At 35.9% G+C, this 72,089-nt stretch overlaps 3 protein-coding genes and 1 long non-coding RNA gene across 4 annotated transcripts; 2 read left to right on the top strand and 2 right to left on the bottom strand.

The window, feature by feature from the left end:
* Positions 1-16,050: 16,050 nt before the first annotated feature.
* Positions 16,051-17,301, top strand: LOC145640051 (uncharacterized). Its single transcript, XM_081691361.1, has 3 exons — positions 16,051-16,294; positions 16,432-16,890; positions 16,982-17,301. The coding sequence occupies exons 1-3, from the start codon at positions 16,051-16,053 to the stop codon at positions 17,299-17,301; spliced, it is 1,023 nt and encodes a 340-aa protein (XP_081547487.1).
* Positions 17,302-18,212: 911 nt separating this feature from the next.
* LOC145640049 (uncharacterized) lies at positions 18,213-18,932 on the top strand. The gene has a single exon (XM_081691360.1). The coding sequence runs from the start codon at positions 18,213-18,215 to the stop codon at positions 18,930-18,932; it is 720 nt and encodes a 239-aa protein (XP_081547486.1).
* A 27,567-nt stretch (positions 18,933-46,499) lies between these two features.
* LOC145640950 (uncharacterized) lies at positions 46,500-46,892 on the bottom strand. Its single transcript, XR_014115031.1, has 3 exons — positions 46,856-46,892; positions 46,702-46,773; positions 46,500-46,604 (listed from the first exon to the last, which is right to left on the bottom strand). It is a non-coding gene; the product is annotated as an uncharacterized LOC145640950 (long non-coding RNA).
* A 9,540-nt stretch (positions 46,893-56,432) lies between these two features.
* LOC145640048 (protein FAR1-RELATED SEQUENCE 5-like) lies at positions 56,433-57,749 on the bottom strand. The gene is made up of 5 exons (XM_081691359.1): positions 57,635-57,749; positions 57,502-57,508; positions 57,075-57,175; positions 56,801-56,985; positions 56,433-56,690 (listed from the first exon to the last, which is right to left on the bottom strand). The coding sequence occupies exons 1-5, from the start codon at positions 57,747-57,749 to the stop codon at positions 56,433-56,435; spliced, it is 666 nt and encodes a 221-aa protein (XP_081547485.1).
* Positions 57,750-72,089: the final 14,340 nt, after the last annotated feature.

Here is a 72,089-nt window from a genome sequence, read left to right as displayed (position 1 = left end):
GAAAGACATTCAAAGATAGACAGATATGATTTTTGTGCCTCATATTTTTTATCCTAATTTTATATGGTTGGATTTCCCTTGAAATTATCTTTCCAATGATATATTACAAATCAATTTCGAGCTATAACGGAAAAGATATGAATAAAATATCAAACTCTATCCAAAACTGACACTGCCTCACTATTTCGTCCATATCTTTTATTCTAAAAAATATTTTACTCTGATTCCAATTGGGTTAGAAATCGGACTTCAATAGCTTTCCAACTATATCTTATTTTTTTAATTCCAATTTCTGGATCAAAAGATATGATAAAAACAAAAACCGCAAAACTACAGTCGATCGAGTTTTATTCCGATTTAATTCGGATTTTATCTTGTTTTTTCGACCCTTCTTTTTTCTCTATAAATAGAGGTCATATCTACCCTTTTTTAATCATCAAAAAGCTTGATCACAAAATCATTCTTTCTCCCTCTTTAGCCTAAACATTAGCCACCCTATCTTCCATAATACTTCTCTTAAGCACTCCAAGGAGTTCATACAATACCCAAAGTTCTATACTTAAACCAAGGTGTGAAAGGTATAATTGACTGAGGGTTTGGACTAAATCAACTCTACTTTTTATTTAATTTAATTGTTTAAATTTGATTTATATTTTTTTTATTGAAGTTACTAACAGTTTATTCATGATGTAGCAATTCAAGGAAACGCGAAAAGTGAGTAATTAATCACTTGGTTACTTTTATTTTTGGGTTTTTCTAAGCTATACCCCTAAGGTATTTGAGTTTCTAAGGTGTACCCATGCTTTTTCAAGTGTCTAAGCTGTGCCCTTCAACTCCTTATCAATACTGAAATGTACCCTTATTAGTTGTTTAAAAGTTATTTGAGAGTGTGATTTCGTGGCTTCAGTTTTCATTATTAGGGTTGCGATGGCTAAGATTTCTTTCTCCTACCATTTCCTTACCTTTATCATCTTTCTATTAAATTTATAGTTAACTTTAGGTGACGTGGGAATCCAAGGAGGGTACCATTCATTAATGGTAGTGAGTTGAGGGGCACAACTTAGAAACTTGAAAAAGCATGGGCACACCTTAGAAACTCAAATACCTAAGGGGTATAGCTTAGAAAACCCTTTATTTTTATATTGCTAGTAACATGATTAGGTTAATTTATTATTTGATTTGACTAACGCTATTATTGTTGAATTGCTTCCAATATTAATGTTGATTTTATTATATTTGTTGATCACCATATTGCATGTTAAAGGGAATATGTAATTGAAAATCACGCCTAATAAGATAATTTGGACAACCGGTTTAGGTTCCTTTTTAATCTTGTTATTAAATCAAGTGATCACTAATATTTTAGAATTATGTGTTGCACAAATATTCAACCAATTTAGAATAATAATAGTTTGGAGCAAATTGAATATTTTGTTTGCATGCCTTTGAGATCACAGGAATCACTTTTCACTATAAGAATCGAGTAGAGGCCAATACGGGCGAATGTGACTCCATGACTCACTTCATACCATCATCCCCGATCCTCCTTTCGTGGTTCCGAACCATATGGAGTTAGTAATCTCACGGATTATGAATGAGGTGTAACCTTCACGGGTCAATCGTTGTTGCCTATCGTTGTCCCTTAATCGTGATTGCCTTAAATGATTCGTGAACGGTTTACAAGTTCATTAAAAACTTGTTGGTGGCTCCCTACTTTCCCTGTATGAGTTCTTCGGGAACTTTTCATTGTTATATATGTTAACATGTAACATGTAAGAAAAATGTGTATATAAGTTCACAACATGCTTTTAACTTTTCTTCGTTATTCGTTATACACTTTTATGGCTTATAACATGTAAGAAAAGCTCCTCACTTCCCATGAGTGCCAAACATATTCACAACATGCTTTTAACGTAGGCGCACTTCGAACGACGCCTACAATTTGGCGACTCCATTGGGGATGATTCTTGGTTATTTATCGATTTGAGTGATTGGTATTTAATTGAGATGAGTGGATGAGACTTGAAAGATTCTTGAATTGTATTCCTGCGATTTAATTGGCATTGTTACATATGCATATGCATTTTTGATTACCTATTTTTCCATAATAGTACGTGTTCTACGTATGTGGCTAGCCCGAGGGATTTAAGCTCTATCAACCTGAAAACTCTTATGGCAATAAGGGTTCATCCGAGTTTTTAAATCCACCCAAACCATGGAGTCGAGTTTGATTTCATCACGAACTTGTAGAGCCGCTCGTTGGCATACACCCTCAAGGGAGGCTTCCTTGCTAACGCGTCCAATCTCTTAACCATGGTACCCTTTGACACACAAATAAGCTTGACCATAGTCGAACATAGAACTTGACTTTAGGTTGCGAACTTCATTGCATCATATGTGACGATATAAATTTGGACGACGGTATTTAGCATTTCACTAAATAAAACAATTCAATTTAAGTAAATACTTCTCAAAATACTTATTTTAATTAAAATACATATAAAAATACGAGGTATTACAGATGTAGTCACATAGACTAAAAGTTTGATAATAATTATATTATTCAAAATATAAAATTTGTAGGGTTATAAATACGTTGTATATAAGTTCTTCGGGAACTTTTCTTACATTATTTATAAATAATATCAGATCAACATCATATATAATTTCATCATAGTTATAAGCCCATTGGAATATAAATATGTCTTTCTAATTTTACATCAAAGTTGTAAATATGCCATACTATATATATAATGAACATTTACATATACCACAAATATTATATTGAAACTAATCCATGCAATTCGAGATATAGTAAACATGATAACATATTAATCAAAATATACAAAAAGTAATGCACCTAACAACTTCCTAAACATGCAATAAGCAATCCATTAACTTATGACTCACGCGTGCACATGGATATAAGACTCAAATTAATGCAAGACACTGTACAGTGTGGATATAAAGATTCATATTTCATTGGACTTCTGGTACATGATAACTTTTTATGATTATCATTATGTCGACATCATTATGGATATATGTTTTAGATCTCTTATTCAATAGTCCATTCTGTCATGCACATGCAAATTATTCATCGGTTCCATTATGTACCGGTATCATAAAATTACTTTAATGTACATCGCATGTTGTTTTACTTTGATATATGAATGCATTACTTTAATTATTCATCATAATTTTTCTTACATAATAGGCCATCTATTACAATAATTCAAATGTCTATATCACATATCAAGGGTATTTCTCACACTATGGTATAAATATACTATTATTACACTTTAAAAGTATCAACTGCACTAATTTGCCATATATCACATATTTATATTGGAACCGATTATACAAACTACACTTTGGGTGCAGTGATTTAATGAAAAATCGGCAAGATCTATCTTAATATATGCACATAATATCATTATCAGTATAATCTAAATATATCTCCCTATGCCTTTATATGGGTCATAACGGTATAAAAATCAAATCATAGATGTGCAACATATGTTGATACAAAAGTTGGCATATAACTTTACAAAGTATCATTAGTGGGATCAACTAACAATAAATTTATAATTTTTCCAACTTACTTCAATTCTTCCCCCTAAGTTGGTAAAATATCTTTAATATTGGGGCAATTCTTTACCAACTTAGAATATAATTTCATGTGCAACAAATTTCATCTCTAGAGATCAATATTAATAGGGGTAATAAATTGTGCAGTTGTCTATTTTCATATCCTATTTCTTATGTGCTGACATACAATAGTCCCAATCAAGAGAATTGTTATACAAATATAAACTTTCTTGTAATTTCATTAGGTGGTGATCTTCGGGATCACTAGAAATATTGATAGTATAATACTAGTTACTTAAAATTTCTACTTATAACTTGTAAGGGTGAGCTTGTGGTCACCTAATATTTGTCAACATATAAATTATTCTAGTGAATTTCTGGTTACCAGTTATTCTTTTGTATATATAACAATCAAAACCTATTAACTCTTGAAATCTTCATCAACACAAATTATTACAGCTCAATCTCAACGTTATGTCTTTCCATTCGATTCATTTCATATATTTAACATGAGAGAGCGTCAACACATTATTTCTTTCATATCAAATGAAACTTTAGGTTTTCATAACTGGAATTTATTAAACCTCAAATTGCCTAATTATTAATTATTACATCCAATCACTTTTCCTTTAGTATTTAAATTATGGTCAGTTTTATAATATTGGTGATCACCTTATTAGAGATCTTTTATGCATGTCCATGAATATGATGTGATATAAGTACACCAATGTGTTTCTTTCTACAATAGGAAAGACAATTAGTTAATCCTCATACACTACTAAAAAACAGGCTAATTGCGACGGACTGATTCCGACGGACCCATTATTTTGTCGGATATTTTCGACGAATTCTTCAATTCCGTCAGAAATTTTCGACGGAATAAAAATCCGTCAAAAATTTAGCTTTTTTCGACGAAAAAATCCGTCGAAAATTAACTTTTCCGATGGATTTATAGTCTGTCAGAAATTTCCGATAGAATATTCCGTCGGAACATATATTTTTTTTAAAAAAATAAAACTCATTTACCTCCAAAAAAACCCTAAAAACACCCGCCTCTTTCCGTCTTTCCTATTCTCTCTCCTCTCGTTCTCCTCTCTCTTTTTCTCCCTCTATGTCCTTCTCGCTGTATCTTTTCTTCTTCTCTCGATCTCCCCTCCTCTCCTCCACTCTCGTTAGCTTTTTCTCACATTTTCCTCTATTTCTCTTTCCTCTCGTTCTCCTCTCTTTCTCTTCTCTACTTTCCCCTCTTTTACCACCACCACGACAACATTAACACCAAACTCAACAAGTAATCACCGACATTAACAACAACAAAGGTTAGGGGTTATTTTATTTTGCCCTTTCTCTCTCTTCTCATGCCGAAATCAAAGGTTTTTAGGTCAAATTCGACCATGAAAACTCTAGATCTAGAGTTTTCATGGTCAAATTTGACCTCTTAAATTTGTTGTTTTATCGAATTTTTTTATAATTTATGGTGGTTGTGGGTGGTGGCTGTTGGAGATCGTGTTTAGGGGCTTGGGTTGGGATTTAATTTTTTTTTCTTTATTTTTTTGTTAATTTCTAGGTTATGATGATTTTCGGTGGTGGCGGTGGTAATTGAGGTGGGTGGTGGGGTGGTAGATCTGGTTAGGTAGGTGGCTGTGGCGGTGGTGGTTGTAGATGGGTAGATCTGGTTAGGTAGGTGGCTGTGGAGGTGGTGATTTAGGTGGGTGGTGGGGTGGTAGATCTAGTTAGGTGGTTGGTGGGTAGGGAGTCTGGTGTGGGCTGGTGATACGATTGGTGGGGTTGGGTGTGGGTATGGTGAGGGTTTGGCTGGTTGTGTGAGTTGGGGGTAGTGGTGTTGGATGGCGGCTTGCGGTGGTACGGGGTGACGGTGTGCATTTTTTTTTGTTTTTTTAATAGCATTTTGCGACGGAAATTCCATCGGAAATTCACGATGGAATTCAGTCCGTCGGAATTTTCCGACGGACTTTGCCGGGCCATAAATCACTTCCAATGTACAAAATTCCGTCGGAAATTCCGTCAAAAAAAGTGCTTCCGACGGAAATTCCGTCGAAAAAGGGTGATTTTCCAACAACAACTATTGCGACAACCGGTTGCGACGGAATTTCCGTCGGAAATGGGTTTTCCGACGAAAAATTTCCGTCGTAATTTGCCTGTTTTCTAGTAGTGATACTTCATACTCCACTGGAGCTCTGATTGTAATCTTGATACATGCTAACCTTGTTGGACAACATTTTTATACTCTTATGGAGTATTTTATATAAGCATATCACATTTTAATGTGTTATAAATGATCTCTTCAGATCAGGAGATACATCGAAATGTGCCACTTTCTCAAATTTGTCATTGTCAATTAGTGCTCCTTTCCTCTTCCAAGGATTCTTATCGTTGTAACCCTTTGGATTACCACACTTCAGGTGTGCTAGTTCAATAGAAACTAATATTGTCCATTTAGAACATCAACTTAATATGTACATTGATAGCTAGTATATAGGTAATGACATTTATTCATATCCATCTTCAAGATGGTATTATTCTAAATATTTGATTATCATGTAACCACCTCTATTAAAAAATTTATTGATATTTAGGCTAGTGTATGTACCAAACTGATCATCAACATATTTAATTATTCATGTGCAAGGATTACATAAAAACAATGGAATAAACACTATCTCCCCCTAATCCTTGCATATGGGGTATAAAAATAGTCCAACAATCTTTAAATCCCTTGCTCCTTTTAAGCCATAAATTCTTTTAGCAATGCATGTATTAAACATAATAAAATTATTCTTATAAACTCGTACTCGTAACTCTTGCCCGGTTATATTAATTAAAATTTCTTAAAACTATGGGCATAATTGTAAGGAATATTTCAAGCATCCCATACTTGAGCCCTACTGTGATCATACAGTAAGGCATGGTGGCGTCCAAAGGGAAGGAAGCTAGAGTAAGAGTCGCTAACAAGTTTTAGGAACTTGTAAACCGTTCACAAGGTGAAGGTTACACCCCTTAACAATCCAGGAGATCGTTAACTCCAATAGGTCTGGAACCATGACTGGAAGTTTGGGGATGAAGGTACAAATCCAACCTAAAAGAGATTGAACTTGCCCTAAAAATAGGCCTCTACTTTATTGTTCTCGTATTCATATGCACTTTCTGACTAACATGCAATCATTAGATTAACCCTAAACCTGTATATCTATGTTGGTTGAATATTAATGCACAAACAAAACTATTATTGGCGATCACTTGAATTATAATTACATTAGCCTAAATAAGATTATTAATTATCTTATTAAGCGTGATTACAAGTACAAATTCCCTTTAAACATGCATAAAAGGTGTGATCAAGCAATAACAATAATAAACATCAAGCAACATAATAACAATCATCATCATAATAATAATATTCTCAATCTCAAAGCATAATAATATTAGCAAGATCCTAGGCATGATACTAACAAGATTAATAACAAACCCTAGCATGTCACTAGACAATAAAGATCAATTAGCCCTAACATGATATTAGGAAAGAAATAGGAAGCATCATAATAATATACAAGATATTAGAAATTTTAGTTATTACCCTAAACATGATACTAGGAAGCAATATAATATCCTAACATGATATTAGGAATCAACAAAATAATTTAGCATGATTTCTATATCAAAAGATCAATAAAGCAATTAAATTACTTACTTCGATGCCTCGTACCTCTTTCTAATAACAAAATATACACGTTAGTAACTTCAAGGAAAATAATAAACAAACAATTAAATTAAATAATTGAAATAGAGATTTGAACCAAACTCTCAGAAATATTAAACCTTTCACGTCTAGGGCGAAGACAACTTCGAACTTGGCTAGGTGTGTCTAGGGCTAATGAATGAGGAATTTTGAGAGAGGGAAGGTTTAGAAAAGAATAGAGAGAGAAAGCTTCTAGCTTTAGAGAGAGATAGAGAGTGATGATGGCTGTAAATGATTAAAAACGGGGAGATACGACCCCTGATTATAATAAAAATAGCACAGGATCAAAGAAAGTCATATTCGGAATAAAATACCTCTTGTTGCCAATGACAGGAGTTAGTGCTATGCGACAAGAGCAGCGCCAGGCGACAGTTTCAGCGCTAGGCGACAGCCTTGTCGTCTCGCGCTGATTCAAAAGTACAACACGCTTTCGTACGCGGAATTATCTTTTAAATTGGTTAACAGGTAATTCCGCGTCTAAGCAGATTTAAAATCATATTTGTGACAATTAATATATTTTATTAAAAATAAAACATTTTTCAATAGTATAATTATCAATCCTAATCTTATTAGAATTAAAACGAACCTTCTAAATATTCCTAGAAAATTAAAATCAATCCTAATCACTTTAGGAATAATAATTAAATAGGCCCTCCTCTAGATCATTGGGCCACATTTAAAATCATTTGTGCCTAATTTAATTTAATCCATAACTTCCTCAAAATTCATCGGAATTGGGCTTATAATATATCGCTGGAAAGCTTTTTTCGAGCCCAATTCAAATACGCTATTATTGGACTCTTATCATGGACCAAACTAAATTGGAATAGCTATTTTTCATATATAGGGTAAGAAAAGAAGTATTTTTGAAAACAGAAAGAGAGATATTTTAATAAAAACATCCTTATCACTAGACTTTTCACACTTTCACTTTGTTCGATAATCAAATGACGTGAAAGGTATTCATCACTGGGTTTGGTTTTGGGGAGACACATTTGGGTGTCTACAATAATTAAAATATTGATCATGTAATTTAAGTAGCTCACAATGTCATGTTAAATTCCTTAAACCCATATAGATTGTTTCTCAGTTAAAATTATGTTTGCAATTCTTGTCAACTTTTAATGAATTATAATCAAGAATTCATCATGCGATCAACTTACCTTGTGTCTCGTTGGCAAAAAAATTAGTTTGCTTCCTTGGTCTTGAACAAGGGTCAAGGGTTGGTAGAAAAAAAAAAGTAAATTGACCAAGGAAATCATCATGCAAACAAGCTTGTAATCCTTTCAATCATACAAAATCTCATCTACTTCTGGGAATGGTATATCTAGTTCAATGTAAACGTCAATTATTTTATTTATTTATTTATTTAATAAAAATAGTTTGCTGCATATATAATATATATCTTACAAAAAATATATTAATCATTCATAAATATCATTATAGGTTCCCTTTTAAGGTTACTAACATATCATGTTAACAGAAAAAATATACTTGAGATATTTCATAGTTTTAATCAAGGTCATATATTAAACTTAGGTAGCACAAATTTCAGCATATACATCACCAACAGTTTTACAAATCATATGCCATATGTAAAACACTTTAGGGAAATGAATTTTTTCATATTTGGACACCCCCATATCATGCACAGATGTATATCACATGGCAATAAACATGGCTCCTATTGTGATTTCAAAAAATAGCAACTAATTTTTTGGGTGAAAGTTTATGATACGCTTAAGTTACTCAAATAAATCTTCTAATCTAACAAATATTCACAAAACATATATTCATCATATATAGTATTTTCTTATATCTCATACCTGATATGAATAATTTCATGGTTAATTAATATTGACAATGTCAAGATGCTCAAATTAACAAACAATATGCAAACTTTAGGTCCTATTAATCAAATATTATAACTTAATTTCCAAAGATGGAACTAGTGTCTACATATAAGAATTCTCTCAAAAACACTTGGTTTTTTTTTTCATTGCATTGTATGCCTACTAGATTAGAGAGGAAGTTAACTTTATGACACTTCAAAGACCAATATTAACTGACTATCAAGGACACGGAATAAACACATTAACAAGATAAAAATTCATGTCTTGAGTGTCAACTTACAACGCAAGTTCATAGTCCATTATATAAATATAATAAACAAATACAAGCAAGCTAAGACTAACTAAACATGTAATTGGCCCATGATTATAAAAAATGATTTAACTAGTGAACTGATTCGTTGAACAACACCCGTTAAGGGCTTAACATAAAATGCAGTAGAAGTATAATGAAGATATACATAATAAAGTAATTTAAAAATCAATTAACAAAGCAAGTATATCTAATTCATATGTAATCTAAGATTTAAACACCCATCCAGTGGACCAGTTTTACTTATATCATGGTTTATCCTTTTTTTTAAAAAAAAAACATCATGGTTTATAATATTAAGGAAGGAAGATCATAAATCAAACATAATATCATTAAATAAAAATTTAAAAGGCAATAAATTCAATAACATGCTCCAGCGCTATACATAGAATCCATCATTCATAAATAAATATCAATAAATAGTTAATGTTGTATAATATATATATAAATATTTTTCATTATATATATAGTTCGTAAAGGGTATACGAATTAGAATGAAACAATTTACTACTCATAAATCATAGAATAAAGTGTAGGTAAAACTCTTTTGATTATCAATTACCAAAAGAAATGTATTCCGTGAGGACTAACATTACCAATCAAATAATACAAACAATTTACAAGCAAGAAGTTAGAGGAGTGTTGCTAACTGATTTCCTCAACGTAAGGGATAAATATTGATTATCCTAATAAGCTAACTAATTGCTAGTATTATGAAAAGTAAACATCACTAAAGATATCTATCTATAATCTATATCTCTATATAACCCTTATAAAAGCCCCAAGCACCCCTACTGTAGCAATTTTATTGTTCCTTATGAACAGGAGATTGACGCTTCTGCCCTCCCCTGCTCTTAGCACCCTTCTTTGATTGACTTGATTGACAGGGTTGGTTCGGTCATTTCGCTTTGACAATCCAGCTGTTCTGAATGAGCTGACGCGTGGCATTCATCTTTCTGGTTAGCTATGTCTTCTTTCTTTTTCCATTGTCCCTTCCTGATTTCTACTTTCTTTTTCCATTTTGTTTTTGTGTTTCCTTCTTAATTATTTCCTTCTTAGTTGTTTCCTTGTTAATTATTTCCATTTTGAACAGGCGTTGTAGCAGTTAGTTCGATGGCGAGGTTTCATGGAGCTGCTGTAATTGCCATGGCTATTTTAGTCCTTTTGCTTTAGCTTACCATTTTTGGCTTTCATATTCTTCACTTTGTTCTAATCTTCTTCATTTCGTTCTTTGTTAGGTATGTGTCTTTGTTTTAAAATTTATTTAATTTTTCCTCTTTTTACGCTTGTTATTTTTAACTGTATAGCTAATTGTGTTTTTTGTTTTGGCAGCTGTTAATTTCATGGAGTGGTTTGATGGAGCTTCTTTGGTCGCAGCTCTGGATCTAGTTGTTGAGCAATGTGAGGTGTGCTTAATTATTGTTTCGCATTTTATTGCGAATTAGTTTAATTATTAATGAGTTTGATGAGTAATGTGACTTGTTTGATTTAATTGATTAATTAATTAGTTCATTGCTATGTTGTTTTGACTTTGTTTTGACTTAGTTAATACAATTGTGAACAGAGATTAATCTCCTACAAATTTCGCTTTTAGTTTAGCTTAGCTACTTAAATTGTGAACAGAAAATTGTGAACAGAAAATTATATTCTTGTAGATTTCTCTTATAAATTAATTAAGGATTAACTTAGCCTCAATGAGTATGTTGGTGAAAATTTGGCTTTGGAAATTACAGTGGGAAAGTAACTTGGCTTTGGAGACTACATTGTTCAAATACAGTATTTATACAGGGAATTGTCTGGTACTGTATTGTGTATGTGTATATAAAATTTGATAGAGGGGTTTTACTGTGTACTTATTGTCCTTTTTTTTCCCTGGGGAGATTAAAAAATGGTTGCTTTTTTGGTTGATAATAGAAATATATTTAATATGTGCTTTTAAGTTGCATATGTATTATTTAATAATTTTTAGAGGATAGATATTTGTTTATGATGTACTGGATCAATTTATATGGTGTAGCTTTTTTGGCTAATAAAATATAATGGATATGTCCTTTGCTTTATTCTTTGCTTTCAAATTCTGTATTTATATGTACTGCATATTTGGTTTGCTTTCATTTCTTTTACATTTCTGGCTTGCTTCTTCTTTATCCTGTGACAAAAAAAGGTTGGTTTATGAAACTTTGCTGGGTTAATTGTTAAGCTTGTAATTTTCTCATAAAAATGTAATGTGATTGCTGAAATTCCACATGGATCTCAATTATACACACAACATTGGATAATGACTTAATGAATTTTGAACTTTTACGCTACATGATCACGTGGACATACATTGAACTACAATTACTTACTTTACAGTTATGAACTTCATACAAATAATCTAGAACGAGTTATTTAAAGTTAATTTCTGGAACCTTGAATTTGGTTAGATAGCTTTTTTTTTTTTTTTTTTTCTGTGTTTTCTGTTCTCTCCTTTTTCTTTTTAATTTTTTTTTGAAAAATTAATTAAAAAAAAACATAAATATTGTAGGTTTGTGCAGTTGGAGCTGGCGGTGTTGTTAAAATTGCTTGCTGCTATTGTTGGTAAGTTTGTTGAGATCTTTTAAATTGAGATTTTACAAGGGAACTTAGTTTTCTTAGATGTGCTAACTTTAGCTGTAATTTGATTGTAGTTTTGATTTAGTGGATGTGTATGTTTTTTTAATTTTTGCCGGTTACAGGTTATGGCTATTCAGTCAAGAAAAATTGCCATTCCATTTTGACCTCTTTTAGGTCAATTGGTTGACTGTTTAAATTTTCCTAAACCAATTTATGGTTTTATAGATAAGGATAGGAACAATGCCTGCGTTCGTATTAGAACTGAATGTGGCAAGTCTGAATTTGTATTTTTTGGTGGGGAGGCTAATACAGTTCAAGAGTCGCAAGAAAGGGCTGCTAAAAAAGCTGTGCAAAAATTGATGAGCCAGTTTGGGGTGTAGGTGAGTGATTTTACATCCGATAGAGCAAGGATATATCAGCTATGCAGTAAGCTTTTTAAGCATAAGGTTGTTGCATTATGTCGTGAGAAAGGAATATAGATGCCTACTGCTTAGAGGAATTTGGGAAAAAAACCATCTGATGAAGTTGTCCATGTGACGATTGATTTTGTGAGCTTTTTAGGAGCTGTTGTTACAAGGACTGGAGTAGAGGTGAGTCCATTAGAGACTATTTGGGTTGAAGATTTGGGTTTCGTGTCTTGGCTGACAGTGTCTTGCCCACATAATGGAGCTGAAATGGAATGCATATGTAGTGATCCTTGTCCTGAGGTAACTGGTGCTAAAAGAGCTATTCATTACCTGGTGACTAAGTATAGCCTAGAGATCATTGATGCTAATTATGGTGCAACTTTGGATAAGAGTGTTGCTTGTAATGCTTTTAAGAGTAGCTTTTACCAGTTAAAGGAACACTTGGCTGCCAGAGAAGAAAACTTTGCTGGTGATGAATGCTTGACTCCTAAGGTTTCAGATACCTAAGGTTGGTGTGCCTCCACCTGCTCCAATGAAAAGACGCTCTGCTACGCCATTAGATGCTGCATCTTCTTCTACCGTTAGAGTTTCAGAGCCTTTGGTTTCTAGCATACCTGAACTAGAGACTGTTTGGAAGCGCACAAAGTTTGCTTAGGTTATTTGGAGTCTTAGTTTAGTATTTTAGGTAGCAAGATGTTTGCCTGATTAAAGGTGTTTAGGTTTAGTATTGACATATGCCTAATATTATCTAGATTTCTATCTTTCCTTTTGTTTTAAAGCTTAAGTCTATGAGTAGTGATTGTTGAAATATTTCATTAGAAAATAAACTTGTATGCTGTAACTGAAATCTAATGTAATGTGTATTTTGAGTAATAAATGGATGCACTTTTGATTTGCATGTTGGTTTAAGAATATTTTATAATTTTATTGTTTATTGCATGGCTTCTTAATTTAATAATGCTCTTTTGTGTTTGATGTTATGTATGTTTAGTTTTCTATTTTTAGAAGCAATGATATCTGACAGGTCAGCACATTACATTTGCCTAATAGCCTGAGTTTATGCACCAGACATTTGTCATGTAGGCATCCTCTACAAGTTTTAAAATCTATCTGAAGTTGTCGTATAAGGTTTTTGTTTTTGTGTAATGCTTCTGTTATTGTTTTCTGTGTTTGTTAAGAATGAAGAAATAAGGATTGACTAGATTATAATCTGAAAGTTTTAAAATGTCAGATAGTTCATTCAGTCCATAAAGTTTTCTGGGTGTATGAAAGGAATTGGAACAGCTTGCTCTTGCGGCTGGGTTTTCAGATGCCAAATTTTATGAGATTGCTGGCGGACTAATGGGGAATCTGGTGGTAACTCGATAAGTGGGTCCTTGTCTATTACATTATAGATACGGCATTCTGATAAATTGGACATACATCAGTTATGTGCATTATTCAAGTAGTGTAGTATGAATTATTAGCTTTTGTTTTACCTTGTCATCTTTTTATCTGTTTAATTACATATTGGATAATTTGTAAGTGTAATGAGTCTAATTATTGGTTCATATGACTTCTTTGCTACTTGTCAAATTGTCATGAACCTGGAACTGATTAATTGTGGATATAATCTCTCAGTTATTTCCTTCCAACCTAGCATATATTTGCATTTAGCATCTTTTGTTTTGGGGATTGAAGAGGGACTTTTTTTAGAGTAGATGAAGAGAACCTTTGAACATCCATAGAGTAAAAAAATTGGTTAAACTTCCTCCGTTATTTTTAGATGCATCACTTTAAAAATGATGGACTACTAGGCAATTTTTAGAGTGCAGAGAGATAGAGAGAGAAAAAAAAGAGGGCTCATGTAATATGGGAGAGATAGAGAGAATTTATTAATTAAAAAGGAAATTGATGCAAATATTGTTAGTGATATGCAGATACTATTAATAAGATACGAAGCAATGTAGTAGATTAGTAGAATTCCTTTTGTTTTGTTTTGTGGCATTGAAAATAGGGGGGGTACTGCAATTAGAAGCTGAGATCAGTGTCAAATTCAGGAATTATTGTATTGATGCTGCCTTGATCACAGAATTTTAAGAAGAACAAATATTGAACAGGTAAACATCTACTTAGAATTGAGAGAAATGTGCAGGTTAATGTATCAAGTTGATGGAATTTTTGTGGATTTAATTTGCAGAGCCTTTTAAATACCTGCTCATTTTACAGACCAAAAAACATCTTCTAAACTGCAGCTTTGGAGAATTTAATATGTTTTCTTTTTACAGTAAATGACATAAACAGAAATCATCAATATCCTGTGCGCATTGTTGAGATAGCTTGATCTGCACCAAAGTAATATGGGTATGTCTGAAAATTGACATGATGTTTAGGAAGGATTTTTTTATATATGCTCATTGCTATACTCATTTACGATGTTTGTTTAATGTTTAAACTACTGAGTTACTGCTTTTAATATGTATATGATAGCTGATGCACCTGTTAGTTTTAAGAGATCATCAAGTAAAGGGCAGAAATCAAAGCGAATAAGTGATTTGATATCAAATCATAATTCTTCTAGGTAAAATAAATGACTTATAATAATGGATTATATTTTTTGTGAAGCAAATTCATAAACTCTTTATGCTTTGCACAGTCAAGCAGAACAGTCAAAGTCCAAAAAGGCGAAATCAAGACCTTCAAAATATACTGTACTTGAAAGTGGGTATTTTGCCTTGGTTTAGGTTTATAAAGTGAATATATATGTAGTGCTTTTTAATCGGATCTGGTGTAATTTTCTCTTCGTACTTCTACAGAAAGACCCGTGTCTCTTAGAGTTACACCATCAAATGCACAGAGTTCAAAGCAGCTAAGGGATGCTGCTAAAAGTAAGCCTTGGTAGAGATTTCAGTTAATAGAGTTAACACTTATATGTTGTTGCACAATACAATTATCTTAAATATCCTTTTATACTATTCAGAATCCCCTGCGACTACTATAGGAAGACCATTACCTACACAACCCTTAGAATTATCTCCGCCTACCTACTGTGCTGAGTGCGGGGCTAAAAAGTTTGCGTTTGAAACCCTGCATTTCTGCTGTGGCAATGGTGATATTAAAATAGCTGCAAATGAATATCCCCCTGAATTAGTGAGACTTTTTACTTCAAGAGATGAAGATGTTGTGCATTTTAGAAAGTATGCTCGATTATACAATAACCTATTTGCCTTTAGTTCAATTGGAGGTAAAACTGATAGAGAAACATACAAAGGTATATATGTCTTTAAATTACATGGCCAAATATATCATTGTGTACCAGACTTAATACCAGATGAGAATGGTCCAAAGTATCTACAGCTTTATTTCTATGATGGCCAAAATGAATTGAAACACAGAACAAATTGCTTTCCTGAATTAAGATAGGATGTTATTGACAAATTAATGCAAATAACTAAAAATAATCCATATGAAGATTTTTCAGATCTTTGAGAGAAGTAAATGTCGGTGAAATTACTAACATTATAATAAATTTAAACATTGTGCCAGATCAAAGGGTGTATAATGCTCCCACTTCAGATGAAGTTGTATAGTGTTACATCAAGTCAGAGTTCATGGCCACATGTTCTTGTGACAGCAAAATCTGCAAAATCCCATCGGATTGCCCATTTTTATGGGTGCTATGACCCTTTACAGTATCCCCTGATGTTTCCAAGAGGTGAATGTGGTTGGCATCAGGGTCTAAAAAAAACTTCTTATGGTGGAGATAGGCAAGTGGCAGCAGAAATCATGAGCAGTGAACACTCCGGCAAATTTTCTGGATGTAAAAGCTGCTCGTAAGTTCCTATCAAAACTATGGGATTTTTTTAGTTAATTGCTTCTTTGCCTATGTTTCCTTAAGATATGCTTAGTTTGAATTTTTTTCTTGGATTTTAATGTATATAGGAGCTTCCGAAAGACATATGAAAGCTGATAAGAATATCTCTGCAAGGGAGTACTATGCTTATAAGCTTCACATTAGACCAGGAAACATGCTCTTAAGAGCAGGCCGTGCATTTCTACAATACATCACAGATATGTATATCGAGGTTGAAAATACACGGTTAGATTTTTTCCGGCAAAATCAAGATACAATAAGAGCAGATCTTTATAAAGGAATTCTTGACACAGTAGAGAGTGGACAGACAAGTGCAGCTAATGTTGGTCATAAATTCATTTTGCCACCATCATTTATAAGAGGCCCTCGTGATATGAAAAGGAGGTATCTGAATGCAATGGCTCTTGTGCAGAAATACGGGAAGCCTGATCTCTTTGTCACTATGACATGCAATGCAAATTGGCCAGAGATAAAAGCCGAACTAGAGCCTGGTGAGACTGCACAAGACCGACCTGATTTAGTTGCTCGTATATTTCGGGCAAAGTTGATTGCTCTGAAAAAAAAAAATCAAGAAAGACATGGTATTTGGTAAAGTGGCAGCAATGATATATGTTGTAGAATTTCAGAAAAGAGGATTGCCATATGCTCATTTCTTGTTGATTCTGGAACAGCAGCATAAGATGAAATCTCCTGCTGATTATGATAGATATGTTTTTGCAGAGATACCTCCTGTGACTCAGCCTGAACTGCATAAGGTTGTATTAAGGCATATGATGCATGGAGCATGTGGCCAATTAAATCCAGAGTGCCCTTGTATGAGAAAGAAGGATAATGTCTTTTCTTGTAAAAATGGATATCCAAAACAATTCACCGCACAAACAACGACAAATAAAGATGGTTATCCTTGTTATAAGAGAAGTGGTACTGAGAACAAGTGAAGGTCAGAAATGCCGAGTCAGATAATCGATGGGTTGTACCTTATAACCCTTATCTCGCAACACTCTTTGATTGTCATTTAAATGTAGAAGTTTGTTCGACTATAAAAGCAGTGAAATATTTATATAAATATGTTTACAAAGGACATGATCGAGTGGCCTTCAATATTTCGGCTGAAGATAGAAATTCTGGAGATGAAATTGCTCAGTTTTAGTCAGGAAGGTGGGTGTCACTGTGTGAAGCGGCTTGGAGAATTTTCGGGTTTGATTTATTTGAGATGCATCCACCAGTCTTACCTCTGTCTATTCATATTCCAGACATGAATATTGTCTGTGTACGCCCGTATGAACGTCTTGATATAGGTATTGCAAGCGGTGTTTATGCTAAGACTCAATTAACAGAGTTCTTTCGTATGAATGCAGCTACTGATAATGGTCTTGGTTACTTATATGGAGAATTTCCAGAACACTATAAGTGGGATGCTTCAGCAAAAACCGACAAAATAAAAAAACCGATGGTTGGGCGTTTAGCTTTTGTGGCTCCTTCTGAAGGTGAACGCTTTTACCTTTGACTACTATTACTAAATGTCAGGAGTCCAAAATCTTTTACAGACCTACGCATAGTTCAAGGTTATGTGTGTGCAACTTTCAAGGAAACATGTCTTAAAGCTGGCATTTTGGAAGAAGATGATGCTGCAAGCATTTATTTGGCTTAAGCAACTGAAATTCAGCTCCCTGGGGCTCTGCGCAGATTGTTTGCAACTGTTCTTATATTTTGCCAGCCGAGTGATCCTGTAGAACTATGGCACAAATATTATTCTGCATTGTCAGAAGAATTTGCACAAAAACACTCTGGTGCAGAAAGCAAAATTAAGAAACTAACTGTCAGATCAGTGGAATAACATTTAAAGGTTATGGGGAAGTCATTATCTTCCTGTGGTCTGGCTATTTTAGTGGATGACAATGATAACCAGATTGATAGGACAAAAGACATTCAAGACGCCTTAGATGCTCCAATTCCTCAGGCTTGTATAGACAGTCGTGGCCTACTAAATACAACACAAAAAGAAATTTTTACATGTATTATGCAGCATATAGTAGAAGGAAAACCAGGGGCATTTTTCGTAGATGGTCCTGGTGGAACTGGCAAAACGTTCTTATATAATGCGCTGTATGCTGAGAACCGCCTTATGAATAAGATTGTTTTACCTACCGCTACGTTTGGAATAGCTGCAGCAAATATTCCATCAGGTAGAACAGCACACTCAAGATTCAAGATTCCAATGGACAGTGATACTTCATTAGCCTGCAGCGTTTCTAAGCAAAGTATCTTAGCAGCATTAATAAAAGAAACAACTCTTATAATATGGGATAAAGCATCAATGGCAAACAAGCAAAATCTAGAATCTTTAGACCTTCTATTACAAGACATATGCGATAGTGATGTGATATTTGGTGGGAAAGTAATTGTCTTCGGTGGAGACTTTCGACAAGTGTTGCCTGTTGTTCCTAACAAGACTATTAGAGAAGCAGCGGAAGCAAGTGTAGTGAGTTCTTATATATGGCAGCATTTGCGGAGATTCAGGTTAACTGAAAATCTAAGAGCTATGGAAGATCCTTCATTCTGTCAGTAGTTTTTTTACTTGCACTGGGAAACGGTGAACTGCAGACAATGGAAAATGATTTTGTTGAGTTGCCACCACAGATAGTGCAGACTTTCCAACCCGATGCTGATCCAATAGATGAGTTACTTGAATCTTCTTTTCCAGAACTTGGTTCAGGTGCTCTGGACCCTCAAATCTTTTCAAGAAGGGTTATTCTAACACCTATAAACGACGATGTTGATACTATAAATTCGTTCATGATTAAGAGATTCCCAGGACAAGCCATATCTTATACAAGCTATGACAGTGTTCTAGATGATAGTGACAGCGTATATCCTACAGAATTCCTGAATAAACTATGTCCACGTGGAATGAGCCCTCATAATCTTGTGCTCAAAGAAAATTGCTTAGTAATATTGCTTAGAAACCTCCTGCCATCTTCTGGTTTATGCAATGGAACACGCCTTATATGTAAAAGGTTTTTCCCTAATTTAATTAAGTGCGTGATTTCTGTCGGACAGTATCAAGGGGAACATGTATTTATACCCAGAATTAAACTCAAACCATCAAGTTCTCAAAAATATCCTTTCCAATTTCAGAGGAGCCAGTGTCCTATCAAGCTAATCTTTGCAATGACTATTAACAAGTCACAGGGGCAAACTTTAGATCAAGTGTTAATCTATCTCCCTCGTTCGTGTTTTTCACATGGTCAATTATATGTGGCGCTTTCACGTGCACGATCTGCGGATAAAGTGAGAGTTATATCAGTAGCTCCTACTTTACAGCATTCAGAGAACTCTATTAAAAATGTCGTATCTTATGCTGTCCTAAAGCTAGCAGGAGTAATCTAGGTGATTATACACTAACTAAGCTTGGTAAGTTGATTTTTCGCGATGTCTAACTTTACTACACACTAATTATCAGGTTAACAACCCAAACGAACTTAGACTAATAATTTGTCATTTTTACATTGCAGGACAGAAATTTCGAGAGAAAGTTAGACCAACAAATTACTAATAAGACAATCCTTGAACAACATACATTTATAGGTGAACTAAGGTGATTTAGAGAGTTTTTTATATGTGATAAATACAGACTGAAAATGTTTTAAAATTAATACTTGCTTACTTGGTTTGTGTTGCAATCTAGAATGTTCTTGATTGAGATACTGATTAGTTAATGGTAAGTGTAAGGTGCTACTCCACTACTCCATGACATTATTTATCGGTAATTTGTCCAGATTTATCAAAGTTGTTTGACTATTAGTTCTTGTATCATGTTACTTTGTGTTTTATGGTAAAAAAAGTCAAATTGTAATTTTGTATCTGTATAATGTCAATTACTGTAGCATACTTAGATGTGAGTTAAATTGATTTTTTCAAAGAGCTTGTCTTGTTGATTTGAGCCAAGGCTTAATAAACTAAATTGGTTCAGGGGATATTAACTTTTCAAGGACAGCATTGGAGCATTCAGCCGACTCATTTTGAGGGATTAGCACAGGTTATATTTTTCAAAATTGATTCTTATTAGCTAAAACATACATTACGATAATGTCGGTCCTAAACTTCTTGTTTTTCCCTTATTTTGCAGGAGTAGCAGGGTAAATAAACTGAAAGCAGGTATATTGTTTTCTTTCTTATTTTCAATATAAAGTTTGTGAAATGTTGTACAAAGAAATAAGACATTGAATGCATCTAATTTTATTTATTGTTCATATATAGATTGTATTGATAATTGAAATTGATTAACGATTCAATATCAGTCATGGTTAGCTCAATTTTTTGGGGTCTGAATTCAGACTTAACTTAAATGCATTAATCGTGTGCCTAATTTAGTTGATCGTTCCTAGATTACCTGAGTTTGTTTGTTGGCTGGGCTCAGGGGTGGTCGGGTGGATCTTGGTTTGGACTGGCGAGGTTTTGATTCTCCCAAGATTGTTTTTGAGTACTCTGTATTAGATACTTCATATAAAGTATATGCTGCCCTATAAGTATATACAAAGGTGTGGCACAATTGTTGAATGATCTATATATAAACAAAAAGCTGCATGTCCCCTAATTTATTTCCAAGTGTAGTAGTTGTGGCTGATGAAGTAAAAATATAAGATTTTCATATCAACTTAGTTTGTTGGATTGCTTGGCTTAGAGTCTTCTATGATTTTTGTTAAGAATAGCCAACATTAACGACTTTATCAGCTACATGTCTACCACCGTGTGCTACTGTTGAACAAATGGGTCAGGTTTTTTAGCGTTCTTGGAAGGAGTCTCTTCGTATTAGGATATTAATTCATCATTATTTTCAAATCAATTGTAATTTTATCTTTCTTTTTTTCTTTTTTGTTGAAACTATTGTTTGTATTTAATCGTTACCTTGTGTGTTTTTTTGTAGAGTTAGTAGCTAATGATTTGACATTTCGTAGATGAATTTTTCAAGTTTGAGTTGATTGTGTGTTGTTGATCTGTGCATAGTTGGAGCTTCTCGTTTTAAGATCAAACCTGAATACTTCATTTTGAAGTCTGAAAACAATGTTTTGGAGTTTAAGAAATTTTAAAATTTATATCTTTGATGACTACATTGCACAAAGTTAACACAACTACAATGTATACTGCGGAATATTCAATTAAAGGTCCTCAGATGTACCAAATATTCATGACATATATTTTGATTTCAGGTCCTTTAACAGTTCAGAAGCTTCCTCCAGAGCAATTTTTCTGGCATGGTTTTGTGATAACTAAAGCATCCGAAGCTAGGTTTGGGAATGAAATGTATAAGATTTTGACGGCTGTAGCATTAAGCATCTTTTTAAATTGTTCCTTGATCATCGGGCAAACCATGCATAAATTGGTTTTCTGTCAAGCCTTCGGCTTACATGTTTTGATGTAGCATACACTTATAGTGGACATGATACTTTTAATAATGATTCTCCTTTGATTGTAGCTGGTAGGAGATCAATCTCTTTGTTGGTTGTTTGCATACTGTTATTAGTGGTAGGTAAGCTAGGCTATTTTAGGAATTCTGATGAGTTCATAATGAGTTGAATTTGTCTACAATTTTGACCGTTTGATAGGAAATTAAGTTCAACTAATAAACATTTTGATGACTACTACTTCTCTAGTTTATATTTCAGACGCAGCCCCTACTGTAGTAAGAGAAGGACTTGTGAGTACAATTGTGCTCATGATTACTGGTGGACAGTTCTTTCCTACGTCATGAACCTTGATTTTACAGAGGTAGGTAAAATCTTGCTCTGCTGTTATTCCTTTAGTTTTTCTCGCTATAACAAGATCCTTGGCATTATTAATTTGTATATTCTTTTGGCTGAAAGTAGTGATACCTTCGTGAAAACAAATATATACTGGGATTCTTGAGTACAATGACTAGAATCCTTCCTCTTCTGACTATACATTAGATAAATTTTTTATATTTTGCATTCATGACTGTGCTTGGTGGTTCTTCTTTTCTAACTTAATGGCAGAAAGTGTTTAGTGAAAGGGCATTCATATATTGTATGAGAAGTTTTCTCTTTATATATGCTTTTATAACTACTTTGTTGGTGTGAAGACTGAAAGTCTGAGCAGTTGGAGAAAAAGCAGCATCAACATAGAATTAGAGGGCATGTTTATGCGATAAGAATCATTCCTTTTTTAGGATGGTCTCTTTTCATTCCTGCCTTTTGTGTGTAACACTATATTTTCAAAATGTATTTCCTTGATGCAGGATTCTTCCTTTCTACTGAGTTGTTTGGTGCAGTTGTATATGTCTCTAACTTCTAGCACTGCTTCAAAATTTTCAAACATATATTTGCCTGCAATTTCAATACTTTGCATTAGACTTGTGACTATTCTCAGTTTCTTTAAAATTTGTGTCTTTTGATGGTTTAATCCAATATACAACTCCTAATTGAGAACTTTGTTGATCTTTGACATGTTGGAGTCTACATATTTTCTGAACCATCAGCAACTGGAATATATTACACTATGCATATCTGTCATGACTAATGATTTAGTAGTTACAAGAGAAGGATCAACTGATGGATCTTTCAACTGTTGATGTCTCATGGAAGTCTTTGCTATCGATATTTCAAATAGACCTACAAATCTTAGTAAAATTTTCTCTTCAAAAAGCTTTTAGTAACTACTTAATTAGGCAGAGTAATATGGGTTTTTCAAAGTGCATTCTCTTATATCTTGTTTTGTTATATAATCAAACATATATTTACCCAACTTGTGGTCAAGAAATACACAAAAATATACCTATCAACTATGTGCATTAAATAACATTGGAGCTTTCTGAGGTATTTCACTTACTTTGTCCGCATTTACATTCAATGTAATGCATCTAAGACGTAAAATGGCTATACTTTTGTGCTCAAGTAAAAATAGGATATTTGTCAATGTTTAAGATATAATAAGATTGCCTTAGTCTGTACATTTAAAAGCCCAAAAACTATTGTTCTTTTCAGGTTTTAAAACCTATATGCTTACATGACAACCTACTAAGGTGAAATGTTTAAATTTAGTTTTCAAGCATAAAATAGAAGTTAGTATTAAGAGCTGTGCAATATTTCGTGTATATATATATATATATATATATATATATATATATATATATATATATATATATATATATATATATATATATATATATATATATATAGGTCTGCTTTGATTATGACTGATTGTATAAGCCACTCCCCATTAAAAAAAAGGAAAATTGTACCCCAATATTTTTCTAGGCTGTGGTTATCTATTATATACAAACAAGATATTATTATTCTATTACTTATAAAAACAATAAACTTTTGCAAGCTTTAAAAAGTAATATAAAAGTACAGTGAGCAGTTGGAATTCTTTACCTAAAGTATGGAATGAACACTACAAACAGTAAGAAGGAAGAAAAAATTTACATTGGTTATTCTGAACACTATTACCAGAACCTTTCCCAACTACTGTATTATATTTTCTATTTTTAAGATCTGTACTAACTCATATAAAGGTATTTCCTCTTTGGCCTTTCGTTTTTTTTTCACAGAAGAAATCAAACAAAGTAGCAGTGACTTACTCAGCCATGGCAGGTATGGTCCCTTCTTTTACAGATTGCTTCCATTATCCTTTAGCTCAACTATTCTTAATGTTTTTCCTATATAAATTCCTTATTGTGTGCTTGTTTAGTTAATATTTAATATTAAGTGTTGTTAAATTTTACATTATCATGTAAAACTACCGCTATACAAAATAACAAGAAAACATTTGTATACATAGATCAAAAATACAGAACAGCTAGACAGAAGCCAGAGTATGTGTACTTGGATCAGTTAAATGCAGCAAGCAAGACTTATATAGTAAGAGTAGTTGTTGCTGAAAAGGGAAAGGACACACTATCTTCCAAAAAAAAAAACAGTTAGATTCCAAACTTTACTTCTAAAGGATGAAAAGGTATGCATTTATTACTTTATATATGTGAATATCACACTAACTTTATTACAATTATGATGGAACTGAAAGAATATTCCTTACTGTAATCTAAATCATGTCAAGCATTATGGTAGGCTGTACAAAAATTACACTAACATATAATGTAAAGTGTTATGGTAGGCTGTACAAAAATTACATTAACTACTCTTATAATAATCATGCTTATTGTATAATCATGCTTTTACTTATGCTATAATCTTGGTTAGCTTAAGATCCAGTTAAATAGAGTACACTTAAAGCTAGAGTATAATGCAGTTCTAATTATGTCTAAATGTTCATGATTCAAGTGAAATATAAAGTATATAGATTTATATTACAATAAAATCTAAAACATCTTCTAAAGATGCTATTCTACAAAGCTTATTATTTTTAGATCTTTTGAGTAACCTTTTTATTCTTTTATAATATAAACTACATCAGTGTTAAAATCACTTTGTTTTAGCAAAAATTATGTTAAACAAAGCACGTATTGTGTGGCACTTAAATTAAATCTCAAACAAAAGATGACTTATTCTACCTATCTAATAGCAAATTATATATAGTTAATAATTTTAAGGAACCTTATAATATAGTTATTAAGCTCACCTTGCTTCATTATCATTTTCTGCTTTATAGGGTAATAGGATGTGTGGTACTTTACTCGGCGATCAAATTGAAGCATTTGAAGAAGCATTACAGTACCTAGGTGAATACGACATTTCTGCTGCACCTAATAAATTCATTGACGAAAAAATGGAGAACTGAGCTTGATTAGTTTCCCTACCAAATGGCTTTTGGTAGTAGAACTGTGATCCATCCAGTTCATCCAGAGCTCGGACCAATTCTGCCTAACTATCAACCAATAGCAAGTATACCTCGTGCAGTTGATCCTAATGAGAAAACGGTATATTGCACTCACATAACAGTTTCACATAAAAATAAAATTAAAAAAACACTAACAAACTTGTTTGAATTCACATATATCGTGGGTGTGGTGTTATTTGTGGAAGAAGAGCCAAGGAAAATTGAAGCCAGAGATGGAAAGAGAGAAAGCTTCATACGAGAAATAGTCGTTACTGATCAAAGGTTAAAATCAGATCAGCTAAATGTTCAGGGATAGTAAAAATATTATTTGATACATATTACAAATTGAAATCACTAACAATAAGCATTTCATGTAACAATTGTGATCAACCGCTCACCATCTCATTGTAGAATGATCTAACAACACCAAAATACTTCGACAAATTACCTAATTGGGCAGAAGCATTCCAGGTTATAGGTTTCAGGGCTCTTAAACCATATACTCGCCGTGGTAAGAGAAAAGCTACTGTACTTTAGATCCTGAATGATTTTTTGCTATGAGAAAATAAACACTATCTGTTTTATTTAGGTTTTTCAATGAATTCTGGTATGTCTACTCGAATAATCTATGAACCTGAGGGAAATCGTGCACGAGAGCTGTCTGACTGGTAATCTTCAAAAGTTAGCTTAGGAAAAAATAACAACCTTTACAGTATGCTTATCATCTCTATAATGAAAAATGTGCAGGGCTAACCTCTTCCACCAGAAGGTATTAGATAGGCAAGCTAGAGTATTGGATGTTAAGTACCCAAGTGAAAACAAAAAAATTGTTTCCATTGCTGAGCTGAGGCTGAAAAAGATGAAAAATAGTTAATTACAACCTCTTCTAAGGTTTACAACTCACTAAAAATTAAGTGTGCCTGCTCTAACTGATATTTTGTGAATTATAATACATGTGTAGCCAAGCAACACCATATAGGAAGAACTTCTATGGATAGAGGTAACTATTCAGAATGCAGAATTAGAAAAAGTTAATGCATATACAGGCTGTTCAAACTGCTAGAAACGCACCAACCTTCCATTGCAGAAGTGTTATTCTTGCACTTCTTGATATAAGAAAGAATGCATCTGCACTGGAGGTATAACACTAGCTCTTTTTTAAAACCAACCATGTCTGTTAATATTGTACCTAACAAAAATTACTTTGAATTTATGCCAGGACTACCTTTAAGTTTGAGGCTAGCGATGGCACAGGAACTATGGCATTCACCACATTCAACGATGACACAGAAAGACTGTTTAGGAGAAGTGCAGCTGAAATATATGCAGTTGAAGTGAAGCGGTAAATTACAATTACCATGTACCTACCTTCTAATTTTTGAAACAGTTTATATATGCCATGTAAATTTCCAAAGAATACTCGAAAGTTCTTACTTCATAAAATTATAATTACAAGTAAGAAAATTGATAAGCTTAGATAAGCGTAGGATAAATCTAGAATATAGATTTTCCAATAAAAAAATCAGTCATGAGATGTCTAAAGGTCCAGTAAAGTTGAAAATGCCAAGCACTCTTATCTTATGCCTTAGTAACCTAAAACACAAAAAGAACATTTTTAGCAAAAATGTCAACGATGAAAATGTCATGCCTTAATTGAGCATGAACTGTAGAGTAATGCTGCTAATCAGTCCCGCCTAGAGAGATTTAAAAAGAAAAGGGAAGTAAAAGAAAAGGGAAGTAAAAAAAAAGTAGAGAAGAAATATAGTCATCTAAGTAGATAATATTAGTGTAATACACGGCCAAAGATATATATTATAATGTTTACAAATTTTGATCTAATACTAATACTTGGCATGATGATAAATACAATGCAGGATGATCACAATGCATTCAAGGCTATTCAAGACATGCTTAGCAGTAAGCCGTTCTACATTAAAGTAGGCCCTACATCGCATTTAGGCCAGAACAATGTCCTAGAATGGACTCTCAAGAGTATTAAACTTAAGGAAGATCCCGAGACACAAGAAGTTCTGCAACCATTTGATAGCACCTCCAACCAAGCAAAAGATGCGAATGAAAAAGATAAACAGCAGACTATGGAACTAGGGAATCTTGAACCAGTCATTCCAACCCCAAACTTGAAGGATTCTTCAGAAAAGCATACACAAGACAACCCTTTCACTGAAACACTAGAGTCAGGAAGACATCGAATCACTTAAGCGCAAGAAATCTTTAGGGAAAAACCCTGTGCAATTCCAAGGTGAGGAAAATGAGTCCCAGCCGCCGCTATCACAAGTCCGGGAAAAGAAGAAACTTTGCTTTGGCGGAATGACTCCAGAGAAGCACAACGCAACCCAAGACCTAGAGATATCACCAGGAAAGGATCAAGCTCAAGATGTACCTGTGCCTCTGAAAACTGACAAGAAGCAAGTCAAACCTGTAATTGTGAAGACTGAGAAACCGAAATAATCTTCTATCGAATCTGCCACGAGAAATGATAAGTCCGTGAACTACAAAAAAATATATAATAGCCTAATGAAGTACTGCAGAACAACTATTTAAGGTGCACTACCTGCACATCCTCTAAGTATTAAATATTTTGCTAGACTATAAATATATGGGCAACTATAAGAACTTTTCTTTTGCTCAGATTAGAGAACAGCACAAAATGCTAAGCACAATAGATAGTTGCCCATGTATTTTATATAAAACTCCAGCATCATGTAGTACTTAATCTTCAGCTTAGTTTCATAATTTCATGTATATAGGAGTAAGATGCTGTAGGAGTTGCTCTTTTGAGGGTTTCCCAAGAACAGTAACAACAGTTAGTGTTCTTGGAAAACACCATACCAAGATCATGGTCTGATATATTGCTAGATTAAAGCAGATGTTAAATTATATCTATAAAAATATAGTAGTTTATATATGTGGCTTATATGAAATTTATTATTATATTGTTTTTTAAAGAACTAATTGAAATTATGAAAAATAGTCATCAAGATACAGAAAATAATCATCTTATGAGGATTCAAGTTTAGTTTATAAAACATCAATACAAATAATTCACATTAACTATAAACTTCAACAATAAAAAGAAAGAAAGGAGAAATTCACACATAAATAGAGAACACATAAAATTTGTTATTTAAAATATTAAAACTTAGACTAATGTTAAGAATTAACATACCATTATTACTGTCAAATCTTTTACACTAAAATAAAAAAAAGACATCTATCAAATAACAGATAATGCATCATATAGGAGTTACAATTACTGAAAAATAAAGGGTACATTGTACATTATATGGCTAGAATAGCTATAAATTGTAGCCATGTGAATCAAAATATGGGAAGGCACCCTTCATGGACTGCAAATACTTCAGATTTGCAGTATAAAATAAAATCAATGTAAGAAAACTTATAAAAAATGTACACAATCTAAAACCAATTCACATACATGTATCTTCTCAAATAAGTCATACAATAATGAACCATAAATAAAGCTTTGAAGCAGCAATCTGAAAGGTTAAAGTTCATGCTTAGTGGAGTTTTAAACCTTGGAATGAACTTGTTAAAACTGTAGAGTTCATGCCTTAATAAAGCTTTGAAGTCGCAATCTGAAATGTTAAAGTTTAAAGCAGCAACTTGGACTATCAAAATGTCATTAGTTAGATTTAAAGTTGGAAACAATCTTATTTCTATTTAAACTTACCAAAAAGTATTACATGTGAAGATCTTTACCACAATACAAGAGCAAATGAATCGAATTATAAGCTATCTTTAGTTTAATTAATACTCAAACTTAAATAAGCCAAATTTCAATCTAATTAATTTTGCCAAGCTTTGTGATTATTGAATCAAAGTATAAGCTATATTACTTTAATCAGAACTTAGCATTTAGTTCATTACAAGTATCCTTTAATCTCTTTATTGATAAAATCATTTGATTGGTATACCATCAAAGAAAAGAGTTAAGATGAATCATATGTTAAAATTGATTGCTACTTGTATGGATACATAATATATATGTAATTAGTATCATCAAATAGATAATTGTAAATCACCTTAAATTATAAAATTGATAATCATAATCTTAACAGACCCACCAGTCTCCAAATTAATAGGCAATTTTCTGCCAATGAAATCTTGTGATTGATCAATTAAATCGCTAGCTGAATGAATGTGTGAGCAGAACCTGAAATTTTGCAAAGAGGCAATTAATCTTTAAGTAGTAAAAATATAAATTAAGAAACTCCAAATATTGACCTTCGAAATGGCCAATTCCTTATCAGCTCAGCTAACTGATTTCATAACTAACGACCACTCACAATAAAACAAAATAAAGCAAAGAGGTGATAACATGGAAGATTGTTCATTAACAGCAAATGCACATAGTTAATGAATATTAGTCATTAATAATCCTTCAGTATTTATAAATGACAAAGTGCACAAGTCATATTGCAGAGAAGTTAATGAATACATCATAATAAACTTAGTATTTTGACACTCGTCTTCCTTAATAAAAAAAAAAAACCCTCCAATTTTCCATAGTAACTTTAATTTAAAGCTAAGTTCATTTATCTAATTATTTAGTTAGCAAAATAGTCTACCAATTACTTGTATCTTTGTGACTTAGAAGGTCCTTCTTAACTCAAAAATGAAAAACATAAATCAAAATGTGAATAATTTAATTTGTTCAAGATAAGATTCAACATTGCAGAATCTTGTCAACAAAGCTGCATCATTGATTCTGAATTGTGAAGAAGCATGCATGCTGATACTGCAGTAAAAAAAAAAAAAGCATGCATGACACTTATTCAGAGAGGACAGCCATTACAATTTATCATGCACCATTCATTTAAAGTTGTAGCCATGTGATGCTTAAAGTGAATGCATTGTAAAATATCTCTATGAAGCTGAAGCAATATGCAAGTTATTATCAAAATAAAAGGTGATGCTTAAAGCTGCACTTATTCAAAGAGAATAGCCATTGTACTTTTAATCCATTGTACTTTTAAACTTGCTCAATTCAATTTGAGCAAATTATCAATTCATTTGCTAATTTAACTTGAACTAAATTACTTCTGCTAAACAAATAGTTTTATTTAATTTTACTTATAAATGATAAAATGAGATACAATAATTAGTCTAAAAAGTCACCAAGTAACAAAAGAAGTTATAACTAGAAATCTAATTACACTAATATAGCTAACAGGCCTATCACATAGTTTATTGCTGACAAGCGAAGTTCGTATTATGGTGATTCTCCAAATGCTTAAGATTCACATTGTAACTTGTAAGTATGTAATTTCTTTGGTAATTCTTGCATTATTGTATTAAGATAATATAAACATTGTCAAATAAGCATTTTGGAAACCTCCTATGTTCTACTGTTTGTGTTCTTGCATCCATTATCGATGAATTTTGGCTTGGTAATCTAGGCTTTCCAAATGCTTGATGAACTGATCATTTTGTACCCCATCCCTTTTTTTTAAATGTGATATTCTCTGTAATTTGTGCTCATCATGAAAATCCCTCATAAATCTTCCTGTAATCAGCCCAATATGCTTTGTACTCCTTAGTGGAGTTTTAAGCCTTGGAATGAACTTGTTAATTATTATGGCTTTGAAAATATGCCTAAATCTGGTCAGGAATTTAGATCACGAAATTATGAATTCAATTGGGTTGTTTAGAGTTTTAGTGGTTTGTGTTCGTTTAGAAGGATTAAGTTTATTGTATGGCAATTATGATGGTTATTTTAGCAATTGAATCTTGTTATGATCATATGCCGCAGTTCTATGCAGTATACTTTAATAATTGGTGCTTAGCCATGTGATTTTTTTTCTTATTCTTTTATAAACAACCATTAGAAAATGCATTTGCTCATTCACATCTAAGAAATATGTTTCATAAACTGATTTTAAAAAAAAAAGCATTTTCTTTAAAATAAAATTCTAATTAAAGCTACTGAACCACCATTCATACAGTGAAATAGAGAACACTTCAAAAAAGCATAAATAAAAACACTATAAGACAAAGTGCTTAACTAAAAAAAAATTACCTAAAAAAAAGGGGGTGCATTTTCTTACTATAAATAGGACTCAACATGTGAATGAACAAATGCAATATACTTCATTCCAACACATTGCAAAACAAATAGAAACCAAAACATCTCTACAAAAAGAAAACACAAATTCCTTATCATCCTAACTTACAAAATGCCTCAAACAATAATTTCCAAAAAATATCAACTTCGCCTTCCTATTATAAACCAAAAAACAATTTCAGCTTTCATAAAAATACCATTCCATCTATACATAAAAACACAATCAGCAGCAAAGTTCGTGGTAAAACAGGGAATCAGCACCAAAGTTGGTGGTAATGTACTGTATTCCCTTAAAATACACTTTATTATAATTATGTTGCCGGCGGTTAAATTTACTGCAGAAGTAACATATTAATATTAAAGTGTATAAATAAATCCCAAGTTATGCATTGAAGCAAATGGAGTGGGTGTTTATACAAAAGAAATGGAATTAATTTCCATCAAATGAATCCAACTCCAACAAATAAACTTGGGAGAAGTGTGCGAATATGAGAAAATCTATAATTTTAGAGATTTTCCATATTACGTAAACGTATATACATTTGTTTAGGTGGGTTGTCAATAAATAAAATCACTTAAAAATTGACAGCTAAACACCTAAATAAAACCCAAATTGGCCGGTAAAGCCAATGGTGTTGGTGTCTACAACAAAGAAATGGAATAATACTCCATAATAGAAGATCATCTCCTACCGACCAACTTAATTTTGGAGGATTTTGCACGTTGGATGGCTAATAGCGAAAAAAGTTTAACATATCATTAGAAGAAATTGTATCTTAAATTTAAATAATGTAAAGTTACAATATTACCTTGTAATTCTTTTTACAAAGACAATCAATAATATAATTACTTTTACTTATTAAATGTAATTTAGTCCTTTTTAATTGTTTTAATATTGTTGAAAATCATAGTAAAGATGAAGCATACCATACCTAACTGCACTATATTAGGCATTTTAACAAGTGTCATGGAAATTCAAGTTTTACCAACAATAATTAATAAGAACATATGTCTCATGAACCTTGAAAAAAGACTGAATACTAATACCCTCGTTTATATTACAAATTCAGCAAGTCTAGGGCATTCATATAGTTATGTAAACTAATTGACAATTATACGATTATCGTATTTTGCAAGTTAGGCAACTTTTTATTAGTTTAAATTTATTTTTCCCAGTTTTCTATTAATCTAGCTTTTACATAATGTAATTTAATTTTAGTTTTGTTTACATTCCTTTTCTTATTACTTTTATATTATTATTCTCTTTATTTTATAATACAATTCATATTCAATAGTACACATTAATATTGAAGATAACATGGAATTAACGCTAATATAACTCCACACTACTCAATAAACCATACACAATAGCTCTAAAATAACCTAATACAATTATTACATACTTGTGACACTTGTATAGAACCATTGAAAGTTACTTGTCATGATTGAACACATGTCCATTCAATTTTATAACATTTCCACGGATCATCTTAGTTCCATTTGGACCTAATATTTTGTGCTTCTAACATTCCTCAAACGCCTAACAAAGGTGCAAATCACAAGACTAAGCTACAGAATTCCTTTATTAGCCCTTAAAAACTCAGCTCCTGAAAAGAAAAAATCGTATTAAACAACAAAAATACTTTAGACATTATTATGAAATTTAAATAAAATGCAAAAAAAAAATGATGAATAAATTGATATTGTACAAGCTAACCTTTTTAAAATTTGTGCATACAGGAATACTTCTGATTTTAAATTTTGTATAAATTACTATAACATCAAGCTTAAAAGAATCACGAGTACTTAAAGAAAAAATTAAATGCATTACTTACAAACTTGATTCCCACATGTATACCTTTACTGCTTGAAATAACATAATTCACAAGCCATATAAATACTCAATCTCTTAGTCCAACACTAATAGACTGGGCCAAATATTATGGGCTTAACACATTAGATCATATATCTAACATAGGTGCACAACACAACACTAAACTAGGAGTTTCTAATATGAAACTGTAACTATTCAACTCCTAAAAAATAAAATTTATATTCAACAAGCAGAATATTTAGTTGATTAGTCCCCATCTATAGCATGATAATCAAAGTTAAATAGTCTAAGAAAACAGCACCCACGAACAATCGAATTACGGCGAATTACATTAAAGGATAAACAACGGCTAATTAGACACTAATCACCGAAGCAAAATCACCGTTGAGGGACCGCGCGAGTTGCGCGCGGGCCAACAACTAGTATACAATAAATGGACAATTTTACAATGGCTACACAAATTTAGTAGCCACTGTAATTTTTAAATCTTGGTCGTACACTTGTTAGTATTAAATCAACATCATTCATTTAGTTGACTTTGACAAAAATATTCTATTTTAAAAAAACTAGGCTTTATCCCCTTCCTCTATACAGTCTATACTACTTGATCATCATACAACTCCATCACAAACCATGAATTCATTGTTTTCAAAGAATTAAATTAAAGGTCATACACAACAGATTAGTGGTCAGAACTTCAGCGCCAAAGTTCAATCATTAATCATCTCTTTTATTTGTACCATAGTATATCGTTTTTGCTACTCCCGTATTTGATTACATATATAGAACTCCAAATTTATTATACATTTATACTATGTAACTGAAAATTATTTCCCAATCTCTTATTGATAGGTTTGTTGGAAAACAATTGTGAAAATCGGAACATGTATATCAATAGAGAAGCAGTTTTTTTTGTTTGTTAAAAGCAGTTTTTGATAAGATTGTTTTTTGCCTTGAATTTTGAAAAAAATAAAAAGTCAAATAAATAAATGGATAAGATCTCCTCCTAAAAAGTAAAGAGTCTAGATTAAAAACTAATATAGTGGCCACAATTTTTCAATTCATGATCCCTACACCCGGGTGTACCATGAGCATGGTACACCCGACCCAAAACGACCCCCTTTCCTTAACAAAACGCAGGCCCAAAATACACCCATTAAGCCTCTAATTAAAAAAACAAAAAAAGAAGAACATCCTCTACCTGTTTATAGTACACAGCTTTTTATTTACTCAACCAGTAAAAAATAAAAGTTACCTCCAAATAAAAGGTAAAATCTTTTCAAAACAGTTTCTCTCACTAAAAATCAATTTCTCTCTCTACAATTTGCTCTTTGAAAAACCATTAAAGTTCTTTAAAAACCCTAATAGATTAGGGCCAAAAAACCCATAATTGGGCTTCTAAAATTTGTGAAGATGGTGAAAGAACATGATATGTAAGTGTAATCTAATCATACAAAGTACTTTTTCTAATTTTAAGGTTGAATTTTGTTTTTTTTTTTTATTTTTGCTATTTTTAATTTTTTAATGATTTTTTTATATATAATTTCAGCACTAATCCTAAAGATCTATCAATGGAATTAGCAAAGTGAGTATTTTTTTTTTTTTTTTTTTTGCATTTTAATGTGTTTAGCGTTGAATTCGTGTTCGTGAGGCTAATTGTGTGAAATTTGTATAATACAACCCACCTTAGTTTTTAATCTTGTTGCTCAGATTCAAAGAGTTGGGATTGATATATATATTATAATATGAAAAATGAAATAAAATTATTCTGTGATGACGGAATAATTTCTTTCTTTGTTGTTGGATTTTGTTAAGTGGGTTGTTTCTTTTTTATTTCTTTTAATTTTTCATTTTTTTGTAATTTGTGAGTCTGGAGCTTTTTTTTGGCTTTTAATTTTGATATATATTTGTTTGATTATGTATTGTGGATGGTGGATTTGTTTTTGTGTTGGAGTATTTGGTTTGTTGACTTGAATTTATTGTGATTCTTTTTCTAGAATATAGGAGTTTTTGAGTTGAATTATTTATATAGGAGTATTATTTTATTTGTCATTCATATAAATGCTTTGACTACAATTAGAATACTACTATGTAGGAAAGTAGTAAGATCTTTAATTTAGAAGTTAATTTGGTATTTCTTGAATATGTTCCTTGGTTGTCACACTGCTGTATTTTTTTTAGCCCACCATCATTAACCGCGACGTGGGGAGTGTTATTTTATTGTCGTAATTTTTTTTGCATTTTTTTAAAGGGTGATTTTACCAAATATTACTAGCTCGCTCTGCTGAAATATGTTGATTTTACCAAGTTTTTGATTTGATTACTAGTATTTAGATCGATTTGCGAGTTTAATTTTTAATTTTGAATAAATCTGTGGGTAATTTGTTTTTTGGGATGTAGTGTGCAACATGAAGAACAAGATGATGAGAAATTAATAGCTTACCTTGAAAAGAAAAATGGTAAAAGTAAGAAAAATATTGAAGGAACAAGTAGTACAGTGGTTCAAGATCCAATTGTGGACCCTGAGATGTTGAAAGCCATTAACAAAGATATTGCTATTACCAAGTAAGAACAACCTTTGACCATTACAAAATGCCTTCTTTATTGTATCATTTTTTTTGTTTTATTTCAGATCTAAACTCTATTTTATTTGATTGTTGGGTTGGTAGCTGTGATAAATAATAGGAGTATTATTTTATATAGTGAGCCTTTGTATTGTAGCATGTTAGTTTGTTCTTTTAATTGTAGTGTAATGTTCATTTTTCTGTAAGTAGATGCTCTTTGTACCTTAGAGTAACTAGGAATAGGGTGTGTTCATTTTGATAGCATGAATGTTCTTTTTTTAATTGTGTGGGTGTTCTTTGTAATAGAAAACAATGTTCTTTCTAATTTCTATGATTAGGTTATAGTTATGATTAGGATAAATTTCCTCAATCAATAAGCAATCAGACTATATGGAAGAAAAGGAGTAGTCTTTCCATAAGCGTCCCCACTCCAATGTGCGTGTTTTTAGATTCTCTATTGAATTCATTTTCATGGAAAAAACAATTGGTACAATAGCCAATGTTGCAAACCCATAAGCATCTCAGTTTCTACATAGCAACCAATCAAGCTTAACCCACCCCATAAAGTGCAGGTAAGCATATTTCCATTCTTGATGATGACAGGTTCCCAAGTAAGAAGTCAAACTAAGTTTGACATCATTATTTATCATGAGGAGTTTCTAGTTAACAAAGCTATTTATAGTAGTTGAGAAGGATTTCGTTGGTTATAAAAATGTAATGTACTTTTTATTAAATTTGAATGTTCTTTTTTTTTTTTTTTTTATAATTTGAATGTTTTTTTTCATAGTCTTTTTGCACTTTAAAAGTAATATTGTTCTTTAAAACGGAAAATAATGTTCTTTTTCCAATAAAGTTATTGCTAGGTTAAGGATAGTTTAGAGGCTAATTTAATTTTTAAGGTCTGAACGTTTTAGTTTGCCCTTACTTGTTGTTATTATTATTTTATAATATGTTAGACAAATTTTCACTTTGTGTACATTTTAAGGATAGTATTTGTGTACATTTGTTAGAGACTCAATGTTCATTTTATAAGCATTTAATTTTTTGATTCTTTAACTTAATATTGAAGATCTGAGGATGATGTTGAAGTACCAAAGCAATCTGGTTTAGTAGAGCCTAATACTGAGGATGAAACAAAGCGAGACAAAGAACATTGGGATGATGATGGGCCTAAAAAGACGCCTTACCGATTTAAACAAATTGCAAGGAAAAAAGGGTAATGTCATTTATAATTCAATATTTAGTAGTCCATATTATTTTTATATATGTATTGCATGCTGATTTTTTTTTTTTTTTTTTTTTGTTTTTTTTTTTGTTGTCATTTCTAGTAAAAAGAAGAGTGGGAAAGTTCAAGATAAACATGCGGAAGATGTAGCTGATCAATCAGAAGCACAATAAATTGTTCAGGCTCCACAAGTGGTTGCAGTAGAGACTCAACAAAAATTAAAGAAAGACATAAAAGGAGTTGCACAAAAAAAGGTAGTATCCTTAGATGATAATAATGGTGATGAAGGAACTAGAATAAAGCTGACAACGAGGCAAACTCTTATGCCGTTGATGCACTTGGTCCAGCCGTCGGCTAACCAAGTTGATAAGCTTCAAGCGATAAAGGATATGGGTTTTGGTGGATTCTTGCATTTAGATTTTCCCCACAATTACCCTGAATTTTCAGCACAACTTGTATCGAATTTTGATGCTGTAGGAATGAAAATAGATTTGGATAGAAATAGTTCACTTGATGTAAAAGCTGCTGATGTGCACATGGTATATGGAATACCAAGTGGAGGAAAGGAAATTGCAGATGCAAAGGATGGCAATGCAGATTATAAGGAGGTGGTTGTTATAAGAGATACCATGGAGGAGTACTCCCAAATAATGTGAACAAACTTGTGAGCAAATTAGCACCTGCTGAAACTCCTCTTGATGATGATTGGAAGAGAAGTTTTTTGGTGTTGGTTGTAAACTGTTGCATAAAGAGTATTCAAAATCAATAACCTTATCTCAGGTATGTTGCACAAAATCGTTTAATAAGTAACTTTAATGTATGTGCATTATCTTAATATGAAACGTTCTTTCCTTTTTTTTATACGTAGGTTTTTACACACTGCGATCGATGTAAATCGCATTTCTGAATATGACTGGTGTAGTTACACTATAGAGAGCTTGATTGAGTGGGTTATTTGTTGGAAAAGAGGTGTTACTAGGTTTTTCTTTGGGCCCTTACCATTTCTTGAATGCTTCACTCGAGTTTTAATTAGTCTTGCATTTATCTTATAATATTTTATGTGCATATAATTGTCTTGATATCTATTTTTTAAAAGTAAAAATCTATTACGTTGTGATAGGTGTGCTACTTTGATCGGCTACAAAAGATGACTTTGGAGAAAAGAAGGGACTTCTCTCTTATTAAGGTCTGGACTAATGATCTTATTAAGGATAGAAAAGACCTTGAAATGAGGTTAGGCTTTGGTCTTGGTATTTTGTTGGACAGAGTGCAACCGCCAATTGTTGTGGACATCCTAATTCCACAACATCTATTAGGTATGAACCAAGAGTTGGTGGTGGTACCGGCCCAACCAGAGATGAGGCAACAACAGGAGGAAGAGCAGCTGCCTGGAAGTAATGTAAACGAACAACGTGGGCAACATCAAGCACAACATCAACACGAAACAGTAGAGCAGCAAAAACCTCAAGGAGAGCAACAACAAAAAGAACATCAAAATGGTGGAGAACAACAAAAACAAGAGAAAAAAGGCCCATAAAATGTACAGGTACAATTTATATGTATTATTTGATGTAATGTACTTAATTTTATTTTTTATGTTCTTCTTAATAAAAAATTATGTTCTTCTTACTAAAATATTATGTTCATCGTAGTTCAAAACAATATTCATTTTGATATTAAATTATTTTTTATTCCATTTCTTGCTGAAATTTTCAAATATTGAAATAAATGTTCTTTATTTTTTATTCAATGTTCTTAGATTTTTATCAAATGCTCTTTTTGTCATTAAATGATGTTCTTTTTATATATTATGGATACTCAATAATGGTTTAAATTTAATTTTTTAATGTGTTCTTTTTTGGTGAATTTTAATGATGTAGTTTATATTATTCTATAATATAGTGTATGTGTATTAATACTCATTCAGTTAATTGTTAAAATGTCAAGAGTATAATCAAATGCTCCGAGAGGTAACCGAAAGGATTGCCAATGATTTTGTCAGCCTCTCTAATATCTTAAAATTAGGTGAGAGGTTCCATGCAACCCCGTTGGTTGATGGGAACACTATGTACAATCTTACAGCCATGTGGTCAAAGTGTGCCGAAGTCAATTTTTCGAATGTAATGCAACATACACAAGGTCAACATGCCGTGGGAGCATCAATACTTAGTCAAGACACTGACTTCTTTGAATCAGATTGGTTTGGGGACATGATTGACGATGTCGTGAAGAATGTGATGATGGCTAGTATGCAAGACAATCCATCAACATATGTTTCACCTATCCATCCCCTTATTTTCAGTCAGGAGCTCACACCGCCACATGCTCATGTTCATGTTAATGATCTTCCAGTTCATTTAGATTTACCGATTGGGGTAGACAGTACTAAACTCAGCGAACGTAATAAGGAAGAAGATGATGATGCTTTGGAAAAAGAAGATGTGGGGGCAGATGAGTTAGAAAGTGAAAAAAGTGTAGGGTATGGTCTTTTTTTTGTATATATTTTATCTATTTCATTTTTTTATATTGACAAGGTTCTTTATATTATTATACTATGTATTTGTTTAATTATTTATGTGTTATTACAGTGCTGCAAATCTGGAAAACCTTGATGTGAAAAAAGGTCAAAAAAGAAAGGAAAAAATGGAGGAAAAGAGGTATAAATTCTTGTTCTTTTTTAATTAGATTTATGTTCTTTTTTTAATTAGATCTATGTTCTTTTATATAAAATAAATGGAATTATTTTTTATAGTGATATAATTCTTTTTAAATTAAATTTGTAGGATTTCTCCTAAAAATACTAAGAGAATTAGGAAGGTGGGACAGGTTTTCACGTCTCCTTTCCTGGTTAAGTACTCTCATTTGATAGATGGAACAGAAGAATTTAAAAATGCTTTCTTAGAATATGTTTATTCAAGTGAACTTGATAAAGAGTATGATAATTTAGTCCTTTTTTTTGTTTTTTTTTTCCCGTTTATTCAAGTTAATATTTGAGATTATATGTTTTACTGGTTATACCTCTATGCTTTCCTTATTTTGTTTCATTTTAATTTATTAAGCGAGCCTTTATATGATGATGGACATTCAATTATGACAAGAGAAAACATTAAAACACTTGGTGACAATGTCTACATCAACAATAACATCATTGATGCTTGGTGTCTCATCCTAAATGCAAGGAATGCAATTGATGACAAAAAGAGATTGTTCTTTCCGAACGAAGCCTTTGTAAGAGTAGTTCATTTGATAATAACCTCTTGTTTTGTCACTTTAACTTTAAAAATATTCTTAATGTGATTTTTTTAATTTTTTTTTATATTTTTTTGTATGATAGAACTTGTTATGCTTCAATGAATCATACGTTGATGACAGTCAAGTAGCTACAGATGGTATTAGGCTCGATAAATTCATTGAAAGTATCGAATTTTGGTTAATTGATTGCAAAATGGAATCTGTTCAAGGATATCAATTGGTAAGTCGTAAATTTGTTTTAATTTTTATTTCATACATAAGGTGAATATAATAATTGCTCAATGATCTTTATTTTCATACGACATATTCTTTCTAATGTAGTCAATGTTATTTAATGTTACGTACTTACATATTGTTTTTTCTTTTCCAATTGTTACAGTTCTTTTTTCCTGTGTATGCACATGATCATTTTTACGTCATGGTCATAAACACAAAGTCAAAGTGTGTTGAAATACTTGATAACAGACCGCTAGTACAGAGTGTTACGTTTGAGGAAAAGTATCATGACTTTCCAGAGAAATTAGTATGTTGTAAATGATAATATAAACTTAATGTTCTTCATCATTTTATGTAGTGTTCTTCTATATAACTGATATGTACTTTTTTGTTGTTAATTGAGGGATGCCTTTGCAATGTACTTGAACAAGTATGAAATTAAGATAGGGGAAAAAATGCCGACATATACTGTCAAATTGGTTGAAATGTCATGGAGAACTTTAAGCAACAATATTGATTGTGGCATATACACAATGCGCCACATGGAGACGTACTTTGGAAAGCGAAGATGGAATTGTGGCCTTCAAGCTGATAATGTAAGATATATATTAATATGTCATGCATTTTTATTCTAATTACATTCACTAATAATTTTTTTAATTTATGTGTGATAGTTTGATGCATTGAAGAGTCTAAGGATGCGGTATACATATGAGCTTATTGTAGACGATCTCAATAAATACAAGGCGGATGTTAGCGTCAAGGCTAGGAAATATTACAGTGCAATAAGCAAAAAACTAGTGATTGTTGTGATTCTTACATATGAACAATTGATAGTATTTTTTTGGGAATCAATTCTAAATTATTTTTGTACCTAAATTTGGGTTGCAAAAATTAATCTGAAATTGCAATTTAAATTTGGAGAAATGAGGTTTTTTGTTTTTGTATCCTTTTTTTTATGTTCTTTTTAATATATGCATTGTTCTTTTTAATAGATGTGATGTTCTTTTAAATATATGCTATGTTCTTTTTTATAAAAACCGATGTTCTTTTTAATATATGTTATGTTCCTTTAAAATATCTGCGATGTTCTTTGTTATTATTGAAGAGCGGCTAGTTCAAATTATGAGTCAAAGTGATTATAAAAGAAGGAAAAAACTTGATTCTTTTTCTCAAGAAATGATCACCTCTACACTAAGAAAAATAGTAAACTAGCAGCAACTACTCTAAACATTAAATGGTTAACAAAAAGAAGCTAAACCCGGTACCTAGTTTAGCTAAGTGCCTAAATAGGCAAAACCCGGTAAGCATGAAGTTGGGTCGAAGATGAGGATAATACCTTGGAGATAAGACAATTTTGGTAGGAACTCTAATACTTTACTAAGCTACCTTGGTTACATGTGAGTATACTACGCATCTAGGAATTGGAGTAATAATTTATATTGCTCTAGTTCAGGTGGTGGTTGGTTGGATTAAAGGAATTGATATAGGTAAAAGATCTGATAAGTGTGAGAATGCATTTATGTAGGCAAGTAGATGATTTTTTACTCGTCCATTCCCAGTTTTCGGGTAGGATAGTTTTCAGAAATCATTTAGTTTAAGTATGTGATGAGGCCAGTTATCAATTACCAATATACAGAGAAGTTTTGCATAAAATAATATTGGTATTCCAAGTAGTTGATATAAAATGAAAATGATAATCCAAATAGATGTATTTATCCATTGGTTTGATGATCTATTTACTTGCATAATTGCATTAATACAGAGTAGCTAGACAATTAAATGACAACTAAAATTATGCACCAAAAAAAAAAGTAATGACTATAAATGTTGAGTCTCTTAATACTACTTCCATTTCATATTATTCACAACGATTTGACATAAAATAGAGAGGAAAAATATCTAATCATTACAGATTATATGAAATGGAGGGTAGTATTATACTTGCAATAATCATATCATGAAGACTGCGAGCAAATTATTGGAAACATCCTTTGTTCTTAGTAAATTATTGAAAATTGAAAATGAAGAATGATGACCATGTGCTATCACAATACATATACCTAACGTTAAATGACTGAAACATAGTATAGTTCACTAGTAGAAAAAACGCATTAGGCAGCGGTTCAAACCCGGTCTAAGGCACCGGTTTGAACCGCTGCCTATTTGAGGGGTTCCAAAAACCCCATATTTGGCACCGGTTCAAAACCGGTGCCATAGGGATTAATAGGCACCGGTTAACCGGTGCCATAGGGTGGAATAGGCACCGGTTAACCGGTGCCTAATACTGCTCTCCCGCCATTTTTTTTTTGGTGGTGGATAGTTTAGGCACCGATTCCTGCCTAACCGGTGCCTTTTGTATATATATATATATATATATATATATATATATATATATATATATTTTTTTTTTTTTTTTCCATCGTGCAATAATATTTTTTACAAAAAACCTGCAATAATAATACCCTGTTATTCCAGCAATTATATTAAATATAATAATTAATAATTTTATTATTATAATAACTAATAATAATATTATTAATTATTATATACAAAAATAATATTAGATACAAGAATTCAATTATATATATATATATAGAAATAAATATTCCCAAACGCAATACAAAAAAAAAAGTTGCTTACATATATACAAATAATAGTAAGTACACATATATAATGAATAATAAGTTATATATAGTTCAAAAGTTAACATAAATAATTTACAATTACAATGCATGCCATTTACATGTTGAAGGTGATGAAAGACGCCAACATGTCACGAACTTCATTAAGCTCCTTGATTGTCAACGGACCATCCTTTTGGACCTTGCAAAACTTGAAATACAAAAACATTATTTTAAAAATAATTAATTAGGCAAAAAATATGTATTTAATCAAATATTACCTATACGACTTCTATATAGCCCATTTTCTACATTACTTATCAAATGAACTATTTCTTTCTCATAACATGTCAATGTTGGGTATTTGTATGTGTGTAAGCCCTAAAATTATATAGGAGAGCATTTTATTAAGGTTTATGACGGTTTTTACCCAAAATGGCCCGAATATGGCCTATATGACCTTACTTTGCCCATTTCCTACATTTCTTATTAAATGAACTTTATTTATCTCATAACATGTCAATATTATCTAGTTATAGGTGTATAAGGAAAGAAATCACATCAAAAGAGCATATTAACACAAAATGGCCCTAATATGGCCCATATGACTTCTATTCAACCCATTTTCTACCTTTCTTGTGAAATAGCCTTTTTGTTTCTCATAACATGTCATTGTTGGATAATATTAGGTGTCTAAGGCTAGAAATCACATCAATATAGCATTTCAAGAAGTTCAACAACGCATTTTACTCAACATGGCCCAAATAGGGCTTATATGACTTCTATGTAGCCCATTTTCTACATTACTTATCAAATGAACTATTTCTTTCTCATAACATGTCAATGTTGGGTAGTAGTATGTGTGTAAGCCCTAAAATTGTATAGGAGAGCATTTTATTAAGGTTTATGACGGTTTTTACCCAAAATGGCCCGAATATGGCCTATATGACCTTACTTTGCCCATTTCCTACATTTCTTATTAAATGAACTTTATTTATCTCATAACATGTCAATATTATCTAGTTATAGGTGTATAAGGAAAGAAATCACATCAAAAGAGCATATTAACACAAAATGGCCCTAATATGGCCCATATGACTTCTATTCAACCCATTTTCTACCTTTCTTGTGAAATAGCCTTTTTGTTTCTCATAACATGTCATTGTTGGATAATATTAGGTGTCTAAGGCTAGAAATTACATCAATATAGCATTTCAAGAAATTTTAGGACTTACCTCATCAAGCTGTTGAGTGTCCGTACAATTAGTCACAATGTCAAGCATGAATCTCATCACATACAAAGCACAATCAAGTCCATTCTCTTGTTGTGCGCACTAGCATATGACAAACAAATCACATCAGTGAAACATGCAAAGGAAATGAGCAAATATTTACTACCATAGATTTTCAAGATAATCACAATAATATCATGTAAATTACCAACGGTGTCTTCCATGTTGGACCCTTTGGAGCACGACAATGTAGCTTCTTCATAACACTGTAGTATAAAAAATACAATCAAATTTGATTAGTCGTATGATTACTAAATTAGTTATTATTAGCAATAATCATCACTATAGGTTGCTATATATATTTACTTTTGCAATATAGACTTCACGAGCCACTTCTTCGATGATCGAGCTGAATCAAGGTGATAAATTGTGTTAGTGGAATTACAAATCACCATGAGGCTCCAATGCTCCCTACATAAGTTCACAATAGACAAGGTAATTAATATTTAGGAGTCAACATATAATGAGGCCAAATCGATTGAATTTGACATGGTTAGTCATACTCTCTATAACATGGGGCGAATATGAACTTGTCTCCCGTACGCGTTGATTCCCTTATACTCTGTTCAACATAGTACAACACGTCATGGGGGTTGCCTATGATTTTAGTAGTGGATAACTGCTCGGGGCATAACCACCCAACTTTACACGGAGAATCAGTGTCAGTTAAGTGCTCCTGTAGTGCTCTGCGTGCATGAACATTGATTAATTTATCAGATGTAGGATAATCACCATCAATTTGAATAACTTGAAAAAAGTATGAACTTTATGTAGGCATTGAAGTTACCTCATGAATGTTTGAATGAGGGAAATGTTAAGCTTTGCACCACGTAGAAATTCCTTCACATCTTCTTTGCTGATCCATGCAATTGCATCCTCATCATAGTGGAACATTGCCTTAGGAAGTGCAACTTCCATGGGATCGACCAAATGACAAGCACGGTTGTGAAGAAAGGTCATGTCAGTAGAGAGCGATTGAAGAACAATGTCTTCAACAATTGGAGTAGGTGGCATGGGTGAACCTTTCGAAGAGTGCAACTTCGACGCTTGTTCACTCTTGGACTGTTGTTCACTAAGCTTCTTCTTAGGTTGATCAATTCTTTTAGGCTTCTCCACCCTCTTTCTTTGAAGTTTTGCTTCCATTGGGAATCTGAAATAGTTTAGGAAATAATAAGTTTCAACTCACAATCACTTATAATAGGCACTTGGCGATTTTTATGTAATTTGAAATGACAAACACTTATAAATATGTGATTATGAGTTGTTTTGAGATGCAAGGAGTTTATAAGTTGAGAAATGAAGAAAATAGGCAAGTGAGTAGCCATTTCGGCTCAAAATGGCTTTTTTTTATGAATTTGACCCAAAAACTTAGAACTTGGTGATTTTTATGTAATTTCAAATGAAAAACACTTATAAATATGTGATTATGAGTTGTTTTGAGATGCAAGAAGTTTTTAAGTTGAGAAATGAAGAAAAAAGGCAAGTAAGTAGCCATTTCGGCTCAAAATGGCTTTTTTTTATGAATTTGACCCAAAAACTTAGAACTTGGAAATTTTTATGTAATTTGAAATGACAAACACTTATAAATATGTGATTATGAGTTGTTTTGAGATGCAAGGAGTTTATAAGTTGAGAAATGAAGAAAATAGGCAAGTGAGTAGCCATTTCGGCTCAAAATGGCTTTTTTTTATGAATTTGACCCAAAAACTTAGAACTTGGTGATTTTTATGTAATTTGAAATGACAAACACTTATAAATATGTGATTATGAGTTGTTTTGAGATGCAAGGAGTTTATAAGTTGAGAAATGAAGAAAATAGGCAAGTGAGTAGCCATTTCGGCTCAAAATGGCCTTTTTTTATGAATTTGACCCAAAAACAACCAACTTGGCGATTTTTATGTCATTTGAAATGACAAACACTTATAAATATGTGATTATGAGTTGTTTTGAGATGCAAGAAGTTTTTAAGTTGAGAAATGAAGAAAAAAGGCAAGTAAGTAGCCATTTCGGCTCAAAATGGCTACTTTTTGATGAAATGATGAAATACTCAAGTGAGTAGCTAATTTACCTCCTTATTTATCAACTTCACCCATGCACGTGGCCAATCAACGAAGCTACCTACAGCTTGCCAAAGTGTTGTTATCTCAACCTCCTCTATCGGTACGGGTAGTGGGATGTCTTCGAACCCCGCAACCACTGAATCGATCCCAACAGAGTAATGATGTGGCCCCGCCGTAGCACCCGTCGTCGGTTGGGCACTACCATACGCCACCAAACTCAACACGGTACTATTTGCATGCCCCGGGGCTAGAAGTGCACACCGGGTGTCTTCCTACACAAGTAAATATATAAAAAGAAGATAGTTAAGTAGGACTTTTACAACAACATAGATATAACAAAATTCATTAAGGTAGAGGGTTACAAATTACCTGTAACTCTGGAAATTCATGCGGTGTTGGATTTTCAAGCTCCCTCGAGTCCGCATGTGTAGGAGTAGGAACCTACAACAGTACATCAATCATTGCACCTAAAATCTCAATTAACTCGGTATTTTAAAACTTTTAATAACCCAGTTGATTTTACCTGAGGTGACACATCTTCACCACGTATCTCATCTCCTCCATGTCTATCACCTTCTCCTTGTCCTTTTGGTTCAGAACATGAGTCAACCGGGGTACTCGTGAGGAACGGCAAAGTCGGTAAGCATTAAATTCACCAACTAACTCGTTGCGTACTTGTTCCTTAATTGATGCCACCTTGGCATCCAACTCCCCCGGTGAGTTAACACTGGCTCGAGATGTACCCGATTTTGTGTATTCGGGACCCATCACCTTATTCCATCCAAGCAATGACCCTCCCGAACCTACTACTCGTCCTGGATGGTATGGCCTTCCCAAAGCCATGGTGAAAGGGTCATTCTCAATACTTGGTTCAAATTTGCCCTCCACCATCTCTTGAGTGTGCTCAAGCTATAGCATAAGGAAAAATGAGGTCAGTAAAACAGTTAATGGTTAGATGCAAAAGTGACTTAATTTCAACAATTCATAGGTAACTTACTAGCTTATCTGCCAGTTTTTTTAGCTTCCGGACCCTTGATGAACCATTTTCCGGTTTTCTTATCAAACGAATGGAGAGAACAAAAGAAATCACCGGCACGACTCACCAAGGTAGTGATCGTGGAACTAGAGGGTTCCTTCGATGCCACTAGAAGCGCTTTAGGGTATAAACCCGAAGCGGCCCACTCAGGTCTCTTTTCAGCAAAAGTCTTAGGACCCATACGATGGACGTATTCCTTCTTTTCTGCATTCGCTTGATTTTGCTCTCGAAGTTCCTACAAAACAAAAAATGTTAGTCTCATTAATACAAAAAGTGTCAAGCTATTATTCAATTGACATCAGATTTACACAAACTTACAATGGCTTTCTTTTGACTCTTCATTCTAACGAACTCTTCCCAATCATCTTTTGACACGGTCGGCCATATTTGCCATGGGAGACGGTTATCCTCTTTGGCATTCTTCTTCTTTGTTTGCACCTTCTTCTTCTTATGGATCCACCGATTAGTCAACTTGGTCTTAAAGCCTCTGAATCTTTCCGCTAATAAAGAGACAAACACCTTTTTCTTCTCGGGATCATTAGGAATAGAAAACTGCCTCTGCAAGCACAAATTAAAACCGATTATTGGTTTCTATTTAAAAACAATCATAAGGTTAAGGTATCTTAAATTGTCTAAATGTGCCAAAAACACACTTACCCTTGTATCATCCCAAAATGCTTGAATCAAACCCGGAGGTACTTGCCGCATTACAAGTGTAATGGGGATTTTCCGCGAACATAAGCCAACTTGATTAGCATATTGTCGACGCCATTTGGGCCCGGGTTGGCCTTTGTTGTCATACTCCAAGACCATGGGACCGTCCGGTTTCTTAAAGCTTCTCGTCGGACCCCTTGTTTTTCTTTCAGCCGGTGCCTTTTCCCCCCCTCCACCACCTATGTTGTTTTCATCTTGTCCTTGGCCTTGACTTTCAGGAGTCGGGTTCTCACCAACAATCTCACGTGCTGTATTTTCAATGGCCGGTGCACGTTCAGCTAACTTTTCAAAATCGTCAAGCCTACGCTCGAACTCATCTTGAGCCTGGTCCTCTGGCTCACCCAAGTCATCCTCCTTATTCACATCATAAGGAGCATCACTATCATCGGAGTTGTCATCCTCGTACTCGTCCTCATACTCATCATCGTCAATGTCCTCTACCAAACGAGGATCATGATCGTCCGCCATGAGATATAAGCACCTGTCAAAGCAATCATAAAACAATATTAGTGTATAGTAAAGTATATGCATGATAGTTATTATGGTTATGTATAAGCTATTTTAGCCATTTTCACCTACTTATTACGGTCCTATAACCTTGTATATCCATGATAATGAGTACAAAATTCCAATTTCAATCTACATATGGAAAATAGGTTGTTAGAATGAATAAATGTTAGTTCATACACAAAACAAAGGAGTTGGGTTAAGTAGAAGCTATTTATGCCAGTTTCACCTACTTATGGTCCTATAACCTTGTATATGCATGATAATGAGTACACTTAGGCAATTTCAAACTACAAATATATCATTTTCGCTTACTTATGCTCCTATATACATGATAACTAAACTATATTTGCAATGAAACCATTACTAACTTTTAATCAAACTACCTCATTCTGAAATTCCTTCGTTGTGGTCTGATCGCATATAACCTGCTTCGTTGTCTATGTCATTTAGTACTCCAGGTCTAGGAACAGTGAAAGGTGCTGAATCATCAAACGCATCATATTCTTCCTCATCCTCAACATCTCTAATGCCTAGGATTCTTCTTTTGCCAGCTAGCACTATAGACCATTTTGAATCCATTGGGTCAGTTACGTAGAACACTTGCTTAGCTTGAGATGCAAGGATAAATGGTTCCGCACTATCATTCAAGTGGCCAAGATCTACAAGAGTAAAGTCCTCATGTTTGACGTTTCGCCTGATATTATCAACCCACTTACACTTGAAAAGAGCAACCGTGAAGTCACAATAATCAAGCTCCCATATTTCTTGAATTCGACCATAGTATGACAACTCTGCATCGACAGGTGATTTATCCTTAGAACTTGCAAACTCCCTTGACGACGCCACAAGAGTTACACCACTGTTTTGGGTGGAGGAAGATTTCAAATCACGAGCCTCGGTCCAAAAAGTGTACCCATTGATGTCATATCCCTCAAATGAACGGACATCATCCCTAGGACCGTACGCAAGCCACCGTACTGTATCGGTCACATTAGTATCATTCAATCCACTCATTACTCGTTCACGAAACCAATCAACAAATTTCTTATTATGCAACTGCATAAGTGCCCTTTCACCTTTGGATGGAAATTCGGCACGCAAACAAGCCATGTGCTCGTCTAAATATGGGTGCACATCTGAAACATGGTGCAACACATAAAGGTGTGCTTGTAAGAACTGATCTTGGTCTGGTGACATTCGTTTCGACCCAATTGTGCCATGACCATCAAGTCTACCTTCATGTCGAGAAGTAGAAAGACCAATAGGTTGAGCAAGGGCTATGTAGTCCGCCACAAAGTTACCTATCTCCTCACCCATTGTCCCTTGCATTATACTTCCTTCAGGGTGAGCTCGGTTCCGTACTTTATCTTGTAATGTACCCATGTGTCTTTCAAAAGGGTATCACCACCTCATGAACACTGGACCGCACAACTTAATCTCACGCACCAAATGAAGAACCAGATGAACCATTATGTCAAAAAATGAGGGTGGGAAATACATCTCAAATTTGCACAAAGTCACAACCACATCAGCTTGCAAAGCATCTAGTGTACAAGGATCAAGAACTTTGCTACAAATTGTATTGAAAAACGAACAAAGGCTTGTAATCTCTTCCCTCACGTGTTTCGGTAGAATTCCACGGATTGCAATCGGTAGGAATACTTGCATCATAATGTGACAATCATGGGATTTCATACTTGTCAGCTTCAATTCTCCATTTAAGGTTACAAATCTTTTCATGTTAGATGAGTACCCTGATGGAACCTTAATGCCGTACAAACATGCACAAAACATACGTTTCTCTACCCTTGACAATGTATAGCAAGCCGGGGGTAAATAATTCTTTTCATCCTTCCCTTTACCCTTATCTTTCTTCTTTGACGCATCTTTGGCCTTTCCCTTTCCCTTGTTCTTCTCCTTCCCTTTTTTCGAAACACTTTCATCTTCTATTCTCGGCTCCTTTCCCTTTCTGACCTTTTCTTGAGGCCACAATTCTGGACGAATCCCCATCTCTTGCAAATCTAACCGAGCACCCTTTCCGTCCTTTGTTTTGCCTGGGATATTCATAAGCGTCCCCAAAAGAGCATCACACACATTCTTCTCTATATGCATCACATCAAGACAATGCCTAACGTCATGTTCTCTCCAGTACGGCAGCTTCCAAAAGATTGATTCTTTCTTAAACAGAGCAGCTGAGATCATAGTTTTTTCTGATTTTCCAAACACCGTTTGTATCCCTTTCACCCGAGCACTAATCTCAGCACCAGTCAATGGTCTAGGCGCAGTATCCTCTTCCACGGTCCATCGAAAGCCTTTTTCTGCCTACGGTACGGATGATCACGCCTAAGGAACCTTCGAGTCCGTAGGTACACATCTTTGTGAGAATGAGTCAGGTATACGCTTGATGTGTCATCAATACATATGGGGCATGCTTTTTTCCCTTTGACCTTGTACCCACACAAGTTGCCATATGCAGGGAAGTCATTCATGGTCCACATAAGGGCTGCACGCAATGTGAACATCTCGTTCTGATGAGCATCGAAAACGGAAACCCCTTCGTCCCACATCTTTCTCAAGTCGTCAATAAGCGGCGCAAGGTAAACATCTATGTCGTTTCCAGGTTGCTTAGGACCAGTTATTAGCAATGAAAGCATTACATACTTACGTTTCATGCACAGCCAAGGAGGCAAATTATAAATCACTAAAAGTACCGGCCATGTGCTGTGTTGGGTACTAAGAGTGCCAAATGGATTCATCCCGTCCGTGCACAACCCAAGCCTTAAATTTATGACTTCATTACCAAATCCCTCAAACTTCAAATCAATGTTCTTCCACTGTGGAGAGTCAGCTGGATGCTTCAGCATTCTGTTTTTCTTTCTTCCCTCTGCATGCCACCTCAAGTTTTTAGCGTCTTTTGGTATTGAGAACAGACGCTTAAACCTTGGAATAATGGGAAGATACCACAACACCTTAGCAGGAAGTCCCTCCGTGCCAGGATTGCAACTCATGCGCTTGTACCGCGACCGCTTGCATCGTGGACACTCCTGCAGTTTTTCATACTCATTTCGATACAAAATACAGTCACTAGGACATGCATGTATCTTCTTATACTCCAAACCAAAGGAACACATGAGCTTCTTTGCATAATAATAAGACTTAGGAATTTCATTCCCATCAGGCAACATATCACTTAATGCGGTCAACAAAGAAGTAAAACTGATGTCCGTCCACCCATGCTTCGACTTAATGTTGAAAAGTGTTAGCACGGCCGATAGTTTGGAGTATTTTTTGCACCCGGGATACAAAGGCTTTTTGGAAGCCTCCGATAATAATTCAAACACTTCACCTTCAACACCTTGCAACATCTCATCCACTTGTTCATCCTCGACCTCATCCGCCTGATCTTCATCGGCTCCATCCTCACCATTATCAACAATATACTCATCATTCTCGTATTCCTCGTCCACATGAATCTCAGTGCTTCTAGCACGCACATCATTCCGATCAAGATCCCCACTGTACTCTCCACTTTCTCCGTGCCAAATCCACACATGGTAAAATTGCCTAAACCCACGACATAATACATGATCTCTAATGATTTCAACACTATCGACCACATTCACACAATTACAATCAACACAAGGACAATAAAGGCCTTTGCCTCCCAGTGTGCGTTGATAAGCTAAAGCCCTCTCGCAAAACTCTTGAACCCCATTCCAAAATTCCAATGTATCGCGTCTACCATACATCCAACCACGATCCTTCTCCATTTAGTAAATTGTCTCTAAACATATATATAGCACCATATAATTATAATGTGTAAGTGCTACATATTTTATGTAAATCAAATTCAAGTACAAAACGTGAATATACCATTCATATAGTGAAAAAATGCATGTTTCCAAAGGGTCCTTATCACTCCAACCTAACCCATCCTTGAATGTCTACTCTCACTAGTAAATGTATGTCAACTTTCCAATTTTAAGGAAAATCCGGCAGCATTTCCCCCTAGTTCTCCAAGTACACGATGTAGATAATTAATTACCCACATATGTACCCAGAGAACATAGTGAGGAAATGGTAAGCCGAGATGTTCCTTAAAATCGAAAAGAAAACATACATTCACCACCTAAGTGAGAGTACACATTCAAGAACAGTCCCAACCGGGGACTATTCAAGACTTTCTCCTAATGAGAAAGCCTTGAACGGGTATCTAGGCATATGATGATGCAATCCAAGTATTCTATATATTGTTGTATTTATTTGCAATTAAACAATACACAAGTTGCAATTTCATGAATAAACTTTTATTAAATGGATGAATAGAAAGAAATATAGCTAAGTAAAGTTTAGTAGTCATACCAATATAGCAAATACCCACTTGAGCTCAATATATATGTACGTAGTCCTCAAGCTAATTAAACTCTTGCTTCAATTCACATATGAATCTATATATTAAAAAAACAAAAATTAGCAACGTCACTAATTCTCTAATATATTCACAAATCTCTAATGTATTCACAATTCTCTAATTTATTCACAACTAATTAAGTGGCAATATCACTATTTCTCTAATTTATGCACAATTCTCTAATTTAATCACAATTCTCTAAATTATTCACAAATCTATAATGTAATCACAATTCTCTAATTTATTCACAATTTTCTAATTTATTCACAACTAATTAGAAGCAAGGTCACTAATATACACATTAAAACATACAAAAACCAAACTCCCCAAAACAAGGCATCATAAACAAATTTCACAGCCAGCAACAGCTTGGAAATAATACTCAATCAACCTATGAAGAACAAACATACAATTAATTTGCATAATAACCCCAACATCTCACAAATCACAATAATTCAGATGAATAGCAGAACATACTGCCATTGTAATCAGCAGATATTTTAATCAACAATAAAGTCAATCAGAATCATAAAACCCAATAATGTAGCACAATTTTAATCTTACCCTAAATTAGTTGGAGGTGGAAGAAGCTAAGGGGATGAGAGAATGAGGAAGACCCTCGCTGGTGGAGGTCGACAGAAGGTGGTGCGCACTAGCGGAGGCAGCGCAGAGGTGGAGGCGGTGCGCGCTGGTGGAGGTGGAGGCAGTGCGCGCTGGTGGAGGTGGAGGCGGTGCGCGCTGCTGTTGTTAATTGTTTCGAACAAAGAAGGGCGGTGGAGGTCGGCCGTGAAAGACAGAGAAGGGCAGGGCAGGGAGAATTAACGGCGGTGGTTTTCGATTGTGGTGGAGGTGAAGGTGGCGGCTGTGGTGGAGGGAAAAGGGGGAGGCACTTCAAATACTCTGAAAGAGAACGAAAGAAGGGATGAACGAATGAAGGAAAGGAAAGAGAAAGAGAGGAAGAAAAGAGAAAGGCGCGGTTTTTTTTTTGAATTTGGCACCGGTTTGAATGGCACCGGTTCAAACCGGTGCCTTTTTTTATTTTTGGCACCGGTTCAGCCTGAACCGGTGCCTTTTCTCTTTTGGTACAATCCCACCCATTTCTAGACCGATTTTGGGCACCGGTTTAGCCTGAACCGGTGCCATATGGGGGGTGCCTAATGCTTTTTTTCTACTAGTGGTTGTACATTGTGTCACTTGAATAAAGTTGTATGTCACTTGAATAAACTTGTATGTCAAAACAATATGTCTTGCAACATTAATTAAACTGAAATTAAATGTTCTATTAGGAAAAAAAATATTAAAAAAGATGGTGTTCCAAGAAAACATAAATCTAGAGCAGTAAACAAGTGTAAATGAATTCTTAATTTGATGAACGTATTACATTTACTCCAAAATAATCGTCAGGCTCAAAAACCTCCAAAGAACCTCCAAATTCAGTTGAATGCGCCAGAATATTTCCTTCGAGGACAGCCAAATAATCCTTGCTAAAAAAGAAATACCATTGTATTAGTAAAAAGAACAATATAACTTTATAAAAAGAACATTTGACCCCGACCAAAAAAACCTGTCAAATATCATAAAGAACATAAGGCATAAATTACCTTAATCGTAGTTTGAGCCTTTTGTTTCATTTTTGAAACCCCTTTCGTACTTTTCTTTTTCCACGACTTAATCTTTTGACCCTTGAGCTTGTTGCAAATCTTTTCTTGGGTACTCTTCAATCTTGTGTTTTTTTGTCCCTTTTTCCTCTTTTGGATTGGATCTTTCACTTCAACATCAACTGCAGGTTCTTCTTCCACAATATCCTCTTTTTCAAGAACTTCTTCTTCAAAATTTTGTGGTTCTAAAAGGTTGCCTTCACCATTGTCTGGAGCAGCTTCATGTTGATTAGTTGTCGAGGAACATGGTTCATCTTTATCTTTTAATTGTAAAAGATTAATCCTATTAGAACACTCAGTAATTGCTTCCTCAATGGTTGTTCGAGCAGCTAAGTCATTTTGCGCCCGATCGACAAGTCCAATAAAAGTTCGAATAAAATGCAATCTCCATACACTAGAAGGTGTGACACCCTTTTCAGCAACAACATTATCATCAACCCTTGTGCACATAGCACCTTTTGTCCATCTCTTACAAATGTACCTCTTAGGTATATAAGTTAAATTGCTCAAGTGTAGGACACGAAGTGAATGCTTGCATAGTAGACCGACCTCACCAAAATAATTACAAGTACAATCAACCGTGACAGTTGATTCATCAAATGCAACTGTATGCATTAGCAGATCTTTTTTGGGATGACCCACATGATATTCATAAAGAGGAGGTTGCATTCCTATGACCCTAGCTGTGCAAGGAACAGTACTCACAAAATTATCTTCAAAATGTAAATAAATTTGGATTGTATAAATCCTCCTTGCGTGCTCCAAAATTCCAATATCTGCTCATACTAGATGTCGGTTACCAGTTAAACTATTATAAAATAATCTTTGGAATATGCAGGACACCACATCTCTCTTATATTATACAAAATTTGGAGTCATTTGTTATCTGCGCATTTGTACTTATTCTGCATGCTGCAAAAGGACATTAAAGATTACACAAAGAACATTAATGTTAAATAAAAGAATATATATATATATATATATATATATATATATATATATATATATATATATATATATATATATATATATATATATATATATATATATATATATATATATATATATATATATATATATATATATATATATATATATATATATATAAATTAGGAATAAAGAAAAATAAAAGTAAAACGTATTAAGAACACCATGTATTATACTCATGCCAAATAATGCTATATTAAAATACTAAAGAAGTACTTTATTGGTTTATAAATAAGAATATTTTTGTTATAAAAAAGAGCATGTTGAGGTATTAAAAAAATAAAGAACATAGTTAAATATAAATAACACATAAAATTACCTTGACCAATAATGCTCAAATTCCTGAATAGTATCTGTGTATTTCAAAACAATATCAAACAAATCGTTAAAACCTTCCTTGGCCTTTAGTCCTGTGATTTTTTTTTTTTTTTGCATTCTCCCCAATATGCCAAGTGCATAAACGATGACGAGAGTTCGGGAAAACAATCCTTATTGCTTTGGCCATTGCTTGAGCTTTGTCAGTCATTATTGTCTCTAGTTGTTTGCCCCCCATAGATTTCAGAAAAGTGGTAAACAACCACTCAAATGACTCACAGTTTTCGTTAATCAAAAAGCCAATACCAAACATAACATTGTTATTATGATGGTTCATTCCAACAAAAGGACCACATATCATACCATATTTGTTTGTACGATACGTCGTATCGTGGACCAATAAGTCTCCAAATGCATCATAATCTACTTTCATTCTATTATCACGAAAGAAGAAAGACTGCAAATGACCTTACTCATCAACATCAAAATCATAATAGAAGTCAAATTCGTTGCATTTCCTCTCCTTAAAGTAGCTAAGTAGTTGCTTTGCATCACATCCATCAAACTTCATTTTCTTGTGTGCAGATAAAGCACCATAAGCATCACTACAAAGAAAACTAAGATTTGCCTCACCACCAGCTTGATGTTTTAAAACGCGCACTGCATCAGCAACAGGTATACTACTCTCAGTCAAACTGCTAAGCATGGCAATTTGTTCCTCAGTGACCTATATAAAAAAGAACATATTACTTACAAAAATAAACATAATGTTATTAGAAAAAAGAATGTATGAAGTTATTTGCATTAAAAAAGAACAAAGATAGAATGTTCCTTTACCTTCCTATGAGACCTTATCAAATGTCTCTTTGGAACAGGAACCCTGCTGTGATTATGATCCATAGTGTGATTGACCATGACAAACAACCCAGAATTCTTATCAACATCAAATTGAATATGAGCTTTGCAACCTGTGCGGAAATTCCTCTTTTGGTACACTTTTGGCTCTTCACCAGGTTTCTTCTCTTGTTTAAAGCCAGCAAAAGAACATACAAAAAAGCGTTGTCGATTGTAACTTTGTCTTCTCTACGATTCAACTTATCCTTACGTATACCAAAACCGTGCTTAAAGGCATAACTATTATACAACTCATAAGCCTCTTCATCAGACTTAACTTTTGTGTCAAACAATTCTGATTCACTTGCCTCATAAAACCTAAAACAATAGAAATATCTGTATCTGGTAAGATAGCAATTTATCTTTTGAACGTTTGTTATTCTATTTTTTTAAAAAGAACGTAAATCCCTTAATTTATCAATGATGTTCTTTAATATATCAATTATGTTCTTTAATATGTTAATGATGTTCTTTGATATGTTAATGATGTTCTTTGATATATACAAATTGATTTCAGCAACATACATAAAGAGTACAACAAAGTACATATATATTTAGCAAATGTACATGTGTTTTTAAAGCACTAATAAATATAAGTTACATAAAAGAACATAACTAAATGATAAAAGCACATCATATTCAACCTTAAACCTATTGATGTAAAAATAAATATATATTTATAAACATAAACGAAAATTTAATTTAGCAATAAAACCTAAATCAAACAATAAAAAGGATGAAATCACAAAAGAAAAGATAATCTATTAAACAATTTACCTTCATTTCTGTTTACGAAATCCTCGAATTCACCTTCATTATTGATATGATCATCATCATCACCACCAACAAATCTAGCATCAGAATCATGGCGAAATTCAGATTGATAAACCATTATTAACTTCTTCTACAAAGTTTTCTATGGATCGGTATCAAATTAATCTCTGTATCTTTCTCTCTATAATTTTCTCTCTGTAAACTTTTAAAATCTCTGTAGTTTTCTCTCTCTAAAATATTTCAAAAATTGAAAATTTCAATTATCGATAAAAAAAATTAAAAAAAAATTAAAAAAAACTGAAAAAACTCTCTGTTTTTTTTTTTTAACGACAATTTCATCTAACTACCTATAATTAAGATAGATTTTTTTTTGTTTCCTTATAATTAGATTTTAGCAAATTAGTTACGCCACGTCATCAGGTGTACCATGAGCATGGTACACCCTGGTGTATTATACAAATTTCACAATTTTTATGTAGCCATTGAATAGTTATCCTACAATAAATATGATAAATATAAAATACATGCAAGATATATTCTATGGAGTAACAATTACAATAATTGCACAATGAAATTCATACAAAATATGTACTCTAATCTACTTTATTAAACTTTGCACTCAAGAGTTGGAAAAACCCTCGTTCGTCAATCTGTATTGCACGCACACATTAAAATTATGCCTTTAATAATTTAGTATTCCTTCAACCAATTAATACTTTCTTAAGTTTGGCAAATCAACCTACAAAAAAACTTTTTTAAGATACATACAAAACTTGGTTATTATTATCGTTTACATAATAAAATTTACACAATGCAACCACCTCGGTCTTAGCTCTTGCACATCAAGTCAGAGTTTAGGAAGCTATCCTAAAATAAGATCAAATATATGAAATACCTTTTGCCTAATTACACGATATTCGTTCCTAATAACTTTCGAATATCATTTGCAAACAAATTAATAATGAATGTTCAGTGTCATGTTATTAGGAATAAAAAAAAAAAAAAAAAAAAACTAAATTATAAATCAAGGTAAAGTAGAAAACTTTCAGTGACTAACAAACAATTTAAAGAGAATTTTAAAGCTTACCTTCTATTGAATTGACAAGACTTGATTTTAATCGGTTGGGTAGAGTCCTGGTGATGATAACGTGTTGTGAAGTAAAGGGAACATGAGAGAAATTGGGAAAAGAATACAATATAACTAGGATTTGCTTAGATAATAATAAACCCTAGATCTCATCTAGAGCATTCCGGAATGATAAAAGTATAACATATATAATTTTTTAGGGTTATGCTCTACGTCTAAACTTTGATTAAGATCTTAACAATGAAACAACAAAAACATTTTTTTTTAAATAGACAAAAGCATATAATTAAGATAAATGTGATGATGCATTTCCAGAAGTTAAACTAAGGGTTTATTTTACTAGTAATTTTTTGAGCTTATCATACTCACAGTAGTAGTAAATTAGTAGTTGTAATTTAGATTTTTTTTTTAAATTTAATTATATTTGTAGTAAAAGAAGCAATCTGATTTTTATTTTTTATTTTTCATATCGTTTACAACTAAATACTAATATGTAATTTAAAGATCGAAAATATAAGATAACTAGATGAAGCCCGTGCAATGCACGGGTCGATCTATTTTTTTCTAAAAAATATTTTTTATATTTATGTGATTACATTTGTTATTTTATTAGTTGTACGTAATATATCATTTTCTCCGTATTTGTTTTAAAATATTAGATAAAATTCCTAATCTCAAAAGATAATATTTCGTATTCAATTAATGTAACCATTAAAATCTCATTGGTCAATTATGCTTATGTGGCACTTGAATTATTTATTGGATATAACTATAATTTATAATCTTACGTGGCACGTTAACTAATTTTAGGTGGCATAATCCTATTGTAGCGTTTTAAAAATATTAATCATATGTGGCGCTCTAATAATTTTTTAAAAATAAAAATCCTACATGGCGCTCTAAAATCTCGGGAAAAAACTCCCCTTTATATATATATATTAGATTTTGTTTAAGATTAACAACATATAACTAATGTGTTTTCATATTTGATATGTGAACTTGAAATTAGAATTGCGGAAGCGAATATTTCATTTGCATACCCTTTGTTTTGGGTGTTTTTTGTCCCTTGGGAGAGTTACAACACGAAAACTGATCCGCAGTGAGCTGTACCTGCAAAACCAACGGAGACACCTGTTGGGTGGTGCTCCGCCTCCGACGCACAAGTTAGTAACTTGAAACGGGATAAAGAGAACGGAAATTTAGGTGGGTATCTGCTCGGATTCCAAGCTCAGGTGTTTCTCTGGTGTCAGAGAATACAGTTGCAATAATTGGTCAAAAAACCGTCCTCTCAAAATGAGGAACATCCCCCTATTTATAGGGTCATTGGGAATTGCCCCTGATTAGGTCACTGTACCCTAATCATTGGTGGGCTGCGCCGTATTCCGGCTTTCTCGGGATTTGGGCCTGAAGGCCGCCTTTTCCCTTCTATCTCTGGAATGACACGTGTCAAACAGGGGTTGGTCCATTTTGGACCAATCTGAGGCTGACACGTGTCACCCTCTGATTGGACCACGTGGCAGGGTAAAAATACCCTAAACATTTGCCCCTCACAGATGTGACGTGGCATGCCACGTGGCATCTGTGACACATGTCACTCTTCGGTTGGCGGTAATTTTACAGTTACAGAGTAACCGTTCACCTTCCAGGTAAATTACGGAAATGCCCCCGTATTTACCCCATATATATAGCCGTTTTACCCTCATAATTTTGTACGTTTTACAAAAATTTTCTAGAGAGGAAAACTTTGAGAGAGCAGAAGCCATCCGTTTGAGTCAGGCGCAAGCAAGAAACTTTTTGTTCTTACGCAACCCAGCCGGACCCGCCCTCCTTCAGATACCAATTACAAAGGTACCGTCTCTGTCTCTCTCAGCTCTTTTCTTTTTTCACCGCCTGTACATATTTCTTGCAATAAATGGATGCATCACCAACACACACGGCACAGCCTAGGTTAGAGTCCAACTATCGTAAATGAACTTGAAACTAAAGCAATAATTATGACACAGGCGTCTAAAATCCAGCAGCTGGAGCTAGATCTGAAGGCGGCCGACCGGCGGGTGACGGATGCTGAGACGGCCAAGAAGGGGGCGGAGGAGGCCCAAAAGAAGGCAGACGAGAGCGCCAAGCAGGCTGATGAGGCGCTCAAGAAGGCCCAAGCGGACCTTGGTAAACTGAAAACCAAGGTTGAGAGGCTGGAGAAGGATGCTGCTCAGGCTCAGAAAAACTTTGCAGCAACCCTGGAGGCGGAGCAAAACCGCCTCGTTGCTGAAAGCGATGCTGACAACGACGCCCGTATGAAGATTGCTTGGGCTGCCTTGTACCCAGAAGCTGATTATAGCATCTGGGCAATGGCACACAGCTATGCTGAGTACGTGGTGTATTTGAGAGAGCAAGGCATGCCAGAGCCTGCCTCCTTTGAAGCCTGGCTCAGCAACAATGAGCCGTCCGCGCCTGAGCTTCCTGGTCCTGGTGAAGCGCAGGAAATTCCCTCAGACGATGAGGAGAAGGGGGAGGACCAGGAGGCTCCGTCTGCAGGCCAGAAGTGACTCTTCAGCGGCAGTATGCCAATTTATCATTTCTTTTAATTCTTTTTATTCAGCGGCTATATGCCAAAACTTGATTTTTCCGGCCTGCGTGCCGAGTATCCCTGTATTTACCGGCTGTGGAGCCGTGTTAATTAACAATTTTTCTCCCGGACGGGGTCCGGTTAACATTTGATCCATTACAACCGTTTGGTTGGATGGACTTTAATGAATTGCACCGACTAAGTCGGTTTTGATTATTTTGCATTTGAATTTTTAATTTTTGCCTATCTTATTAAAAGCATGCGGCGATTTCTTGCCTAACTAATCAGTAGTCTGGCTGTCTTTGCCCCTGGACGGCTATGTGATTGGTTTGAGCTGGAGCTGGTTGATTGACTTGAAAACGTCTGATGCTGCAAAGAGCATGATATGTTTGTAAGTCAATCAATCACAATAGTGATTGCCCCAAACCAAGTGCACAGCCGTGCATCACAGGCGTTCAGTCACTACCCAGACGATTTTTTGCCCGTCTTGGTAGAGATTTCATAGCCATTGAACTCTTGCCCCAATTGGGGTGAGGTGCATTTTTTAAAATAAATAACCAAGCGAGAACTTCAGCTGATTACCGACTGATGCATATGGGCATCCGGTATTTAGGAAATTCGTCCTTCGCAAGTTATTTAGCCAGACGGCTATGTGTTGACCAATTTGGTCGTTCAATTTTTGCCGTCTGTATGGATACATAGAACCGACAGATAATCCGTTCTCTGCGACGATTGCACCCGGAGGGGTGTCGCCGGACGCCTTTGTCCATGTTGGGACAGGCGATTTTTATAAAAATAGCAACCATCCGGCCAGTTTATAAAATGAGCTTAAGAAAGGGTCAGGCGCTCAATACCTTGGCTTTGACCTCAGCCGCGGCCTTCTCCGCAAGCGCCTTGCGGATGACAGCAGAGGATCGCTTTGGGGTTTTCTCCGTCTGCAACATGCTTAATGCTTCCTCTGCAAAAAGAAGGAAGTTGGTTAATATCATAAAACAATTTTGATAGAAAAATACTACAGACGGATATAAACTCAGGCGCATACGTTTGGAAAACATGTGCCCTAGTCCGCAGGCGGCTAGGAAGCACTCGTCCCTGAACCAGGCGCTCTTGGGGATCCAGTTCTTGGGGACTTTTATTGTCTCCCCGGTTGACAAGGTTGCGTCTGTGAGGCCAAAAAAGTCTGCCTCAATAATCTTGTCAAAGTCCTCTTCTGGGATCCGGGGAAGAGCGCACTTCCTGCCTAACAAGTCAGGCTTCTTATTGTACAGACGGAATTCATAATTCTCCCGTCTGGTTGGGGCCGACATCAGGTAGAACCTGTGTTTCCAGCCATCGAACTTGGAGACCTTGTCCAAGGTCATCATATATTGCGGCTGCGTGGTTAGAGTGTACCACGCCCTCCAGCCGCCTGGGCTCCTGCTGAGGTAATGCATGCTTGCAAAAGCCTCCCAGCCGGGGTTAAGCCCTTGGAACTCACAGGCGGCAACATACCCCAGAATGTTGGTCCAGGAGTTGGGGGTAAGTTGCCAGAGCCCCAGGCCGTAGCCCCTCAAAATAGCCCTCACCGCCTGGTGAAGGGGGAAGCGAAGGCCGGCTTTGAACGCCGCCTCGTAACAGCCAAAATAACTGTTGGCGTTCTGTTGATCATCCCCCCAGGCGATGGTGCCAAGTTCAGGCGGCACCCGGATCTTATACCCGTCTCCTAGCGGGTGCATTTTCTTAAAATTCTCTAAGTTCTCTCCCATCTGGATCCGGTCCTTGGAGGAGACGTGGATGCTGAAGGGATCGTCCTTCTCACTCCACTTTTTCCTTTCTTCCTCCTCGCTATCTGGAAGAGGGGGCAAGTCATCGCTGCTCTCGGAGGTAGAGGCGGAGCTGTCACTCTCCATCTCCCCCTCGCTTTGGTCCATGGGGGCAGAGGCGGCATCGTCGCCGCCTTGGTCACACTCCTCTAGGAAAGAGTCAGCGGGGGTCGAAGGGGCGCGCGGAGGGGATCTCTCCAGAGTCGTCTGATCTCCCTGATCAAACGTGTCTCCCTCAGGCGTTTGGCCGCCTGAGCCTTCGCCTCGGTAATTTGGATCAGTGGCCGTCTGCATTGTCCGAGCCATGGTGTCCTGCACAGACACATAACTAGTCGGAATCCATGGCAAAGGGTGGTCCCAACACCCCGAGCCGGCACTCCCAGTCCTAGACTCAGCCGTCCCCGGTGACCGGCTGGACTCTAACCTAGGCTGTGCCGTGTGTGTTGGTGATGCATCCATTTATTGCAAGAAATATGTACAGGCGGTGAAAAAAGAAAAGAGCTGAGAGAGACAGAGACGGTACCTTTGTAATTGGTATCTGAAGGAGGGCGGGTCCGGCTGGGTTGCGTAAGAACAAAAAGTTTCTTGCTTGCGCCTGACTCAAACGGATGGCTTCTGCTCTCTCAAAGTTTTCCTCTCTAGAAAATTTTTGTAAAACGTACAAAATTATGAGGGTAAAACGGCTATATATATGGGGTAAATACGGGGGCATTTCCGTAATTTACCTGGAAGGTGAACGGTTACTCTGTAACTGTAAAATTACCGCCAACCGAAGAGTGACATGTGTCACAGATGCCACGTGGCATGCCACGTCACATCTGTGAGGGGCAAATGTTTAGGGTATTTTTACCCTGCCACGTGGTCCAATCAGAGGGTGACACGTGTCAGCCTCAGATTGGTCCAAAATGGACCAACCCCTGTTTGACACGTGTCATTCCAGAGATAGAAGGGAAAAGGCGGCCTTCAGGCCCAAATCCCGAGAAAGCCGGAATACGGCGCAACCCACCAATGATTAGGGTACAGTGACCTAATCAGGGGCAATTCCCAATGACCCTATAAATAGGGGGATGTTCCTCATTTTGAGAGGACGGTTTTTTGACCAATTATTGCAACTGTATTCTCTGACACCAGAGAAACACCTGAGCTTGGAATCCGAGCAGATACCCACCTAAATTTCCGTTCTCTTTATCCCGTTTCAAGTTACTAACTTGTGTGTCGGAGGCGGAGCACCACCCAACAGGTGTCTCCGTTGGTTTTGCAGGTACAGCTCACTGCGGATCAGTTTTCGTGTTGTAACTCTCCCAAGGGACAAAAAACACCCAAAACATTTGGCGCCGTCTGTGGGGAGAGTACCTCGAAGATGGTTCAAGAGTCTGTACCACCTCCTAACCGCCTAGGCGAAGACCCAGAAGTCTTTACAGACCATGAGGAGGATGAGGATCCTCAGGTCGAAACCTCTACAGCTGAGGACGGCTCCCTCAGAGTCAAGCGCATCCGGCCCAGAGAGACTCTGGAACGGGGCGCCTCCCAGGCGGGTCCAAGCAGACCTACTGGGCAGCCGGAAGGAGCAACCCAAACGGCAGCTGGATCGGCCCCTGTCACCCGAGACGAACTCATGAGGTTCATGACGAGTTTCAAGGGTGAAATCACAAAGCTGATCACCAAAAGCCAGGCTGGCCCAAGTAAAGGTCAGCCAGCAAAGAAGACTCCTCCAGAGAAGCAGAAGTCAGTCAGAAACCGACAGCCTACTCCCCATCCAAAGGAGAAGGCAGCCGGGACCATTGATTGGTCAAAAATTCTCCTTCCTGGGGGAAACACTAATAACCCTCGCCGGCCTCATCAGCCGGTGAGAAGTAAAAAATCAACTCTCGATGCCCGGGAAATCATCAACCGGAAGAGAAATCAATTGCTGTCTGAGTCGGCTTCAACGTCGAACTTTCCGGACAGCTTCAACAATATTTCTGCAGGGAGTACACCCTCCTTGCATGAGAGTCAAACAAGCGGTAATACCGTCCATTCTGGCCCTCATATGATTGGAAATGTACCGTATGTGCCTACTCAGGCTTACGGACAGTATTCTCCTCACTTCATGCAGCCAGCCTTCTTTGGAGGTCAGGCGGCATATCCAAATGTCCAGCCATTGGACTGGCAGCTTCGACTGCTGCGCCTGGGTGAACAGCCTTCTGCGTTCACTCGGGAGATAACCGAGGCGGCTCAGCCGGCCAAGGTTAAGAATGTGTTGGTTGGTACCTATGATGGTACCACCAATCCAGAAGATCACCTCATGGCTTACACCAACCTCATGTATTTGCAGGGGTTGGATGATGTCACTTGGTGTCGATGCTTTCCGGCTACATTGAAGGGCATCGCCCAACAATGGTTTGGAAACCTGCCAGCCGGGTCTATAGACAGCTTCAGGAAGCTTGCCTTCCTGTTTGCTTCCAACTTCTCAATGAACATCCCTACTAAAAAAACAAGCCTTGATTTGAGCACTGTTAAGCAGGGAGAGAGAGAAGGGCTGCGCTCGTATGTCAGGCGGTTCAACCTGATCAGAATTCAGATTCAGGGACTGTCTGATGAGGTAGCTTTTACAGACTTTTTTAAAGGTCTGAGAGACTGGTCGACCTTTAAGTTCGACCTAGTCAGAAAAGGGGCTTTCACCCTGCAGGCGGCCCTGAGGGAGGCGGAAAGCTACATTCAAGCTACCGACCTCTGCTCGCCTGGTAGCCAGTCAGACTCCAAGAAGTCTGACAAACAGAAAGACAGTCGGCCAGCTCAGCCGGCTAAAAACAAAGAAGAGAGCAAGAAAAGAAAAGAAGTCTGGGCGGTTACTGACTCTGACCAGCCGTCCCAGAAGAAAAAGAAAGAATTTAAACCGTACGTCCCCAAGTACGAGTTTAATAAAGACTGCAACTCCATCTTCATGGAGGTAAAGGACCGGTTGTCCATTGAGAAGCCGAATCCTATGAAGAGTTCTGTCCAGTCACGGAACAAGAATAAATTCTGTCAGTTCCATGAGGAGGTCGACCATGACACCAACGACTGCTTCAGTCTTCAGCGTGCGTTGGACCGTCTGGCTGACAAAGGGCTGTTGAAGTCCTACATTTCTAAGTCCCCAGCCGGGGCAAAAAAGAAAAACAAGGGTCAGTCCTCCAAGACTACCCCCCAGCCTGCTAGTAGCTCGGATACCGATAAGGAGCCGGTCTACACTATAGCAGGCGGGTTCTCATGTGGTGGCCCTACCATCCGGGGCACCAAGAGCCATCTTCGAAAGATGGACAAAGATGATGATGAGCAGGCGGAAGCCAGCTCCTCCTTCCCAGACGTCTTGATCACGGAGAAGGATAGGGGCAGTGTTCGCCGCCCGCATGATGACCCGGTGGTCATTGAATGTAAGGTTGCCAATCAGCTGGTTGGACGGATCCTTATTGACACCGGCAGCTCATTAGACATCATCAGCCTCCGGTGCTTGCAAAAGCTGAAATACAATATCAGCAGCATGCACCCGGTCACCCACCCCTTGGTTGGTTTTGGGGGTGGGATGGTCTACCCAGCCGGAAGAATTGATTTACCCATCCGGCTGGGGGAGAAAGGCCAGGGACGACATATTGTCGTCAGATTCTTGGTCGTTGAGGAGTTGACCGCCTATAACATCATTCTTGGCAGGCCAACCCTCAACGTAGCCAAGGCGGTAATCATCCCTTCCCTCATGCTCATTAAGTATGAAAGGGATGACGGCTCTGTTGGTTCCTTGAATGGGGATCAGAAGACGGCCCGAGAATGTTATCTCTCAGCCGTCCGAGATACTGTGGCCCCAGGCTGACAGGAACCAATAGACCTTGACAACGTCAAGGATGCCGACCCAGCTCCTGCCCCATCAGCAGCCGGAAAGAAAAGAAAGGCTCCACTGCTGGTGGAGGTGAAAAAAGAGAAAAAATAGCAATCACTGACCGGCGAACGGTCAGATGAGCTACGTCCCCAACCGGCTGGCGAAAGTATTGACCTTGTACTGGACGACAGCCGTCCAGAACGCACTGTTAAGGTGGGGACGGTTGCTCATGCTACCTTGGGTGCAAGCTTGCACCTTCTGCTGAAAGAATTCAAAGACATTTTTGCCTTTGAAGTGGAAGAGATGCCAGGCGTCAGCCCGGATCTTGCTGTCCACAAACTCGTCGTTGACCCCAAAAAGAAGCCCATCCGGAAAAAGAAAAGAAATCACGGCGAGGAAAGAAGTCAGGCGGCAGCTGCCGAAGTCAAAAAGCTGCTAGACGCCAGGTTCATTCGGCCTTGTAATTTCCCCGACTGGGTGGCCAATGTGGTCCTTGTTAAAAAACCGAATGGGACCTGGCGCATGTGTGTTGATTACACAGACCTCAACAAGGCGTGTCCAAAGGACAGTTATCCGCTTCCAAAGATCGACAGTCTGGTCGACTCTACAGCCGGTCACGCCTTGATGAGCTTTATGGATGCCTACTCCGGCTTCCATCAGATACCCCTGTGGAAGAAAGACCAAGAGAAGGAAGTCAAAGAAGAGACCAAGGCGCTTGAGGAATTCCGGCTGAATCAGGTGCCTAGGTCGGAGAACAACCAGGCGGATGCATTGTCAAAACTGGCATCTTCCGCCTGCCATGATACGCCTCGGTCTGTCTTCTGGGAAGTTCTTGAGAAAAGAAGCATCTATGAGGATCCCGTTGGAATTCTGGACCGAAGCTTTACCTGGATGGATGACATACGGGCCTATCTCTCAGACGGTACACTTCCTGATTCGCCACGGGAAGCAGCCGTCCTGAAAAAGCGAGCTGCAAGATTCGAGTTGAAAAATGGAGAACTCTTCAAGGCGGGCTTTCTGAAGCCTTTATTGAAGTGTGTCACCCCAGAAAAGGGGAAAGAAGTTCTCGAAGACTTGCACTCGGGGTTCTGCGCCTCGTACATAGGCGGCAGGTCCCTAGCCGTCAGAGCCAGACGACATTACTTTTGGCCCACTCTTGAGGCGGACGCCAAGGAGTTGGTGAAGAAATGTGACAAGTGCCAAAAATATGGCAAACTCATTCACCGTCCGGCTACTGATCTGACGGCCATTCACAGCCCAATCCCGTTTGCAAAATGGGGCATGGACATTCTAGGTCCTTACACGCCTGCTCCAGGCGGAAAGCGCTATATCTTAGTGGCTGTGGATTACTTCACCAAGTGGGTTGAGGCTGAGGCGGTTAAAAATATCAAGACCTCAGACGTAATTTCCTTCATCTGGAAGAACATCATCACCCGGTATGGGGTACCCATGTCGATGGTTTTTGATAATGGTCCTCAGTTTGAGACGCCTCAGTTAAAAACTTGGTTGGGAGATCAGGGGGTCTCAAGCTATTTCGCATCTGTTGGCCGGCCCCAAGCAAACGGCCAAGTTGAAGCTTTCAACAAACTCATCTCAGACGGCATTAAAAAGAAAATAGAAAGAGCCGGTGGTTTATGGGCAGAAGAGTTAATCCATGTCCTGTGGGCCATCCGGACAACAGCAAAAGGGGCAACCGGGGAAACCCCATTTCTCATGGTTTACGGTGCTGAAGCCGTCTTGCCCATCGAGCATTACGAGCCGACTCTCAGAGTCATGCTGTATGATGAAGAGGCAAACTGGGAAGCAATGCGCCTGGCATTGGATTCACTCCCAGAACGCAGGGGCAATGCCGCCTTGCGTCATGAGATTTACCGTCTGAGAATGACGAGAGCCTACAACAAAAAAGTACACAAGCGTCCCTTGAGGGTTGACGACTTAGTGTTACGAAAAATGGAAGCAACCGGTAGGGCAAATGAGTTGGGAAAGCTAACCCCAAATTGGGAAGGCCCCTACCGGATCTATGAGGAAGTAAGGGACGGCACCTACCGCCTGGAAACTCCAGACGGAAGGCGCCTGCCTAGAACTTGGAATGTAGACAATCTAAAAAAGTACTACTTCTGAGAATGTAAACTTTTTGTAAAAAGTGTCAGTTAATGCAGATTCAGACTTTGCTTGCAAAATTATCATTTGATTATTCATCCGGGTAATATCCAGGCGGATTCCCCATTTATCTAACTAAGTTCGATACTTAGTGAAGGTTTCGTTTTTTAGTCCGCCTGGGTAATACTCGGATCACTTGTTTATTCAAGTTTGATTCTGTTTATTCAATTGCTTGACTATCCGCCTGGGCAATACTTAGACGGATTCTCCATTTACCTAACTAAGTTTGATACTTAGTATGATTCTATCCGCCTGGGTAATACTCAGACGGATTCTCCATTTACCAAACTAAGTTTGATACTTAGTGTAAATTCAACACTGATTAAGAAACTAAGCACAAAAACGTTTAGTGGCTACACAACCGGTCTTAAAAAGGACCAGAGGCTAAAATGGCCGGATGGTTGCTATTTTTATAAAAATCGCCTGTCCCAAAATGGACAAAGGCGTCCGGCGACACCCCTCCGGGTGCAATCGTCGCAGAGAACGGATTATCTGTCGGTTCTATGTATCCATACAGACGGCAAAAATTGAACGACCAAATTGGTCAACACATAGCCGTCTGGCTAAATAACTTGCGAAGGACGAATTTCCTAAATACCGGATGCCCATATGCATCAGTCGGTAATCAGCTGAAGTTCTCGCTTGGTTATTTATTTTAAAAAATGCACCTCACCCCAATTGGGGCAAGAGTTCAATGGCTATGAAATCTCTACCAAGACGGGCAAAAAACCGTCTGGGTAGTGACTGAACGCCTGTGATGCACGGCTGTGCACTTGGTTTGGGGCAATCACTATTGTGATTGATTGACTTACAAACATATCATGCTCTTTGCAGCATCAGACGTTTTCAAGTCTATCAACCAGCTCCAGCTCAAACCAATCACACAGCCGTCCAGGGGCAAAGACAGCCAGACTACTGATTAGTTAGGCAAGAAATCGCCGCATGCTTTTAATAAGATAGGCAAAAATTAAAAATTCAAATGCAAAATTATCAAAACCGACTTAGTCGGTGCAATTCATTAAAGTCCATCCAACCAAACGGTTGTAATGGATCAAATGTTAACCGGACCCCGTCCGGGAGAAAAATTGTTAATTAACACGGCTCCACAGCCGGTAAATACAGGGATACTCGGCACGCAGGCCGGAAAAATCAAGTTTTGGCATATAGCCGCTGAATAAAAAGAATTAAAAGAAATGATAAATTGGCATACTGCCGCTGAAGAGTCACTTCTGGCCTGCAGACGGAGCCTCCTGGTCCTCCCCCTTCTCCTCATCGTCTGAGGGAATTTCCTGCGCTTCACCAGGACCAGGAAGCTCAGGCGCGGACGGCTCATTGTTGCTGAGCCAGGCTTCAAAGGAGGCAGGCTCTGGCATGCCTTGCTCTCTCAAATACACCACGTACTCAGCATAGCTGTGTGCCATTGCCCAGATGCTATAATCAGCTTCTGGGTACAAGGCAGCCCAAGCAATCTTCATACGGGCATCGTTGTCAGCATCGCTTTCAGCAACGAGGCAGTTTTGCTCCGCCTCCAGGGTTGCTGCAAAGTTTTTCTGAGCCTGAGCAGCATCCTTCTCCGGCCTCTCAACCTTGGTTTTCAGTTTACCAAGGTCCGCTTGGGCCTTCTTGAGCGCCTCATCAGCCTGCTTGGCGCTCTCGTCTGCCTTCTTTTAGGCCTCCTCCGCCCCCTTCTTGGCCGTCTCAGCATCCGTCACCCGCCGGTCGGCCGCCTTCAGATCTAGCTCCAGCTGCTGGATTTTAGACGCCTGTGTCATAATTATTGCTTTAGTTTCAAGTTCATTTACGATAGTTGAGTGTAAAGCAATATTATCAGCGTCTATGGCAGACTTCTTGGCCCTTTTTACCTCTTCCCGTTTGCGGGAATAAGGACGTTTGAGCCCGTCCACCCGCAGCATGGCCTGCAAAAAGCAGGCGGTATAAGAATTATGGGCGGAGAAATTACTTGAAAAAATAACACGGAATTGACAGGTTTCTCACCTCAGCCAGAAGGGATAGAATGCGTTCAAGGTTGAACGTCTCTATCCCAAGGATATTGTCCTTATCCTTCTTCCGGACGGCGTCCAGCATGGCTTTGGCGTGCTTCTGGACGTCTGGCCAGCGGGGAGATTGTGTTTGATCTGCACCACAATCAATAGGTGATGAGTGCGAAACTAAGGCGGCACCTATTTGTATCCGGCTGTCTGAGGATGATGTCTGTTGGGAGTGGGATTTCACCCGTAAAGTCCACCCCAGCTCAGGCGGGGATTCAAAAGGATTCTTACCTTCAGAGCCGGCCAAGCGGGAAACGCTTGCAGGCGTGGTGAACCCCGCGGCTACTGAGGGGTTGGCAAGGTCAAGGCACAGGCTGCCTCCTATTTTCTCGAGCCGTCCCCCTATTCGCATCGTCTTTGTCCCGGCTGAGGCGTCAGGAGTTGATGCAGAGGCAGACTTTTTTAGCTTATTGAGAACGGCTGGGGCTTCCTCCCTAGCCCGTTTGAGATTCTTCTCAAACGATTTCCCAACTTCTCCCCCCTGTGAAAATAAATAAGGTTAGTATCCGGGCAAGACAGTTTATAAAATGAGCTTAAGAAAGGGTCAGGCGCTCAATACCTTGGCTTTGACCTCAGCCGCGGCCTTCTCCGCAAGCGCCTTGCGGATGACAGCAGAGGATCGCTTTGGGGTTTTCTCCGTCTGCAACATGCTTAATGCTTCCTCTGCAAAAAGAAGGAAGTTGGTTAATATCATAAAACAATTTTGATAGAAAAATACTACAGACGGATATAAACTCAGGCGCATACGTTTGGAAAACATGTGCCCTAGTCCGCAGGCGGCTAGGAAGCACTCGTCCCTGAACCAGGCGCTCTTGGGGATCCAGTTCTTGGGGACTTTTATTGTCTCCCCGGTTGACAAGGTTGCGTCTGTGAGGCCAAAAAAGTCTGCCTCAATAATCTTGTCAAAGTCCTCTTCTGGGATCCGGGGAAGAGCGCACTTCCTACCTAACAAGTCAGGCTTCTTATTGT

The sequence above is a fragment of the Chenopodium album genome, chromosome 7 (genome assembly GCF_948465745.1).
Source record: "Chenopodium album chromosome 7, dcCheAlbu1.1, whole genome shotgun sequence".
Lineage (NCBI taxonomy): Eukaryota > Viridiplantae > Streptophyta > Magnoliopsida > Caryophyllales > Amaranthaceae > Chenopodium > Chenopodium album.
This window is presented reverse-complemented; position numbering and strand designations above follow the sequence as displayed.

Coding starts and splice junctions, on each gene's coding strand:
- LOC145640051 (XM_081691361.1), top strand. CDS start 16,051: ATGCTCCCACTTCAGATGAAGTTGTATAGTGTTACATCAAGTCAGAGT. Junction 16,295..16,431: donor CATGAGCAGTGAACACTCCG/GCAAATTTTCTG, acceptor TAATGTATATAG/GAGCTTCCGAAAGACATATG. Junction 16,891..16,981: donor CCGACCTGATTTAGTTGCTC/GTATATTTCGGG, acceptor TATATGTTGTAG/AATTTCAGAAAAGAGGATTG.
- LOC145640048 (XM_081691359.1), bottom strand. CDS start 57,749: ATGGTTTATCAATCTGAATTTCGCCATGATTCTGATGCTAGATTTGTT. Junction 56,986..57,074: donor TGCCTTTAAGCACGGTTTTG/GTATACGTAAGG, acceptor GCTTTAAACAAG/AGAAGAAACCTGGTGAAGAG. Junction 56,691..56,800: donor TGATAAGGTCTCATAGGAAG/GTAAAGGAACAT, acceptor TTTTTTATATAG/GTCACTGAGGAACAAATTGC.
- LOC145640049 (XM_081691360.1), top strand. CDS start 18,213: ATGGGGAAGTCATTATCTTCCTGTGGTCTGGCTATTTTAGTGGATGAC.